The 70,525-nt window shown below is 32.2% G+C and overlaps 10 protein-coding genes, 1 long non-coding RNA gene and 1 other non-coding gene across 19 annotated transcripts; 2 read left to right on the forward strand and 10 right to left on the reverse strand.

The window, feature by feature from the left end:
* Positions 1–237: 237 nt before the first annotated feature.
* LOC105137849 (UDP-glycosyltransferase 92A1-like) lies at positions 238–1,907 on the reverse strand. Its single transcript, XM_011043746.1, has one exon. It carries the CDS (start codon positions 1,841–1,843, stop codon positions 371–373), a length of 1,473 nt encoding a protein of 490 aa, XP_011042048.1. The 5' UTR covers positions 1,844–1,907; the 3' UTR covers positions 238–370.
* Positions 1,908–7,408: 5,501 nt separating this feature from the next.
* LOC105137850 (UDP-glycosyltransferase 92A1-like) lies at positions 7,409–9,114 on the reverse strand. The gene has a single exon (XM_011043747.1). The coding sequence runs from the start codon at positions 9,044–9,046 to the stop codon at positions 7,574–7,576; it is 1,473 nt and encodes a 490-aa protein (XP_011042049.1). The 5' UTR covers positions 9,047–9,114; the 3' UTR covers positions 7,409–7,573.
* Positions 9,115–12,360: 3,246 nt separating this feature from the next.
* Positions 12,361–12,432, forward strand: TRNAE-UUC (transfer RNA glutamic acid (anticodon UUC)). The gene has a single exon. It is a non-coding gene; the product is annotated as a tRNA-Glu (tRNA).
* Positions 12,433–13,232: 800 nt separating this feature from the next.
* Positions 13,233–15,898, reverse strand: LOC105137851 (uncharacterized). Its single transcript, XM_011043748.1, has 2 exons — positions 15,401–15,898; positions 13,233–14,925 (listed from the first exon to the last, which is right to left on the reverse strand). Exons 1-2 carry the CDS (start codon positions 15,620–15,622, stop codon positions 13,387–13,389), a joined length of 1,761 nt encoding a protein of 586 aa, XP_011042050.1. The 5' UTR covers positions 15,623–15,898; the 3' UTR covers positions 13,233–13,386.
* A 4,805-nt stretch (positions 15,899–20,703) lies between these two features.
* On the reverse strand, positions 20,704–21,261 carry LOC105137864 (histone H3.2). The gene has a single exon (XM_011043768.1). It carries the CDS (start codon positions 21,159–21,161, stop codon positions 20,751–20,753), a length of 411 nt encoding a protein of 136 aa, XP_011042070.1. The 5' UTR covers positions 21,162–21,261; the 3' UTR covers positions 20,704–20,750.
* A 1,617-nt stretch (positions 21,262–22,878) lies between these two features.
* LOC105137863 (putative UPF0481 protein At3g02645) lies at positions 22,879–25,205 on the reverse strand. 3 transcript variants are annotated; one of them, XM_011043766.1, is made up of 2 exons: positions 24,803–25,205; positions 22,879–24,302 (listed from the first exon to the last, which is right to left on the reverse strand). In XM_011043766.1, the coding sequence occupies exon 2, from the start codon at positions 24,293–24,295 to the stop codon at positions 22,985–22,987; it is 1,311 nt and encodes a 436-aa protein (XP_011042068.1). In that variant the 5' UTR covers positions 24,296–24,302; positions 24,803–25,205; the 3' UTR covers positions 22,879–22,984. The 3 variants fall into 3 exon arrangements, with proteins under 3 accessions (XP_011042068.1, XP_011042069.1, XP_011042067.1); XM_011043767.1 differs by having other exon boundaries at positions 22,879–24,307; XM_011043765.1 differs by having other exon boundaries at positions 22,879–24,319.
* A 3,546-nt stretch (positions 25,206–28,751) lies between these two features.
* LOC105137862 (histone H3.2) lies at positions 28,752–29,626 on the reverse strand. Its single transcript, XM_011043764.1, has one exon. The coding sequence runs from the start codon at positions 29,395–29,397 to the stop codon at positions 28,987–28,989; it is 411 nt and encodes a 136-aa protein (XP_011042066.1). The 5' UTR covers positions 29,398–29,626; the 3' UTR covers positions 28,752–28,986.
* A 644-nt stretch (positions 29,627–30,270) lies between these two features.
* On the reverse strand, positions 30,271–34,456 carry LOC105137861 (uncharacterized). The gene is made up of 4 exons (XM_011043763.1): positions 33,712–34,456; positions 31,600–31,883; positions 31,075–31,302; positions 30,271–30,968 (listed from the first exon to the last, which is right to left on the reverse strand). Exons 1-4 carry the CDS (start codon positions 34,160–34,162, stop codon positions 30,468–30,470), a joined length of 1,464 nt encoding a protein of 487 aa, XP_011042065.1. The 5' UTR covers positions 34,163–34,456; the 3' UTR covers positions 30,271–30,467.
* Positions 34,457–39,642: 5,186 nt separating this feature from the next.
* On the reverse strand, positions 39,643–42,733 carry LOC105137928 (uncharacterized). The gene is made up of 8 exons (XM_011043880.1): positions 42,362–42,733; positions 41,958–42,152; positions 41,695–41,835; positions 41,111–41,224; positions 40,927–41,013; positions 40,669–40,839; positions 40,159–40,565; positions 39,643–39,786 (listed from the first exon to the last, which is right to left on the reverse strand). Coding segments are annotated over exons 1-8 (1,488 nt in total). The 3' UTR covers positions 39,643–39,785.
* A 2,132-nt stretch (positions 42,734–44,865) lies between these two features.
* On the reverse strand, positions 44,866–48,596 carry LOC105137860 (uncharacterized). 2 transcript variants are annotated; one of them, XM_011043762.1, is made up of 8 exons: positions 47,982–48,596; positions 47,076–47,294; positions 46,814–46,957; positions 46,518–46,637; positions 46,319–46,405; positions 46,028–46,207; positions 45,681–45,934; positions 44,866–45,090 (listed from the first exon to the last, which is right to left on the reverse strand). In XM_011043762.1, coding segments are annotated over exons 1-8 (1,401 nt in total). In that variant the 5' UTR covers positions 48,378–48,596; the 3' UTR covers positions 44,866–45,089. The 2 variants fall into 2 exon arrangements, with proteins under 2 accessions (XP_011042064.1, XP_011042063.1); XM_011043761.1 differs by having other exon boundaries at positions 45,681–45,955.
* A 3,579-nt stretch (positions 48,597–52,175) lies between these two features.
* LOC105137859 (uncharacterized) lies at positions 52,176–54,158 on the forward strand. Its single transcript, XR_844657.1, has 2 exons — positions 52,176–52,256; positions 52,448–54,158. It is a non-coding gene; the product is annotated as an uncharacterized LOC105137859 (long non-coding RNA).
* LOC105137857 (transcription factor bHLH122-like) lies at positions 54,121–57,425 on the reverse strand. Of its 5 annotated transcripts, XM_011043756.1 has the most exons (8): positions 57,100–57,421; positions 56,446–56,941; positions 56,163–56,399; positions 55,397–55,692; positions 55,062–55,235; positions 54,838–54,903; positions 54,683–54,751; positions 54,121–54,553 (listed from the first exon to the last, which is right to left on the reverse strand). In XM_011043756.1, the coding sequence occupies exons 2-8, from the start codon at positions 56,822–56,824 to the stop codon at positions 54,482–54,484; spliced, it is 1,293 nt and encodes a 430-aa protein (XP_011042058.1). In that variant the 5' UTR covers positions 56,825–56,941; positions 57,100–57,421; the 3' UTR covers positions 54,121–54,481. The 5 variants fall into 5 exon arrangements, with proteins under 5 accessions (XP_011042058.1, XP_011042057.1, XP_011042059.1 ...); XM_011043755.1 differs by having other exon boundaries at positions 56,163–56,398; positions 56,445–57,421; XM_011043757.1 differs by having other exon boundaries at positions 55,062–55,232; positions 56,446–57,419.
* Between the last annotated feature and the right edge of the window lie 13,100 nt (positions 57,426–70,525).

Here is a 70,525-nt window from a genome sequence, read left to right on the forward strand (position 1 = left end):
AGAGATTAACACGAGGCACGCGTCCGATTGGCTCTCGAAAGAGGTGTACCAGTCGTTAATGGTGTTTTTGGTACTGTGTGCCATATCCATCAAGCTAAAGCCTTTGATATGGCTATCTGCTCTCGTTTGATTCCTTGAAAAGTGTTTTAATTTATTAACTTCAATTATTAGTTAAAATTTTAAAATATAATTTTTATTATTTTCTAAATATTTTAACCATCTTAATTCTTTTCCTCGTTCTAAATTAGAAAAGATAATGAACTTGTAATTATTTGAGGAAGATCAACACACAGGTAATGTCGATCCAAGGACGACTAATACAGAAAGATATGATAGGTGCCAAGAAAGGACGTTTTCTGCGACGTAGACTTTAGACCCCACGATCGGCCGCCCATTTTTTCCCTTCTCGCATCAGCGAGGCAGCGTCCAGGAACTCATCCATGGCTTTGACAGAGGAACCCTTATGATCATTCTCATATTGAACAGCATCAATGATCATATCCCTAACCTCACGCGCTTTCCTTCTCATTGCATTGCCCTTCTCCGTCTCATCCATTACCAGCATGATCTTTTTCACTATATCTTCATGCCGAACCTCACAGCTTTTCCCTCTAGCCACCTCCAAACAAACTCCAACATGTTCTTCTAAAAGCTTGACATTGTAGAACTTTTCTGCTGCCAATGGCCACCCAATCAACGGCACACCATTGCTTAACGATTCAAGAACCGAGTTCCAGCCACAATGACTCAAAAATGCTGACACGGATTTGTGAGACAAGATTTCCACCTGGGGTGCCCATTTGCGCACTAACAACCCTCTTTTTGAATATTCCATTCGTTCTTCAAATCCTTCAGGCAACCACTCTTTTGCTTTGAATTCCATGTTGATGTCAAAGCCGATAGGTGGCCTGACAACCCAGATAAAATTTTTGCCACAAGCCTCCAATGCCATTGCCAATTCCATCATCTGGGATGCAGATATTACGTTCTGTGAACCAAATGATATGTATAGAACTGAGCCCGCCGGTTTTGTATCAAGCCAGTGTTTACACAGGTCAGGTGTAATTGCAGCTTGATCTTGGCTCCTATTGGAGAGGAGAACTGGCCCAATTGGCCAAACTGGCTTCCCAGTTTTACGCCGAAAATATCCCAACCCAACCTTGTCAAGCTCCTCCACCGTGTTCAGCAAAATCCCATCAGCATTCGCGCATTCAGGAAGCATGCTCTGCAGACACACACAGAAGAGATCTCTACCAATGGCCTCTTTCAGATTTTCTGACAATTGTGTAACATGAATGGTAGAAGCTTCAGGGAAATCGGGTAGAGTGAATTCATCGGAGAGATTGTTCTGATGAGGTAGATTTAACCACAGAGAGTAGTAGCAACCAAAACCAAAACCTCCACATCCACTAAATATAGCATGAAACGCACCAAACTCATGCGCAATCTCCGCACACCATCCAAAGAACATGTCTGTGATTACACAGAGTGGCGGATGGCCATTTTGTTCCTTGACATGATCAGAGATGATTTTCCTGAAAGGAGGTTTGAGAGACAAAGATGCCTCGAGAAAGTTGGCTATAAGATGGTAAGGAATAGAGTCGGTGTTTTCAGTGCCCGGAGGCAGGCCATAGACTGAGCTATCAAAAGGTATTTCAAGAAGGTGAATGGAAGAGTTTGTAGGGATTGATGGTCTTAGTTTCTTGATGTTAAGAGAAGTGTTCACAAAGGTTATGGTATACTTCTTCGTTTGATCTAGTTGAAGAGCTAATGCTAAGAAAGGTATGATATGGCCTTGTGCCATGAACGGGAGCATCACTATACTCTCTTTCCTCTCTGACATTTCTTTTGCAAGATCAGAGAGATGAAGTCGAGGAGAGAAAGAAGTTGTGTGTTAACACAGGATGTGAATTGTGAATTTATATACAAGAATTACAGAATTCACATATCAAGATCACAATTTTTTGAATTACAGAATTCACATATCGAGATCACAATTTTTTAATTTTTTCTTTACTAACTCGTGCTGCACACAGAATTTCCAAAATGTGGTTTTAAAAATTTAAAAACTCGCGCTACACACCGCAGGTAGAATTTCCAATAAGAAGAAGAAGATATCAGCATAATACATGTATTTTCGACTATCATAGCTTTTTTAAAATTGTGAAGCGAAAAGATATTATTTATGCTAAATTAAATACATTAAACAAATATATAAATTTATTTAAAAAAAAACAAATTTAAGTTTATTGCAGCAGGTCACTGGCATAACAAGAAAAAATTGAACTTGTCACGCCATTGTCATTGCTGTGCAATAACTATGACATTGAATTTGAAGCTCGTCATCAAATTAAATTTTAAGCTGCTCAGTGAGAGAAAATTTTTTCTCAAATGGTTGGACCTCTCGTCTCTTCCCTTCAACCTTCAGTTTATGGGCTATCTAACTCAATTATTAAACATTTTCAGCTAAATTATCACATAGTTTGCACTGTCCCTCTTTACCTGTGGTTTTAACATATAACCTAGTTTGAAACCGGGTTAATCAGGTTTTGAGTTAATCTATTATGTCGGGTTTAATAATTTTAATGTTAGTATGATACAATAGATACAATGGAGGCAATAATAGCATACACCTGCCAGTATTGAACTACGTACAACACCTGGGAAAGGCGTGCGTGCAATGCTTAGCAATTGGAGGTTCTCTCTACTGTGTCTAAATGCAGGAGCTCATTATATACCATGTCAGAAGGGATTTATGTGGCCTTGTGAGAGATGGGGATTGGATGGGCCACTATGCTGATGATTTCTTCATCTGAAAAGGAAGAAGAAATAAAATGTGTATCTTATTTTAGTACATTGACATCAATTTTATTTTTGGGTTGTTTTTCAAAATATTTTTTATTTAGTAATATATTAAAATAATTTTTTATTTTTTTAAAATATTTTTAAATTTAGTACAATGATATGAAAATACTATAAAAAATTAATTTATTTTTTTAATATTTTTTAAATATAAAATAAATATGGTATTATTGTTTTTTTTCTTGTTCGTTTCAGAGGCCTACGAGAACAAGGGAAGAATGTAACGAAGAGATATAGTGAGCAGACCCACTTAACTTAGATGAATTTCTATGGAAGACCATTGATTCATAGCCCATTGGCCTAGGATTCAAGATGCATAAACCCGGGCTAGAAATCCCATTTAGGCCTCCCTTCTCTGCATGAAGAGAATGAGAGCTTTTGTGTTGTTGTTATTATTATTATTATTATTATTATTTAATGAAAATGAGTGTTTGTTACGCTCATATGCCCGCGCAAAGGTCGACTGGGAAACATTGTTATTTATTTATTTTTAATTATTTTTTATTTTTTTCATAGTTTTATAATCATGACATTCAATGCATTGATAATATTTATAGCAGTTAGGGATTGTTTTTATACTATGCATTTTATGGTGCCTTTAGCACGTGTGTACTAGAACATCATATGATTGGATATATGGCTTACATATGTTACTTTTATTTTGTTGAATTAGTCAATTAATAAATTTATGTGGGAATAGAAGTTGCTGAAAGCATTTTTAGTCTTCAGCTTCACTTAGTGTAGTTATTGTTATTTTGGATTATCATTGTAATGTTGTGATTTATTTAGGTTCATGTTTTCTATATTAAAGTTTCATGTAATTAATAACAAATACTTTAAAAAACCTCTGTTTTCTTTCTTTCTTTATTTTCCCTGAATTCTTTTCTTATCAGTGGTATCAAAATCATTCTGGTTCATCGATACATAAAGTAAAACTCTTACGAAGTTTCGTGTTAAGATCGATGAAACCTTTGCCCGACACGACACTAACTTTAATGAATTAAATCACAATTTTAGTCAAGTTAGTGACACCCTATAGGGAGTCATGGTTAAGTTGCAGATGATGAGAATCACCTAATCCAATCACACACTTGACAAAAAAGTTAATCTGTTTATAGTTAGAGATAATTCCCATAACAGGCCTTTCACATCAAACACTTCTAATTTCGATTGGAATCACACTAACCTCAAGTTGAATTTTCCAACATATGTTGGCGAGGGTGAAGACCCTACAGGATGGATTTTCAAAATGGAGCAGTACTTTGAATTTAAAAATATTGACACTCTATAATGAGTTCAATTGACTACATGGCTTATATTTATGTCACGACCCGAATCCTAGGTCTATGACCGGCAACGCAGGAGCAGTGTCGAAAGGACACCCCATCTACGCTAAGCCTCAAAACAGACATATCAAAAGAATAAGATATAAAAAAAATACGCAACATTTCATAATCTTCAGAAACATTATATTACTCAAAGCTGATGAAATTAAAGGATAGTTCAAAACTCTTCATCAGTAATTAAAACAAAAATAATAATTCATAAACTCATTATATTGTCAAAATTCAAACTTAATTAAAACAGAATAATAGTGGAGTGTCTAAGACATCGAATCAAAACAACCTTGAACAATAAGCAAGGCATACCGACCTAAAACTGAAAAAGCAGGAACACTCAACAAAATCCAATTGCTATCAGAAACTAAGAACCTAAAATAATATTAAGAATGAGGGGTGAGTTCAACCAACTCAGTGAGGGAATAATATTTAATATACATTTTAGATATTTTTCATATTAATAGTTTATCAGATGATTTATCTTATATACATATACATACCAAACATATTATCATAACATAGTAGAATAATATACATATACATATATATATTGAACATATTATCATAACATAGTGGAATAATATACATATAAATATACATACTGAACATATTATCATAACGTAGTGGAATAATATACATATACATACTGAACATATTATCATAACGTAGTGGAATACATGTCAGAGATCAAATGACACCTGATGGTGACCAGATGACACCTGAAGGTGACCACTGTGGGATGATCAGTCGCCACAAGCTGATGTCTCTCTCACCAGCTAGATATACAGAATACTATGTGCACATAGGCTAACTATTCTCCGTTAGCATGGAGTTACTGACAAGTCCTATATCAAGGCATAATAGATATTCACAGAATCATCAATTAAACATATATCATATCAGATAGAATTTAGCTCGACAGAATGCGAGTGCAAATTTCAAGAATAGATGAGTACTCGGAAAACAAAGCAAAATATATAAATATAAATATTCAAGAGATTAACTAATTGTACTTATCATATAATCAACATACATATTTACTTATATTATATGCATATTAAAGATTATCCCACTCACCCGGAAAATATAGAACTAAAGGAACGTCAGACGAAAGACCCGAAATTCCTATTGAAGATCGTTAGGAGAACCTACAACAATATATGAAATATACTCAAAAAAATAACTCAAACAAAATATCCCAATGCATAAAATAAAACTAGGTTTACTCTCCTAGGTTTAGGGACTAAAACAATAATTATTCAAATAGGGACCAAAATGTAATTTTACCAAAACTGGACCAAACTGTAAATATATAACCATACTGAAATTTCACCCATAAACTATCCTTAATTCTTTTCAGGACGAACTAGGGACCTAACAGTAATTTTTATAAAGTTTAGGGGCTAAAATGTAAATTCCTAAAATTTAGGGACCAAACTAAAAATATTCCAAATCAATTATCAAACTGAGATTTATCATCCTTAACCTCATAATAACACTTTCCAGAATCTCAAAATACCATTAGGGGTTAAATTATAATTTTTCCAAAGTTTAGGGACTACTATGTAAATTCTTAAAATTTGGGACCAAACTGAAAATATTCCAAATCAATTATCAAACTGAGATTCATCATCCTTAATCTCATAATAACATTGTCCAGAATCTCAAAATACAATTAGGGGTCAAATTAGAATTTTCCTAAAGTTTAGGAACTAAACTGTAATTTCTATAAATTGAGGGACCAAATTGAATTTTCATCATCTTCAACCTCAAACCCAGAATTTTTCACAGATTACCTACTGTTCTTTCCAGACTTCCAACTCAAAATTCACAATTTACACAAATCATAACTCAACATCATCATCTTTACCCACAATCTCTCAAAATCAACTAATTAATCAATTACTCACAATAATCAACCATATAACATTCAAATTAATTCATCAATTAACCCAAAATATAAAATTTTAAAACCCTAATATTTATCAAAACATAAATTTAAATTTCAAACAACACATTTATACATTTAACAACTTAAATCTTATCTTTAAAGTTATTTCCTCTCAATCTCTTCCCTTTCCCTTCTCTTCCCCTCTTTTCTTTTCTTCTTCTTCCTTCTCCCTTCTCTCTTACGTTTTCTCTCAAAAACACAGCTCCCTCTTTTGTTCTTTTGTTTTTTTCTTTCTATTTATATTTATCAACTATTATTCAATTACCACAATACCCCTCATTTAATTTTACTTACTCTTTAAGCCATCAAGGGTTTGGTTGCCCTTTCCTACTAATTTATTTTCAAAACATCACAGTTTACATGGGTTCCTTATGTTTTGTTAAATTAGTCAATTAATAGATTAATATGGGAATAGAAGTTGCTGAAAGCATTCCTAGTCTTCAGCTCCACTACTAGAGTCCCTGTTATTTTGAATTATTGTTATGATGTTGTGGTCTATTTAGGTTCATGTTTTGTGTATTGAAGTTTTATGCAAAACCAAATACTATCCAAAACCTTTGTTTTTCGTCTTTCCTTGTCTTCCACGGATTCTTTTCTTATTATTTTTTTAACATTTTAGAAAACTTTTAAATACAGAAGTAATAGGTAAAAGGGTTAAAAAAATAAAAAAAAAAACAAAGTAGTAAATATATTTCATGAAAATACGCTGAAAACGATGGGAGTGCTCCCAAATTTATTGATTAATTTTTGAGTTTGATCTAAATTATAATTACTTTCTATAGTTTAAAAAAATATTCAATTATTTATATAATTATCATTATTTTTTATTTAATAACTAGAAAAAAAAATATTAAATATTATAACTTCAATATTTACTTTTTTATAAAAAAGATAGCCACCACCTTTAACTTCCCAACCCTAACTCTAAATTACCAAATAATTGCTTGAAGAAGCATAAATTACAAATAATAAACAGGTCTTCCAAAGGATTATCTCCTTCTGGCACCGCCATATATCTTGTTTGCCCGATAATGACATGACTTCATCTTCTTAAGTTGCTTTTGGTATTTTTTTTTTCTAATACGTATTTTAATTTAATAATGTTAAATGAAGTTTTAGAATATAATTTATATTATTTTAAAACAAAATAATAGTGAGATTTATTTTTTCTTTTGCTATTATCCTATCTGTGCGAGTCTATTTCCTTTAATGAAATGTTATTTTCACCTTTATGTATTATGTGTAGACTTTTTTTAAAAACATTTTAACCATCTTAATTCTTTTCACCGTTCTAAATTAGAAAAGAAGATGAACTTGTAATTATTGGAGGAAGATCAACGCACATCTAATGTCGATCCAAGGACGACTGTACAGAAAGAAATTATTGTTGCCAAGAAGGACGTTTTCTGCGACGTAGACTTTAGACACCACGATCGGCCGCCCATTTTTTCCCTTCTTGCATCAGCGAGGCAGCATCCAGGAACTCATCCATGGCTTTGACAGAGGAACCCTTATGATCATTCTCATATTGAACAGCATCAATGATCATATCCCTAACCTCACGAGCTTTCCTTCTCATTGCATTACCCTTCTCCGCCTCATCCATTACCAGCATGATCTTTTTCACTATATCTTCATGCCGAACCTCACAGCTTTTCCCTCTAGCCACCTCCAAACAAACTCCAACATGTTCTTCTAAAAGCTTGACATTGTAGAACTGTTCTGCTGCCAATGGCCACCCAATCAACGGCACACCATTGCTTAACGATTCAAGAACCGAGTTCCAGCCACAATGACTCAAAAATGCTGATACGGATTTGTGAGACAAGATTTCCACCTGGGGTGCCCATTTGCGCACTAACAACCCTCTTTTTGAATATTCCATTCTTTCTTCAAATCCTTCAGGCAACCACTCTTTTGCTTTGAATTCCATGTTGATGTCAAAGCCGATAGGTGGCCTGACAACCCAGATAAAATTTTTGCCACAAGCCTCCAATGCCATTGCCAATTCCATCATCTGGGATGCAGATATTACGTTCTGTGAACCAAATGATATGTATAGTACTGAGCCCGCAGGTTTTGTATCAAGCCAGCGTTTACATAGGTCAGGTGTAATTGCAGCTTGATCTTGGCTCCTATTGGAGAGGAGAACTGGCCCAATTGGCCAAACTGGCTTCCCAGTTTTACGCCGAAAATATCCCAACCCAACCTTGTCAAGCTGCTCCACCGTGTTCAGCAAAATCCCATCAGCATTCGCGCATTCAGGAAGCATGCTCTGCAGACACACACTGAAGAGATCTCTACCATTGGCCTCTTTCAGATTTTCTGACAATTGTGTAACATGAATGGTAGAAGCTTCAGGGAAATCTGGTAGAGTGAATTCATCGGAGAGATTATTCTGATGAGGCTGATTTAACCACAGAGAGTAGTAACAAGCAAAACCAAAACCTCCACATCCACTAAATATAGCATGAAACGCACCAAACTCATGTGCAATCTCCGCACACCAGCCAAAGAACATGTCTGTGATTACACAGAGTGGCGGATGGCCATTTTGTTCCTTGACATGATCAGAGACGATTTTCCTGAAAGCAGGTTTGAGAGACAAAGATGCTTCGAGAAAGTTGGCTATAAGATGGTAAGGAATAGAGTCAGTGTTTTCAGTGCCTGGAGGCAGGCCATAGACTGAGCTATCAAAAGGTATTTCAAGAAGATGAATGGAAGAGTTTGTAGGGATTGATGGTCTTAGTTTCTTGATGTTAAGAGAAGTGTTCACAAAGGTTATGGTATACTTCTTCGTTTGATCTAGTTGAAGAGCTAATGCTAAGAAAGGTATGATATGGCCTTGTGCCATGAACGGGAGCATCACTATACTCTCTTTCCTCTCTGACATTTCTTTTGCAAGATCAGAGAGATGAAGTCGAGGAGAGAAAGAAGTTGTGTGTTAACACAGGATGTGAATTGTGAATTTATATACAAGAATTACAGAATTCACATATCAAGATCACAATTTTTTAATTTTTTCTTTACTAACTCGTGCTACACACCTCAGGTAGAATTTCCAGAACGTGGCTTTAAAAATTTAAAAACTCGTGCTACACTGCGGTAGAATTTCCAATAAAAAGAAGTAAATATCAGCATAATACATGTATTTTTCACTATCATAGCCTTTTTAAAATTGTGAAGCGAAAAGATATTATTTATGCTAAATTAAATACATTAAACAAATATATAAATTAATAAATTGTACCAAAAATTATTAATACTGATTAAATACTAAAACGAAAACCAAAATCTTAAACTAAAAATAGATGCAAATACAAATATTTAATTTTTTTTGTTTTAACTACAAATAATTAATTGATATTTAATTTTTTTTCACTGCAATATCTCTCTGCTTTGTGTATATGAAAACAAAAATACAAATAAAAAATATTAAATTTGTTAAAAGTCATGATAACATAATTTAAAATGATAAAATTATCATTAGAAAAAATTGTTTTCATAATTTTATTTTAAACCAGCACAATGCCTAAATTTATTTGGAGAAATAACACAACAAAAGATTTATTTAAGAAAAAAACAAATTTAAGTTGATTGCAGCAGGTCACTAGCATAACAAGAAAAAATTTAACTTGTCACGTCATTGTCATTGTCGTGCAATAACTATGTCATTAAATTTGAAGCTTGTCAACAAATTAAATTTTAAGCTGCCCAGTGAGAAAAAAGAAAATTCTCAAATGGTTGGACCTCCTTCAGATTACGGGCTACCTAACTCAATTATTAAATATTTACATAGCATGCTCGGTCCCTCTTTGCCTGTGGTTTTCTTGCGTGGCCCATGCAACGACCTGTGGAAAATTACATTTTTTATTTATTTTAAAAGTATTTTTTAAAAATTATTTTTATTATTTTTTTCAAATTAACTTTTATATATTTTTTTAAAATTGTTTTTGTGTGCTAATATAAGAATTAATTTTTTTAAAATAAAATAATATATTATTTTACTATATTTTCACATAATATTTATTTTAAAAAATAAATATTATTTTTTATTAATACGAGGATTCACGTAAACTTTATGGAACTGAAAAAAAAAATCTTGAAAAAGGCTGTGGTTGTTGAGGGGCAGTGTCAGTGCCATGTAGATTTTCTATTTCAACCAGATTGCTTTTCCTTTCAACGACGTTTTATGTCTCCCTCTTTTGTGTAAGAAGACGACAACACCTACGGACCACATATATATAGAATTACGGAATGAAATAAAATAATTAGTCAAAAACAGTGTACAGATTAAATTCAGAATGGAACCTTAGCTACCCACTTTCAAATTCAACCAAAGATCACAGATGTGAACCGCACTTGCTGTCAAAGGCAATGTGAGCCATCTGTCGTGTCTAGATATTTTTAGAAATTTCTCTGACTTACTTCAGTCTCTGTTTATAATTTCCTTTAGTATTATTTAATTTATTCTATCAATATTTTTTTATGATACGTGTAATATTGATGTAATTGAAGCTTTGATATGTTTTTAGATTTTTTTTCCTTCTCTTTTATTATTATAATTTATACAGCTCATTTTATAATTTTTTTTTAAATATCAAGACAGGACATGAATGTCATGTTTTTTCCATCTCGATGTGTAAAAGTGTATTAATTTAATAATGTTTTTAAAAAATATATATTATTATTTTGCTGATTTTTAAAAAACAACAGTGTTAATTTTTTTTTAAAAAAAATCTGTTTGATGCCCGATAGTTTTACCTGCCCAGGGTTTTTAGAGGCATTTATTGGAATACGTAGAGTTAGCGATGGGAACATTATGCATGCCCAGTTGAGAAAATCTGGTTTTGTGTTTCGTGTTGTTGCTGCTAGCTACCTGGTGGGCTTATATGCAAAGTGCAATTCTTTTTGGGGAGCTGAAATGCCTGAGAGAGCTGTGGAAAGTAGGAATACAGTTATTTCTTTTAATTATCATGATGGGAAAGCTGACAGGGTAAGATGGGTTGGAGCCGGACTCCGTGACATTGACTGCTATAATTGCTTCGCGTGCAGTGCATTTGGATTTGTAAAGACGAAAAGGAATGCATAGGGAAATGGTGGGAAAAGGGTTTTTTTTTTTTTTTTTTGCTGGCTCTGCTCTTGTGGATATGCACAGGGCATGTGGTTGCTTGGAGATGGCTGAAGTGGTTTCTGAGCAGCTGCTTAGAAAAACTGTGGCTGCTTGGAATTCTTGTGTGATAGCAGAGAATGATTGGAACGTTTTAGGAGGATGAACATGGAAGACAGACGCTAACCTAACTTTAACTACTTTAAGTACTGGCATGGTAGTGTCTTATTGAAGATCTGCGCAGCTTCGATCTGGGGAATCCGTTCATGAATACATGACGAGAAACGGAATGGAGGGTGATGTGATTGTTAGCTGTGGTTGACAATCAGATGATCATACAATATTATCAAACCCAGCATTGAACATTACTCGTGCTTGATCGATCTGCTGGAAGATTGAAACAAACTAGGGAGGGTACCAGTTTGTCAAGCACACTATTTTCTGCATGTTGTTTGGACAGATTAAGAACTGGGAAAGGAAATCGTGAAGTTGCTTATCGAGAAGGATCCAATGATCCATATATATACTCATATTGCTTTATAAAAAAATCTCTCCTCTGCTAGGAATGGGGGCAGGGTAAGATTAAAGATGAAAGAGACAGGACTCAAGAAAAACCTCTCGTACCATTCTTCATGGAGGACAGGTCACATCCAAGCAATGTACGAGCGTGCCTTATCACCATCAAACCTGCCATTAAAAGTCGACACGGTAGAAGACTTGTTTCATGAATTAAATCGATTAATCTAAGTCAATAAAAAAATTAAAATGATTTTTAAAAAAAAAAAAACACTAGCTTTTGACATGGTTCCGGTTTAACATGAAAATTAATAAAAATAAATTAGTCAAATTTCAAATAAAGCTATTATATTAAATTATGTGTAATAACTATGCCTGTAATCCTCGTAGAAACATAAAAATTTATATAATAAAATCTGGAAGAGGTGAGAGGTGAAAAATCTTGGATGGTTAAAATTTTAATTAAACTGAAATTCAAAAAATTTTATGATACTTTACTTATTTCCATATTAATTTTAGATTTATTTTAAAAAAGGAAAATCTGTATGATTTAAATTAAGTAATTAGGGATACCAAACAATTCCGTTGTCGTCCAGCGGTTAGGATATCTGGCTTTCACCCAGGAGACCCGGGTTCGATTCCCGGCAACGGAATTTCACTTTTATTCTTGATAATAAAGAATGCTATGTTATTTACTTTTTGGTCCTCAACGAATAAATATTTCTAAATTTCCCCACCAATGAGTAGTTTTTTGCCACGTCACCGAACAAATTGAAGTGAAGATGAGGAGTGTTTGTATTGGAGCAAACAAAGTATGATCATGGAGGGGAAAACAATTGTTGTGATGGTGTGTTTATAGAGATGTTTTGCAATATAAAATTACTGCTACCACATCTCACAAATATCAAATTAATCATATAATAAGATATAAATAATTCATTTAATTAACCTTTCAAAACTTTACATAATTATTCATTCACCAAACATTGATCTAATTTTATTTAAGAATACACTATTAATATTTGTATAATATATTGATAAGAATTTAATCAATTTCTTTGATCTCAAGGTTTACCTAATCCTTCACCAAACGCTAACCTAATTTTATTACCGTCAAGAAATTATCTTATGTTAGTGGTTTCCGGTTTTATGCATTCTTATCTTTAGTTCTATTTTCAATGATTTAGGATATGTTTAAGATAATTTGTGTCTTAATCAAGATTAAGTTTTATTTTCAGATAATCTTAGGAATGCACTATTTATATTTGTCTAATGTTTTTGTAAGAATTTGATCAGCTTCTTCTGATATTGATCTTAAGATTTAAACTCGAAAAATCAAGAAAAAAACATATCACCATAGCCGACGTATCAGTTCTTAAAGCCATCCCATCGTCTCTGGCTCATTAAAACTTGTTGCGAACTCGGAAACATTTCTCCATTTACAAGGCTGAGATGACAAGAAATCACATCACCAGAAATATGAATAATTTGTGAGATCCAAGGAGGAAGTCCATTTGAATGATTTATTAACACATAAATTTCTTGCTTACAAAGCCCTACCAAATGAGAGAGAAAACCTTAAAACCCCACTGAAAGTTGAAGAAAAATCAAGGTACAGACTTGTGCCTGCAAAGAACCTTACATCTTAGAACCCTGTCCTGGACATAAAACCCTGGCATCACCATGATCTTAACCCGGCTCGGACCGAGTGATCTTTGTTTGTCCATGGACATATCCTCCATGAAATGTGAATCGAAGCTTCTATTCTCTTCAACCCTTAAAATTCCCAGTGGCGGATTGAATGAAAAGGCAAGCAAATGAAGCAACCATATGCATTTAGCAGCAACAAAAAATGCTTGAAGAAGTTGTTCAGGCCATGGTCTAGTCCAATTCATTGTTGTAATAATGCTACTCATCTTCTGATCACAGAACTTGCTAAACTCTTCGCTGTAATACTTTGTCCCTTTCCTTAAAACCTCACTCCAACTTAGGTTTCTCAGCGCAACGAATGACGAAAACTGTGCTTGGCGATCTTGGTTTGGGTCTAGATTCTTTGGCGAACCATTCTTTTGAAAAACAGAGTTCTCGAAATCTTGGTAGAGTGATTGGTTTATAACGGCCTCCAAATGGTATAATACTGCCTTTGAGTACCTAGAGTTTAGAGACAGTTTGTGTGGTTGAAGAAGCAAGTTCAGGTTGTCCATGAGAGTAATATCAGTTTCCTCAATCTGTCCTACCAGTGTCTTGCAGAACTGCTTCACCGAAAGTCTTGCTTCCGATACTATCTGCAAGAAACCTTCCACCATTGCATCTTCACTTACTGGCATCAAGTTTTCTCCATTTCCATCTGTGGATTTCCCTCTATTCGGAAAGTTTCCCAGCTTTTCGACAACTAGTGAGTCCTTTGCTAGTGTTGACTGCCTTAAAGCTTTCTTTAACTCTTCACAGTAACTCTCCAAGTACTCAAGCTTGTGCCTTAAGTCCCCCAAAGAAGATTTCATCTCAGCTACCTCCATCAAAGCTGCATCTCTATGCTCGTTTGCTTCCATCAATTCTCTCTTCAATGTTTCAATTGACAACATCCCCAAGTCCTTTAAAATCTGTGAGACTTCCTCAGATTCTGTTCGGTTTGGCGAACTCTCATTCTTGTGCTTCTTCTTTAACTTAGGAAACAACCATGACATCACCCCTCGATTTTTCGGTTGTGATTGAAGGGATGAGTGAGAATCTGTCAATGGCACAACAATATTAGAATGCTTGCTATTCCTGGTAACTTTTTCAGACTCGGTAGTTATAGTAGCCGGCTTGCATCTATTGCATGATGATATGGTTTTGAAGTCTCCCAGGCTATTTCTCCTACAAGACTTGTGGCATTCTGCTCCAGGCGATGCGCGAAGCACTGTGATGTTGTTTGCAGAAGAACTAGTGACAGATTTTAGATCTTCAGCTGGACAAATATTTGACTCCAAATTGGACATACCAGAAGGAATTCCTTTCCTTGAAGACGAATCCTCCTTCTTATAATCTGACAAAGCACTTTCAAGGCCACTTCCTGCCTCTAGGCCAAACTCATCCCAACTTCCTGATAGTGTTCTTGATTTTGTCAGAATCTGATGATGTCCTGGTAACGGTTCATCTTCATAACTCTATAGAAAAAATAATGGAATCCATTACCATAGGCTAAAAGCAGCAACTATCCAAGCATTAAAATGTTTTCTTTTAATTATCATCAATGAAATCAAAGCTAACAGCCATAAATGTAAAGGATTATGTTTTAGATTTTCTTGGACTGTGAAAATTATCAAATTGTTCTATGAAAACATCTAAAAGCTAGGAAAAATTTATAAAGGAATTTATTAAGCATTAAATAATTAATTCACATAATATGATTATAACAACTAATGTCACAATCATAATAAATAGTGCATTAAATCTATGTTGGTTTTTTTAGTTCAATCATAAACCTGAAAACTCTCCTGTTTGATGTTGAAGCAAAATATAGCAAGAAAACAATGTAGCGATGTTACTTTAATGAAAAAATTTCCCTCCTGAAGCAATGCTAAGATATGATTTACAAAGAAATTAAACTGTGAGAAAATTGCAGAACAAGCTGAAACTTACAGGAGTAAAAACAGGGTAATCTTGAGCGGAGAAGTACGGAACAGAGCGTGAAACAGGGGAAGAAGATGGGAATCTGAGATTGGCAGGGCTGTTTCCTAGCATCAAAGCAGCATGTAAAGCTCTAAGCTCCACTGCTTTAGCAATGGCTGCTTGTATTTCTTGTCTACCAACTTCCTGGTTGGTGTTGTCATGGTTTTGTAAGCTTTGAACAGCAGCAGCCATGAAAAACAGAGCATATAAGCAAAAGAAAAGAACAAAATTCGACCAATTCTGTGAAGATAGACAGGGAACAGAATGGGATTTCAGAACTGAGTGTCTAATGGCTGGATTTGATTTCAGATATGCAGATGATATTGTACCTAATGAAGTTAGAACCAGAAAAATAGAAGGAGAGATAGAGGAGGGAACGTGTCTAAAATCCAAGGTGCTTTTGTCTTTGTTCAAAATAGAATGTGAGCATGTGAAGAAGCTTGAGATATGGGCAGTTGTAGTGGTTTTTACTCTAAGTAGGCATGGCATGGGTAGTCTTATAAGTTTACAGAAATGCCCATGATTTTCTATGATAAGAAAAAAAAAGAAAAAAAAACTCATGAGTGATGAATGGTGGTACCAACATGAGGATGATTGCATTTAGTACTATCATCACTATCATATATACAAGTTGTTTTAAGTGGTGGTATTTTTCAAATTCTTTCTTTAGAATTGCTATTATACTTGAGCAATCATAGCAATTAATCATTTAAGTTGTTTGTCTACTTAGAATGTGATTAGAGTCTTAGACCTACTTTGATTAGACAATAAGCATTGCACTCTTTTGTAAGCATTTATGAGAGAGAATTTCAATTTTGTTCTCCAGGAATGTTAATAATTTTAAGATCGTTGTTCATTCTATTATTCTGGAAGAATGGTTTTTGTTGTAGAAAAAAAAAAGTAGGTGATGGATGGATATATTACTATGCAACGAGGATTGAGCATAAAAAATAATGTTATCAAACTTGATTTAATAGTAAATCAATAATTTGATAACTTGATATTTAGTTTAAATTATATTTTATATTAAATAAAATAAAAAATAATTTGGTGTCACTCCATCGACCTAATAAATTATCTAATCAAAAATCTGATTTAATTTTAAAAAGAAATTAAAATAATATCTTTTTTAATTAATCTGTATTTCCCAATCAACATATAGTCTAGACATTCAACCGAAAGATGTACCAAACCAAATTATCAACCATCCCAGGTTTAATCACTTTCATGACAAGTCCTTATAGATCAATAATGTAGTTTGGCGGAGGGAAAAACAACCCATTGAGTGTTGCTGAAGAAAGCTGAGGGAATCATTTCTTGAAAGGGAAATCATTTGGTATTGGACTTTCCTTTGTTTGCAAAACCTGTAGAGTTACGAAAGCAAAATGAGGCTAAATTTAACAATGACAAATAATTCAACCAAAGCAAACCAGGGTTATTTTCCTCTTGATGGCACTATGGTAACTCAGAACATGTAATGTTCTGAGCTGTCCAGATGGAGTTTTTGGCCACAGGCTCATGTGGGGGACAGAGATATCCAATACCTTCCAAACACTTCTTGCCCCTATTCTTGTGAAGCATGGTGGCGCCACCTTGGGGACCAAAATGAGCCCTCTCTACTGCTTGTCAAATCTCAAGAACACCCACCACAAAACATGAAATCCCCAATTCCCAGCAGGAGAAACTAGGGACCTAGTAGTAATATCTCGGGGAATCAAGGGTGTTCTAGAAAAGATCAAGGGTTGCTAGAGTGGTTTACCTTGATGGGATTTTTTTAATGTTTAGTGTGTCTTTGTTTACTTGGAAATGGAATTCCAAGTAGGATTGTGGCATAATTTAATATTGAGTTCTCCTTTCCCATAACCACTTTGAATATAAAAATCTTTAGATTATTGAAATTAACTTTTGTGAGCCAACCACCCCATCAAAAAGCTAGCGAGGTTTGTCAACCTCCACATGCCCAGAAAAAAGAAGAAAAAAAAAGGCGTTCTTCTTGTTTAAGCAAGACCGCCATAAGTATGGCTTCGGTTCTCTAGTTCAATGAGATTTATTGAGTCCAAAAAAATTGAATTGGATTATTAAAAAAAAACTAGAGTTTATCCCATACATATTTATCAAAATCTAGTTTAAATTTTTAGAGAGAAAAAAGGGGAGGCTGTAAGAATTTTTACTCGTTAATTTGGACACGGTACACTCATGTTTTGTCAGGCACATTCTTCGCCTGGAATATTTAATTTACTAGAGAATTTGTCCAACGCCCTTGTCAAGATTTTGGAGCCTTGCCCTCATGGTCCAATTCAAGTCCTTCTTGCTGACAATTCGGGCTCCCCATTTTTGTTCTTGTCTGCAATCACAATCATGCAAGTCGCATCAAAACAAATTAGTTTAGGAAAAAATATATAGGTAGGTTATGTTATGTTAATTATTTATAAGATCATACTTGTTAAATACCAAAATTATTTAAAATAGTTTAATTATATATTACTTAAAGTTTAACTCAAAATAAATAAGAATAATAATTTGTTTCTGAAAAGTTTTACAACATCATGTGTGCTGTTAATTTTAGTTTTATTAATAAGTTTATGTCTCTTGTTAATTTCAAGCCTTAATTGATGCTAATCTAATTTCTGAGAAACTAATTAGGTCAAATTATAAATTATTTGTACTAAAAGAGATCAATATAATAGAGTGTTCTTAATAATATTGCTTAAGAAAATATATATTTAATTTTGGTAGATGTAATAAAAATCGTATAAAGTTGTGCTTTATCATTATTAAAGAAAAGTAAAATATATCTTCTTTTAATAGTAATATCTTATGTATACGGTGCATATGATGATCTTTGCTCCTCCCTTTCGAGCACATGGGGGATCACTCACTCTGAAGAGCATGGATTAGGGTTAAAGTCATCATGTTCTTGCATCAAGAACATATAAATATAAGCAATGGCAACCTTATACTTAAAGAAAAATATAGTCACGTAAGAGGGCAGCCAGCCTCTCTCATAAACCATCCCTAACTGAAATTGAAAAGGGTGATTTAATGCTTGAAATCTAGAATTCAAAACCTGATTTAAACTAAGTTAATTTCTAATTGATTTGAATAAGAAATTTAACTGTTAAATTTATTTAGGGTATATATTTTTTTAATAAATAAATTATTTTAATTTAAATTTAATTAGATAAACATTAAAAAAATAAAAAACAATCATGCAGTATAATATAGTTTAACGGATTAGATTTTAAATTTATTCATAAAAAATTATTAGTTTGAGCTACTATAAATTTATATATTTATTAATTTTAAAATTTATCAAATTAATTAAAGTATACGTAAGTTAATTTGAATATCTATATTAATTTAAAAAAACTAAAAAAACAGTAATAGGAGAATCTATCCAATAACTCAATCGGTGATTTCAAACTTTTTTTAGGGTTAGATCTCAAATACGAAAGGGAAGAATAGAATAAGAAAATTGTGAAAGGGATACAATCAAGTGCGTGAACAGCAATATGCAGGAAGCATGCTTTCTTTTTCATTATGAGATGACCACAAAAATCCATCACTGTGTGTGGTACAACATTATCCTGCAAGTTTTGAGTAATACTCGGTGAAAGTAGAAAAGGCAATGTATTTTTCTGCTTGCTTTCCTCGTATGCTGTTTTGATTTTGTCCTGTATTGCTTGTTCTGTCTTCGTAAAAGCAGATTCCAATTCTGATGCGTTGCGGTGTTTGTGGATTGCATTACATAATTTTTTGAAAAATAATTTTTTAGTTTATAATATATTAATATAAAAAAAATTATTTTTATACAAGCATATCAAAATCACTATAAAACATTAATTTATACAAACATATCAAAATCACTATAAAACATTAATTTAATATTTTTAAAAATCATAAACACTTTTAAAAATTACTTAAAAACAATTTAAAATTTTTGCCAAAACATTTAATAATCATCACGAGCCTACTAAACCATATTAATTATAATACCATTTGTGTTTAACGGGTTAAAGAATTCTATCTCAAATCTCTATCTTCTTGTAAAATCTAAATATTTATAATTAATTAGTTTTATTTGTAAAAATATATTTTAAAATTAAGATTAGCTTAAAACCTAGCAGTTTGGATTGGTCTGGATTAAAAAATAAAAAATAAAAAAACCTAATCAATTTGATAAAAACTAGTTTAATTTGATGATTAAATTAATTTGAATATGACTCGATTAAAACCTGGTCATCAATTCATTCATTTTTTTTAATTTTTTTAAATTAAATAATTATTATTTTAATTGTTGTTAAAAAAACAAAGACATCATGTTTGGAAACTCTAAATATATATAAAACAATCAGGATTATTGTTATTATTGTGTTGTATAATCCCAAGCTCATAATTATGCCTTTTATCAAATCAAGAAATATCAAAAAGACAATCCATTCAATAATTTGAGGAATCATTCTAATTCTAGATGGTAGAGGGTAGACAATACACAAAACCCGTGAATTAGGCATCAATTATTCTTTGAAAGGTTCATAATATCCAGACAAATTTGCTTGTGTTTTCTTCCATTAATTAAACACCTAATACTTGGTCCATGCATAATGTGAAGAATCCGTCACGTATTGCTACAGCATATTTTAATCTACGATGAGGCCTAGGGAGAGAATGATCTTCTTCTTCTATAATATACCATCTATACAATGCTCGAGTGATAAAGTTTGTCCAGTTCCTCCATTGCAGTATCGTTGCCAGAGCTTAACGCCATCACATACAGCTAGGGTTGTTAGATGTTTCTCAAGTGGCTAATTATGCGTTTGGCAGCCTGATTGAGTGAGAGTTCTTCTTAGCATAAAACAATTCGTTGATTTGATTATTTTTAAGTGATTTTTATATCGTTCTAGCAAAAACATCTAATAAATTTAAAAATACATCAATTTGATTCACCAGCTCTTAACATTGTTCTTGACCATTCATAAATGTGGAGGGGATATTTATATTTATATATAAATGTTCGATATTATTGTGGTGAAAACATATTGGTAGCTGTCTGGTTTAAATTTTTCTTTTTCCTATTTTATTTTTATTGACAAATTGGTCCTTATTTGAGATTTCATGTTCTTATATTACATTTTAGTCCTTAAAATCAAATGTTTTGGACAATTAGGTCTCTATGAACTATGGAGTATGATCAATACAATGCATAAGATGCTCTATCCTTTCCATTTAGGAACAAGATTGATTAGAAAGAGATTTAAAGACAAATCATCAAGCAAATTAAGCAATGCAGTTTCTCATTTAATCTGGAAATGTTTTACAATTAAGCCCTCTCCCCTCTAATCCTTCGGGCCAATTGGATATCCTTAGGCATAATGGTTACCCTCTTAGCATGAATAGCACACAAGTTGGTATCCTCAAACAACCCAACAAGATATGCCTCTGCCGCCTCCTGAAGGGCAGCCACTGCGCTGCTTTGGAACCTCAAATCCGTCTTGAAATCTTGGGCTATCTCCCTCACCAGCCTTTGAAATGGAAGTTTCCTTATCAACAGCTCAGTGCTCTTCTGGTACTTCCTGATTTCTCTCAACGCCACTGTTCCTGGCCTGAAACGGTGGGGCTTCTTCACTCCTCCGGTGGCTGGAGCTGACTTCCTGGCTGCCTTCGTGGCTAGTTGCTTCCTTGGGGCTTTCCCTCCAGTGGACTTTCTTGCTGTTTGCTTTGTGCGAGCCATTGAAATGAGTGAAGTGGCGATTGGGATTTTGGGTTTCTGCTTGTTTCTCAAGAAAACAAGGGAAAGTTAGGGCTTTTGATGCGTAGAGATACGAGGTTCTTACAATTTTTATAGGGGAAAGTGAGCGGGAGAAGGAAAGAATGAAATATATTTCAGACCGTTGATTTGTAAGTTTTTGAACGGTGGAGATGGCTATCAGTGTGCGTGTGATGTGACCAATAGGATTCTTTTGACTGGCGGGCTCAGATTCTTAAACCTTTTGGCTCTTTTAAAATTTGGAGACCCTCTCCTCTTCTTACGGGGAAGATTTGTGGGCCGCGGATTTTGAAGAAATCGACGGTTGTGAATGTCTGGAGAAGTGTTAGCGGGATCGCGATCCGCGTAAGTAGCCAGTGGAAATGCTTTATTTGCGCGGGAACGTGATGGATTTTGTGATTTTTTATTTTATAGCCTGCAAGATTTGGGACAAATTTATCAGAGCCAACCGGGTTGTTGGCTGGTTGACTCAGTGACCTGCTAATTCATAATCAAACTTAAGCTAAGTTTACTTTTAAATTAGATTGGGAGTTAAGTCACTCAAACCCGAGTAATTTAATAATTCGCTTACCAATATAAATTAAATCCGAGTAATCTAACTAGATTAAGTGATTAATCAGGAAGTTTATCTTGTTCTTAACCTCATGAAAGAAAAGTTTGAGTTCTTTACATAAGTCATTATACATCAAGCACTTTTAGATGAAAATCAAGAAAGATTGTGATTAACTAAAAAGTTAATTATATTATTTCTATAAAAAAAATCATCTCAACTTAAAATTAACTTAAATTATTAATTAATATCTTAAGGTATAATTAAATTTTATTACTGAGGCATTTTATCTTTTCCATTCATTGGTCATTAAAAAATTATTTATAGGTGTATGCATCTTTTTCATTTTTTTATACAAATAAAATATTTTTTTAGCCAGGGTCAATAAAATGTAAAATTATTGATTAAGGATTTTCATGACCTTTCACAAACTTCTTTACAATAAAAATATTTCTTTGTTATGGAATTAAAAATTGTTGAGTTGCGAGACAAGGATTTTTCAGGTTTTTTCTGTTATTCATGTACAATGATATCATGTGTTTTAACCTTAAAAAAGACAAGAGAACAAAAAACCCTTTGTATTTGGGGTGTTTTTGTATTTTTATATGAGTATTTGTGTAATTAAAAGGATTATTGAGGATATTTTGATATTTTCATGTTTTCTTTGAATTTTTTAATAGAAAAACTTCTAACATACACACAGGTGATATCCGTATCATTCAAGTAGTGCATGTTACGTCGTCTAACAGTTAAATCTTGCCATCTACTGTCTCCCTAGCTGCACAACGATATCTTCTTTCGCATGATGTGGAGCATGTAAGTGTATGGTGGTCGTTTGTTTTCTCTCTCTCTCATCTGTAGGCCTTTTCGTTCACCTCGCGTAATCGCTCAGGAACTTTATTTATATAGCACATGTGGTGGAGAGAGCGTATGGGATTTCCAGCTCTCCCTTCACAGGTGCCTCGCGTAGTCTATCAATATCAAGCGAAACTTGATGATTCAGCTCATGATTATTACTTGATGGTCCACCAGATTCCATACCTGTGAGTGTGACTGAACTGAGATGATAGCTAGTATTAGAACAAAACAAGCAGATCAAAAATATTGTTACCACTGAGAAAAGAAATTCAATTACGAGACTGCTGACCTCTGGAGGAGATAACTTGGAATTTCTATTGAAAGCAAGGATTATGGGTATAGAGTACAGAGCAACATGAAAGAAATGAAATTGCAGAAGCTAAACTACTTGAAGTATAGAGCAGACGGATTGTATGACAGTCAGAATGAGAAGAATAACAGCTCCTGAGACAGAGACTGCTGCCCATGGGGTATTGAAATAATTTTGCTTTAAACTTGCCTTCCATTTGTTACATGGCCTTTCGCAGAATGCATTCAGATCTTTAATGAGACCTTTGAAGAGAAAAGTACCTGACCACACACTATTTTGTTTGTTGAGATTGTAAAAGAGCTGTACCACTTCCTCATTAGACGGTAGCCAGTTTTCTATAATACGATTTTCAACAAGCATTTCCACATCCTTACTGGCACTGACAAAGAGACCCATCAAGAAGATATAGTCACCAACATAACCATGTTTCAAGCCATGGCACTGCTCAAAGGCTTGCATATTCCTGATTATGATTTCAGTTCTGTCATCTAACTGCAATCGTGGGAATTCTAGTCTCCCTTTATTTCTATCGAATTTTATGTCAAGAAGATGTTTGCTTGAACTCAACACAAACTTGACCCCCGCTTGGTGGAGCTCCTTTAAACTGGGTGCGGCTAGAACCTCGAGTTTCCCATACTGTTGCTGTTCAGTTGGCCGATGATAAATTGTAAGAAAGTCAACCAAATGTTTCACTTCGGAGAAATCTACTCTCCCCAAATATTCCCCTACTGCCCATGAACCCCATTCATTTGAAAAGAACAAATGAGCAAGCCGAATCAGTGTAGCTTTTGGAGGATTGCAGAATATAGGGGATAGTCCACACAACTCCTCGAGGATGAAGAACGGGAGCTGATTTTCAAGCAAACAGATATCAACCCTTACATCTACACTCTTGTATGGAGGATAGAAAATGCTGTCTCTGCTTCCTCTGAAGTCTTTGTAAGTCCACTTCAGCAAAAACATAATGACGAAGGCAGCATCCATTAATATCATTTTTATGAAGTATTCGCTACTAAATCCATTGGTCTCCGCATAGCAATTGCGCAATTCTGTTTCCTTGTCCTTGATCAATTCAATAAAACCCTTCACACTTACCTGGGTCCTGGCAATGAATTCTTTCAGGTACATTCTTTTGTGGTCTTCCATGGCTTTTAGCTTCTCATTACCATGGTGAATTGGGCCTATGGAGACTAATCGAGGTGTGTAGGCCTTTTCGTTCAGCTCGCGTAATCGCTCAGGAACTTTATATATACACCATGTGTCGGGGAAAGGATTTGAGATTTCCAGCTCTTCCGTCACGGATTGGGCTAATCTATCAATATCAAGCGGAACTTGATGACTCAGCTCATGATTAGTACTTGATGGTCGACCAGATTCCATCCTGTGACTGAATTGAGATGATAGCTAGTATGAGAACAAGACAAGCAGATCAAAAAAATGGTTACCACAGAGAAAACAAATTCAATTACGAAACCCAAAAAAGAGATGAAACTTCCAGCCTTAAGTTTGCCTTCACTAGCAACAATTTAACCAGTAACACACACACACACACACACACACCACATAAGTGATACAAATTAAGTGCTATATTAAAATTTCTTTCATTAAAATTATTAACGACGTGCCTTGTTCCACATAATTTGTATCAAATGATATAAATTAATTAATTAAATTATATTGTTTCATATGAAATTTGTTTAATAAAGTTGTATATTTGTGTTTAGAAAAAATTGATATTTTATCATAAAAAAATATATTGTAAAAGAAAGTGCAAATAATTTTGATAATTTCTCTTAAGAAAATTATTTTTCATGTAGTATTATTTTGAATAAAAAAAACATGATGTCTATCATAAAAAGCCAAATGGACAGAAACTAAACTACTTACAAGCTCTCAACAACCGCAGTTTTAGAAGTTTTGCTGGCTGCCTTCGTGGCTAGTTGTTCCTCGGGGCTTTCCCTCCGTTGGATTTTCTTGCTGTTTGCTTTGTGCCATAGAAATAAATGAATTGGGAAACTGGGGTTTCGGGTTTCTGTTTGTTTCTCGAGAAAACGAGGGAAAGTTAGAGATTTGCAGGTTTTTGGTGGGTAGGGATAGGAGGTTCTGGCGATTTTTATAGGGGCAAGGCGAGAGGTGAAGGAGGAAGGAAGGAGACAGTGAAATGGGATTTGAGCCGGAGATCGGTAAGCTAATGGAAAACTATAAATGTAATCCGAAGAGGGGAAAGGTGAAAGTAATATTAACCACTTTTTGGCATATTTAAAGACTTTTATGAATATATAAAGACTTTCTATATAATGATGTTTTAGACAGAGTTTCTTAAAGTAATGTGAATAATTGGACTCGAATAAAAATCAGCGTCGATTTCAGACCAGAATTTCCATGTAAAACGTAGCATCACAGGAAAACGTAGCACTCTTCAACTTCTCACACACAAACTTTTCTAGTCTTCTACCTTATCTTCTACAAATCTCTGAATCAATATCGCATCACAGGAAAATGTTGCACTTTCACCTTTCTTTCCACGAAGGTAGCAATTAAAAGGCAACAGTATAAGTGGCCGGAAATTCAGCGATTTTAAGTTGAAAAATAATATAAATTATATATAATATTTTATTTAAAAATTTAAAAATTTAAATTTTATTTATAATTTTATGTGATATCAAAATTTTAATAATTATGTAGTTATGAATTTAAATTTTATTATTTTTATTTATTTAATAAAAATCAAATATAAAATAATATTAATTTTAATTTTAAAGTATTTTTACTTAAAAGAATATAGTAAAAAATAATATAATTTAAATAACTGAGTCAGAAAAGGTTGGCAAGGAATTTTGTGTAGAATAAGAAGCGGTGAGGAATTTTCCCCCATCAAAACCTCCGCAGAAAACCTCCATGGAAATCACCCATACACACTTCCAGCAAAATATACAGCACCACAGGCCTTATCCCTGAACAAACACACAAAGCACTGGCTTCCTCCACCGGAACCCTTCCAAGCACCATCAAAATTCACCCAAAACCCTGCACCTAACACCATCATCACCATTCAGCAATCCCAAACAGCTTGCCTAGAACAACAGTAGTGCAGTCCATGGAAGCAACCGATTTTTGAGCCTTAGTTTGCTTTCCTTTTGATGGTGGTTGAGATTACCACCTTCATCAAAGCTCTTGGAAACCTCACAACAGTCCCAATAAAGTCACCAACTCAAAAGTTCACAGTAGTAAGCTGAATCATCTCACTTCATCACTCTAAAACAATTAGATTTTTGCTAAATTCTTCTAGGCTCAACTACTGACATTTTTTATTGTTTTAAGTAATCCCAGATGCATTGACTTCGATCGTTATAAGGTTTTCGATTAATTCCTGATTTTTCTTATAAGCTATTTCGCAATTTATTAGTGATACTAACCCCTTGATTGGTATTACGTTTCAAACGGGTTCGGTAAAATCAAATTTTTTAAAAAATTATTTTTTTATGTTTTTGGATAATTTAATATATTAATATTAAAATTATTTTTTTAAAACAAATAAATTATTTTAATATATTTTTAAATAAAAAATACTTTAAAAAATCGCTATTATTTTTATAAAAACACTGAAATACTTTTTTAGGGTGGTTTCATATGGCTGCTGTCTTCTTCTTTTTCCCCTCTTTATCTTAAATTGGGTAACATCTCTACACACTTTTTTAAAGGTAGACATTAAACAAAATGGGCCAAATAATAAGATGCTAAATAGTGAGTCTATATATTGTAATGTAGCTGTTAGTTCAACATGGCCAAATATTATAAATATATAATTTATTTTATTTAATAAAAATTAAACACAAAATCATATAAATTAATTTAAGTCTCAAGCTTAAAAAAATTTTACAATAAAAAATTATATAAAATCATATATTGTGGTTATAGTATCTTCTCTTAATTGGCATTCTAGTTTGTTTACTAAGTACGTTTTTCATGACTAATATTATTCCAGTTTGAAAATTATTATTCCAGTTCTGACTAGCAGATAATGGATCACAGCCATGAAGTTTCACTTGATATCAACGAGTTAGCCAATTCCTTGAGGGAGCAATTGAAGATCAAGAAGGCTTTCTCCCAGGCATGCTTCATCTACAGAGTCCCGGAACGATTGCGGAAGTTAAATGAAAAGGCATGTACACCTCGAGTAGTCAATAGGCCCAATTCACCGTGGTAAGGAAAATCTAAAAGCTATGGAAGACTTCAAAATAATGTACCTGCAGCAGTTTCTCGAACAGAATTTATCAGTAAGTGTGGAGGATTTAATTAACATTATCAAGGAGAATGAAACGGAATTACGGGATAGTTATGCCGAAACCATTGATCTTAGTTGGAAAGTCTTTGTGACAATGATCTTACTGGATTCTGTCTTCATTATGATGGTCAAGTGGCTGATTGGGAACGCAATTGAACTTCCGCTCCTAGAAAGTTTTAAATTTTTTTAATTTTTTTTGTTAAAATTTAATATAATTTTTATGTTTTGGATTGTTTTGATATACTACACTAAAAATAATTTTTAAAAAATAAAAAAATATCTTTAATATATATATATTCCAACATAAATACTATTGTAAATATCAATAGAAACTTGATTGCCTGTCTTCATCTTCTCGCTTGATGTCCCAATCATCTCCATTCTGCGGCTCGCGATGATTGCTAGTTTTAGCATCAGCAAATCACAAATTACAACACTTTCTAATTTTTCTTTAAATCTTTCATTAAAGAAAAAATGAACTCAACTGCTATCTCAACCCTACTGAAAAAGATAAGAAGAATCATAGAAAACAGAACTGAAATTAATTACAAGAGATCCCAGTTACTACAAGCTTAAGTTAAGATAGCATTAGAAATAGCTTTCTGAAGGATCAGGGCATTCTGAAGTCTGTACGTAACACTGTGCATAATCCAACTAGAAAAATCATTTCATTCGAGTGAACTCTCCTAGTTCTTGAAAGCCTTAGAACTAAGTCCAAGGACCAATATCACATCTAAAGCGATCGATTATACTGATGTATTTCAGGCCGATATATCAATTAGAGCACAGAACTATACCATAAAACAATTATATAGTTGAGTTCCAGGCTATCAAATTCTGCTTCCTCGCCTAAGAAACACTTAAAACCCAGTAATGGAAACATTGAAAAATAAAAACATCAAAGTGATTCAAACCAATCGTTTCATCCAAGGAGAAAATTTAGGTGCAGTAGGATACCTCTTTGTGAATTGCTGCTTAACATGGGGCGGCTGAGTAGGATGGTGGAGAGACTGCATACTTGAGAAACCAAAGAAAAATTCTACTGAAGTCAACGGTTGCTCTGCCCTGCAACGGGCGGTTTTTCCCCGTCTTGTGGAGATTTCTTGGACTAACTTCCCTGGGCAACCCAGCCCATTATGAAATTTTGATTATGAAATAAAGATAATAATTTTAAATTTTCCATTTTTTTATTATGAAATCGTAAGGGTGCCTTTGTCTTGTCAAGACAAAAAAGAAAGGATATTTATATTACTCTTAACAAATTAAAAACTAAAACATTTGGATTGAGTTAAAATTTTAAATTCATTTATTTTATTTTCAAGATTTTAAAATTAACTCTATAAAGAATTAAAAAAAAAAAATTATGGTGATTAATCTCAACAAAAAATATATTAATTTTTAAAGAAACTAAACCTTATATAAGTTATACATTACACTAAACTAGTAGAAACTCAACAAAACCTAAAATATCTTATATAAAATAGCTTAAGTTATGGTGATTAATCTCATCAAAAAATAATATAGTAAAAACAATAAAGATAGCACCCCACATCACAAATTAGCCTCCTTGAGCCGGTAAATTCAACCAATTAAATAACATAGTAAAAACAATAAAGATCTGAGCATGTCTATTAATCAACATACTAATTAATCCATTGATTATAAATATTGCATCCGCTAAGATAATTTCGGATTAAATCCTGAAAGGATTTACAATGAAGCAAGCCCAATATGCTCAATCTGCTAAACGAAAGGGATCTCAGCAGATGTTGCCGATCCAACTTCACTAAGCCCTCTCTCCTCTAATCCTACGGGCTAACTGGATATCTTTAGGCATAATGGTGACCCTCTTAGCATGAATAGCACACAAGTTGGTATCCTCAAACAACCCAACAAGGTATGCCTCTGCTGCCTCTTGAAGGGCTGCTACGGCACTGCTTTGGAACCTCAAGTCTGTCTTGAAATCCTGGGCAATTTCCCTCACCAGCCTTTGAAATGGCAGTTTCCTTATTAACAGCTCAGTGCTCTTCTGGTACTTCCTGATTTCTCTCAGCGCCACTGTTCCTGGCCTGAAACGGTGGGGCTTCTTCACTCCTCCGGTGGCTGGAGCTGATTTCCTGGCTGCCTTGGTGGCTAGCTGCTTCCTTGGGGCTTTTCCTCCCGTGGATTTTCTTGCTGTTTGCTTTGTGCGAGCCATTGAAATAAGTAAGGGGAAAATGGGGTTTCAGGCTTCTGTTTCTTGCTCGAGTAAACGAGGGAAAGATGTATTTTGAGTGTTTTTGGTGGGTAGAGATAGTAGGTTGTGACGATTTTTATAAGGCGAGGGGAGAGGTGAGGGAGGAAGGAAGGAGACAGTGGAATGGGATTTGAGCCGTTGATCTGGAAGCCAAAGGACGGTTGTGATGGAGATCCGATAGGATTGCTTATTTTAGGCGGGCTTGTTTTTCATCTTTTGGAGCTCCTTACCTTTTCTCTTGGGGAGACTTTCTGGACCGTGGATTTTGAAGGGATCCGCGGTTGTGAATGTTTAGGGAAGCGTGGTGAGGATCGCCATATACTTGCTCGGTTGAGTGACCAATAGAAATGCTTAATTTGCTTCCTTTTTAGAGATTTTGGGAGATTAAATATGGACCGTTGATTTGCTATTAAACTTACCTGGATGTCGTCGGATTCATCTATATGATAAACCATAACTATTAAACCGATATGACAAAACATAGGGTAGCCGGTTGGTTTGAAAATTTTGAGATTTAGAGCTTTTTTCTTGATCAAAATTTTAATTTAATTAGACAAGATATTAGTTTGATTAATTTAATTAGTGATCTAATTAAACCAATAAAACTTAATTAAATTAATAATAAAATAAATTATTTTTTATTAAAACAATAATGCTTGATCTTGATAATAACCTAGCCAAGATTGATCGCATTAATTGTTGAGTCGACCATGTTATGTTTGGTTGAGCAAATAATTTTTAAATTTCAAATTAAAACTCATTTCGAGTCTCCAATCAACCCATGAAATTAGGTTTAAAGCTATCCTACTAATATCAAAATAAATGTTACATGTATAACAAAAAAGAAACATGACTTAAAATTTTATTGTCCAAGTAATCTTCCACTCAATTGAACTACCTCATTCTGAAATTTCTAATCAAAGCCTATATATATGTAAATGAAACCAAAGGAAATTCTTGACTTGTATATTTTCTTTATACACAGCCATCACCACGGAAATGTCAGGGAAGAAGCACAACGAAAAATAATATTATACCCAATTGTTTGGAGGTGAAAAATCGTGGAACCGAAATGATGCTTCTCCGGCAGTGTCTCGATCAAGCCTAACTTCTGCCTCGTTCACTGCCTCATTCGGAACATCAGCTGGCAGAGGCAGTATTTGATTCTGACTGAGTTGGTGTGCCAACTGAATTTCGGGTGGGAATGCAAGAACAGGAGGGGAGACAGGCTTAAACCTAGCACTGCCTGCACTTGGTGATGGCAATGTTCTGTCCCACAAGAAAACATGAATGAGAATAGGCACCTTGGCATGGCGATGCAAGGAAAGTTTCTGGCTTAGCGAGACAGTGTCAAAACATCGGACTGCTCCTGTTGACGAAACCATCCATGGAAGGACTTTCTCGTTTGACACTCTTGAAACAACTAGTAATCTTGATGCACTTTTTGCTTCTTTGTATAGATTGCTGAGCCCTGACCTTGTCGAGGGTGCATTTTCATCACCATCCATGACGGAGGAAATGAAGATAAAGCCCTGTCGATACAGAGTGAAAGCTAAGCAAACTGTTCAAAACTACATATTTTACTCATCGAAAAAGACAGCAATTGTGACTGGTGGCCTGGAGAGTTACGTAGAATACCTCTTCTGTGCGGCTAATGGCAAATCCGAGCTTTGTATCATCTTCTTGTATTTTGACCTCAATTGCAAATTCTCCACATAAAGGTGCATACCAGAGACGAACTGCTCTAACTACACCGATATCAACCCCATGATAATCCTCAAAACCATACAAGCTTACATGAGCAAGATTCGACAAATCAGACAATGAACCAGCATTCACAGTTGAAGAAGCTGTCTCTCCAGATATCTGTCCAGAATTTATGAGAAGCAAACATTTCATTATTTTGAGCCAAGAGTAGATTGCCAGAATCATAGAAAGTAGCAGTGCTTTCTTTCTTATAATGTAGAAGATACAGTCAGTAAGTATTATTGCAGACAGTTTATGGACCAAGTTTTAATGATGAATCAAGGGATCTCTATGATAACACTGCTGAAGTAGAAATAGGTTTTCCATGGAATTTGAACTGAAAATTAGTTAGCATATGCATCTGAAAAACTACAAGTATGTAAACTAATCCAACTTTCTTGAGGCTAGAGTGGTTACCTTGGTAAGCAGGGATTCAGTTTGAATGTTCATGAAAACAATTGGAACCCCAGAGGCCTGAGATGCATGCAGCCACGCATTTGCCCTGGCAAGAGTGTCCGCCAAGTCATTGTACCGAGAAGCAACTCGATCTGAAGCTTTTGGAAGGAGGAGTAAAGAAAGAAAGCTGCTTGAATTGGGAACATTTAGAAACTCCTGCATCCTCTTTTCCCACGGATATCCCACATATCCATCTTGAAGCTTAGCCCTCTGTAATGCACTAACAATTCTGGAGCTTCTTGAAGCTGCATAATGCAACTAACCATTTCACATAGAAAGACACAGTAGCAGAAAATAAAAGACAAGTTGCAAATTAAGTTATAGTTCACCAAACCAAAAGGTGCAAAAGATTTAATATTGTTGTTGACCAGAGATTCATTTGCCTGGATCTATCAGCTACCTACTGTAAAATGGATTTGAAATGAACATCGATGTTTTAAGCATTCCATCGCATTTTGTTGACACCTTCGAAGCTGAATTAATTGCTCATTAAAAGCTGCAGGAAACTGCAACCAATAACAAGTTTCGACGATAATGGCTCAAGAATGATCCCAAGCTAAAGTCATGTAAGAGACTATAGAACTACAAGTGGCTGTGACAGGTGATATGCACATTAAGATTTTGACAACGTTAAATTATTCAAACTATTGATTGGGATTTGCGCATACTACATTGTGAGACAGGATTGAAGGAATGTTGTTATGTTCAGTTAGTGAAGACATGGAAATGTATAAGAAAGTCATAGGACAGAGAGCCAAGGTCAGACAGAGAAATCGCCAGTTGTTTTAAGCATTATTAAGGGATCTTTTAGCTCCAGCTAAAGGTTGGAAAATGGTGACATGTCACAGTTACCTTCAATCAGAGCTTGGGGCTAAAAGAGGGCATTACACATCAAATAGAGCAAAAACCAACAAGAGATACACAGAAGATGGCATTCTTCATCCAATATTGTGATTTTAAAACTTAAAACTAAATTTCCCATTTTCCACCCCTCACATTCAAGCATGATCCATGACACTCAAACTAATGCAAGCCAATTACAGCCCTGGTTACATGTGCAGAACACTGTTCTCTGTTATTGAAGCATCAAAATCCTAGTCCCCAGAAAAGGAAAATTGTAAGTAAGATAAGATACAAACTAATTCAAACTAACAAGTTAAATAACTTTAAAATGTGAAATGCCTATAGACTGAATCTAACATCCATCAAACAATTGTATGGATGCAATCAGCTGTGGTGGAGAAATTCTTCTTGGCAGCCAGTGTTTCTTGTAGAATCTGAACTCTACAAAGTCCAAAACCATAGCCACTAACCCATGTGTAAACACCAAGCCTCAATTTTGAAAAATTGAAATATGATCAATCAAGTATGATGTGATAAAAACAGGTGACCTAACAAACGCAACTAAAAAAAGCAAAGCCAAGCCACCACCATTTAAGTCAATTTGCACCAAAAAAAAAAAAGTCACCGTGCCATGTTCACCATCCCAAATTAGAGACAACAGTGGATGAAAGGATTGCTGCATTGATACGTGAAGCACATCCTTGAGAATGACATGACAGAAAAGGGGAAAATTCACGAAGCCAGGTGGGTCAAGAAGATAAACACTGTGCATGAAATCCACTGTCTTTTTGTGATCATCTAGAAAACAATTAAAAGTAATGATTGTCTCCAACGAAAAAAACTATTAGTAGAAAATCATGTGACCCATTAGTCAATGCCCACCAAATTCTGCCCCATTTGGTACATTTCACACATTCTATAGAGTACAAAAAGTTTAAGGCTACTTGATATTTCTAAATTCTCTTCCTAACACCCTCTTAAGCTTGATTATAACACTTCTAGTATTCTAGCTTTTTCGACAATAAAGAGTATTTTGGGATCAGTTTAGGCAAGAGTTAATGAAACTTAATTAACCCTGGAAGCTTCATATGAACACAAAAATCAGGAAATTAACCCTCCCCCGCATGCTTGTCTTAAAAAAAACATGGTACTCGTAAAAAAGTCAAAGTCAACACAAAACACAAACTCGGAAACATCAAACTTTTCAAAGATACAAGCTAAAGAAATCACCTTGTAATTCAAAGCACTCGGCTTCAGACCGATCTGTGAACCCGACAGAATAATTCGGATCCGCAATAGACCTCAAAACATACTTGTTCTTGTAACCCGACTCGGGCACAACACAGGCATGCAACTCAGCAAACTCTTCTCCACCACGTCTAACTCGAACAACAATCGAAGTCTCTTTGTTTTTGAACGAGTTATGAAGTATCTTTTGAACCCCACTTTTCCCATTCTTGAATGGAGCTTTATATCTTGTCAACCCAGACCCGGATGATGATGACGACGACGACGACCCGGATCCGATAAGAATTTCTTCTACTATATCTCCTGTTTGAAGCATGTCTACCTTCCATTCGTCAGCTTTTGAAGTCCCTTTTAGACATTCTATTGAGAGAACAAGAATTGATTTTGAGTCCCTGCCTGGTGTTTCTGGAGGCGAGTTTCGGTCCATGGTCATTTTTCGGGTCAGCTTTTGATTTTCTTGAGAGGGAAGTTTACTGGTTTGGTGATTGTAGGGTGATCGTTGCTTGGTTGATTAAGAAGAGTTAATCTTGTAACTAAACAAGGACAAGAATCATGGTTCGATTCCGGATTCTAGCTCTGGAATCTAGAAGAGAGAGGGGAGGGGGAGAGAGAGAGAGACGTGGGGGGATTTAAATTGTTGTTAGAAATGATGTGGAGAGGGGGCTGTGGGGTTTATGAGTTGATTATATAGTGATGGTATTGTATAATATTATATCTTTCGAGGGTTGTTTTGTGAATTTGTCTGTGTAATAGGGAGGATGGCCAAGTCAAGATATTCCCTTCTTTTTTCTTTTTTCTTTTTGTTTGATTTATTGTTATAAAACACGGCTCCATCCACAACCCAGGATACAGATTTAGTGAAATTTCAAAGAGTTTACAGCAAGAGTTTATGGTTATTTGCTTAAAACGGTGCGCACTAGAAATATTGATGTGCAGTGCCTCATCGCTACAAAGGGGTTGTTTTGTGAATTTGTCTGTGTAATAGGGAGGATGGCCAAGTCAAAATATTCCCTTCTTTTTTCTTTTTTCTTTTTGTTTGATTTATTTTTATAAAACACGGCTCCATTCACAACCCAGGATACAGATTAAGTGAATTAATTTAAAATATTATCATTTTAATTTATTTATTTTTTTAAGTAGAACAACAGCATTTAATAACACTGGTTTGATTACGCAAGAAACTAAATTTCAAAGAGTTTACAGCAAGAGTTTATGGTTATTTGCTTAAAACGGTGCGCACTAGAAATATTGATGTGCAGTGCCTCATCGCTACAACGTTACAGGAGTCTGGAATCTTGATCGTTGCCATTTCAAGTCACCATCTCTGAAGCTTGATTCAAGAGGGAAATCTTTTCTCTCTTGTGTTCGAATTCAATGGAGGATATGGGGGAAAATTGGTGAATCATTAGAAGTAAATGATCTGTCTGATATTATATTTCGAGGGGATATGGTGAATCGGTATATATAAAAATTGGTCGAAGAATATGCGATTGCTGAAGAAATTATTTTTACACCAGGAGAATGGAGATTGGCAAATTTGGATTAGCCAACTTGATCACCGTGTTTTGTGTGTGGAATAAGTTTTTATTTAATTCCATGAATTATTCCTATTAATTCTAAAGAAATTTCATGAATCGTAGAGAAGACATCTAGTCATGAATGAATATGGAAGATGTAATCGAAGTTATGAGACCTAATCATTGTTGATATACATTAATCCCAAATGAATTTATTTAAATATTTTTTTAAAAAGAAATTAATAATATTATTTTTAAGATTTTTTAAAATTAAAATCAGATTTTAACTGTGTTAGCAGGTTACAAGTTAATCTATTAAATTATTTTTTAAAAAATTAATTTAAATTAGAAATTAAGTAGATTAAGTTCCAGAGTGATCTATCTAGATGTATTGTTTTAATAATTATTAAATCAAGAATATTTTTAGATGAGTTTTTATAATTTTAATATATTGATATTTAAAATATATATAAAAAATAATATTATTTTAATATATTTTTAATTAAAAAAAAAATTTACAAAGCAATTATCATATTATTAAACACACAAAAGTGGTCAACTATAAAAGTAATTTTGAGAGAAAAAAATGCAAGTTATTTAATAACATCTTGATTAAGAGTTGGTTGAGTACACGGTAGTATTCCATGAATTATTCCTATTAATTCTAAAGACATTTCATGAATCGTAGAGAAGACATCAAGTCATGAATGAATATGAAAGCTGTAATCAAAGTTATGAGACCTCATCATTGTTGATATATATTAATCCCAAGTGAATTTATTTAAATATTTTTTTAAAAAATTAATATTATTATTTTTAAGATTTTTTAAAATCGAAATCAGATTTTAACTATATTGAGCATATCACATGTTAATCTATTAAATTAATCTCAAATTAATTTTTTTAATTAAAAAATAATTTTACAAAGCAATTATCATATTATTAAATATACGAAAGTGGTCAAGTATAAAAGTAATTTTGAGAGAGAAAAATGCAATTTATTTAATAACATCTTGATTAAGAGTTGATTTAGTACAAGGTAGTATTTATTTTTTAAAATATTTTTTATTTAAAAATATATTAAGATATCATTTTTTATTTTTAATATAAATATATTAAAATAATTTCATAATATTTAAAAAAAAATTCAATTCTTTTTTCCCATAAATTTCATGCTTGGGAATTACATGCATTAGGCGAACATGAGCAGTTAGTCGGCAAGTCTTTTTTATATCCCTGGCTACATCGTGCCAGCTATGGGAATAGAAGTGATGGAGATTATAAATATATTAAAATAATTTCATAATATTAAAAAAATTCAATTCGTTTTTCCCATAAATTTCATGCCTGGGAATTACATACATTAGGCGAACATGAGCAGCTAGTCGGCAAGTCTTTTTTATATCCCTGGCTACATCGTGCCAGCTATGGGAATAGAAGTGATGGAGATTAATTGATTGATGTCGTCCTTTTTTCCTTCCCCACCGCACCCCAACCCCCCCACCCACCTTTTTTATTTTTAATAATTTCTCGCCTGAGAAAATGGCTACATGAACAGGCCTGTTACTAGGGAATTGGACAGGGCAGGCCCTGAGCCTGATAGGTTGGTAGCTTCTTTTTTTTTTGTGTATACTAATTTTACAGGAAGTTTTAAAATTATAAACTCATGGTTATTTAAAAATAAATTCAAAACTTAATTAATGGAGCTACCTTTCAGTATTAATTAGTTGAATTTTGATATGCCATGTGGAATCGATTAGCTTGCGCATGGATAATTAGTAAATTTATAATTAAGTTTTTATAGAGTGGAGGCGTGTGTTTTTAACTCAAAAGAATCTATTTTTTTACATGTAATTTTTTTTAACACGTACTAGCTCAGGCCCCTGATTGGCTTAGATTTCGGGTAGACCAGCTGGCCAGTACGGTGTCCGAAAGAATGCTTTTAATGAGAGGGGAAGCAAACAAATAAATAATAATTCCTAGGTTCCCATGGAAGGGGGCTCCACGAAAGCAAGACGTCACAATGCACGGAAGTTTTATTGGACATCGAATAGAAGGTGCTTAGAATATAATTGGCTAAATTGTAAGATTCAATACACGCGCTCTTTTGGAGACTGAGGCTACGAACCAATCACTTATAAGAGAGAATTATTTTCCTTATATCATAACTAATTTGCTAGCGTGCAAGTGAAAGTCACGAGCCGTGTGACGTCGGCAAGAAAAAGCTGATGACTGTGACATGAACACATTTAAAGTGCCTTCACTTTTAGGTTAATGGGGTTGAAATTGTTTTTTTTTTTAATATTTTTTTAAAGATATTAAATTTATATTTTTTAATAATTTTAATATTATTTTATTAAAATTATCTAAAAGGATGTAAAAAATTCTAATAATTTTTTTGATTGAAAACACTTTAAACTAAATTAAAAAAATATCTAAAAATACAATACTAAACAATGTCTTCATCAATAATAAAATAAATTTAGAGAGAATTTCTATCCTTTAAAAAAAGAAAATATGAGAATAGATTTTTTTATTTTAGTTATTTATATATTTTTTTTATCACAATAACTAAATAATATTTAAAAATTGTTTTATATATGAGCAATATTTTTTTACTCTCAAATAATATTTTTAAAAAATTTAAATTTTTTTTACTTTAAATTATTTTTTTATATTTTTAAATCATTTTCATATATTAATATTAAAAATAAATTAAAAATTAAAAAATATATTATTTTAATATATTTTTAAATAAAAAATATTTTAAAAAAAAAACTTGAATATAACTTCAAATGCGACATCTTTATATATATATGAAATTTTCTTCCTGGAAGATGATGCATTTTCTCCTCACTTTACAAGCAAAAACATCTAAATGTATGAAAATTAAAGTTATAAAGTCCTGTATAATTGACTATTTAGGGGCTGATTAGAATTAAAATGCAACCATGTTTGATGATTTTTTATTTTTTAATTATATTTTATATATTTTCAAGTTGTTTTTAACATGTTAATTTTAATATATATTTAAATAATTTATTTTTAAAATAACTATTATCACACCTCGAACATCTCAATTTATTTCATAGAATTCACAAAGCATGAGCATCAATGGGATCATACAAGAGGCAGATGGTAGGTTTTATATTCGAGTTTGAAGTTAATACTATTATCACACCTCTTTTATTAAAAATACGTATTTTTATATAAGACAACAGATATTATGTTGTTTAATACTTTATTAATATAAGATCGTAGGTTTTATTACTAGTTTCTTAAGATTCCAAAGGGGGGGAAAAAGAGTTATTTATACTCTCTCCCTCTCTCTCTCTCTCGTCTTTTTATTTATTAATTAAGACATTCAAGCTCTCCTCAAGCATGGCAGGGAGTGCAACCTTCAGCATGCTCTTGGAAGACATGTCCATAACCATGGAAGGGGAGCTCACGCATGCATCTTCACCATGAAGATTCATCACTCTTCGTATTACTAAAGTTATTAATTTTATTTTTATAAATATTTTAATTTCAAAGTATATTGACATGTTATTTCAAGGTTATATATATTCAATAAACATAATTTAAATTTAAAATAAATTAATTATAAATTATACAATACAAACACAATGCTAAAAAAATATAATTTTAAAATTTAAAATATTTCTAAATAGTTAAAATTAAATAAATCTTTAACTTAAAATAATTCAACTTAAACAAAATATCAAAATATTATGAAAGTAAAATATTATTTTAACACAAATATTTTAAATATAAAATTAGATCAATGTTATTAAGGCTAATGAGATCTAAAATATTCATTATTTTGCTCAAATTCCTAGAAAGTATAAATATGAAAAAAAATGAATATAAATTATATATATTATTGATAAATCTAATTTTAAAAAATTAATATTATTGTTAATGAAAATAGTAATAATAATTTTTAATATTATTATTAATATCATTATTATTAAAAATTATACTGAAAAGAAGCTTTTTATACTTGGATGGTTTAATTAATTAAATTGAATCAGGTTTAATTTGATTCAATGATTTTTCAAAACTGGAACGGAACATGTAGAATGAAATCGAAATATTCTGATCGAAATTTAGCTAAAAAATCCAGAACAAATATATATATATTGTCAAAATGAATGAAATATGCATCGCTGAATTGCCAAAGTTGGGGTGGGTGCCTTGTTGCTTTGTTTTTTCCACTTCGTAATTCAAATATTTTGCTAGTGAAAAATAAAATAAATCACAACTATCAATCAAAAGAAAAGGAAATTAATTATTAGCATGAATTAATTAATTACAGAAACAGAGAAACTTTTTCTTGATGTCTATCTTAATCTTGAAGTTTAGTTATGGAAATCCCCATGTTGCTTACAAATATTAGCAACTTGGCTATTCAGTTCTATACATGAACTAGCCTGTTGTATATATCTAGCTGTACATGAGTTTGAAAGACGAGGCAATTTCACTCTTGTTTCCAGCCTTGCTCCACTGCATTTTCTCCATGAATCAACCACCCAAAAACCTACAAAAAAGTAGCAGCAGCAATAAGGGAGTGGAACAAAATCTAAATATGTTTTCTTGTAAGGCTTTAATCAGTCAAAACTTATGGATTGACATATTTTTGAATGCAAATTTATAGTTCTTATTGCAAGACTAGTAAATTGATTCATGGAGTTTTGAGGTGTTAATTCTTGCAAGAAATGAATGGTCAGGCATTATGAGCTGGAACACTGCAAAGCCCCTCAATTTCAAGCCTTTTTTGTAAGGTTCTGGTTGCTTTCTTGAGATATGGAACTTCAGACATCATTTTTAATTTTTGAGATGTGGAACATGATGCCGACTTCTGCCTGTTACAGTAGCATGATTGATACTATAGCAGGAGTGCATTGCTTACTAGAGCCATCTCTTCTTTGGAGTTGTATCCTTGGATGAACTTTGAGTTTGCCTTCTAATCTTCCTGCCGTCTCCTCCAGCTAACATTTGCTTTGGCTTTGAAGGAGAAAGACCAGAAGATTCTTGGTTTCTTGATGTTTCTTTAGGAGGACTTTCTGCTCTAGACTTTGCATGAAGTTCTCTACCTTTCCTTCTAATCTTCCTGATGTGCTCTCCAGCTGACAACTGCTCTGGTCTCGAAGAAGAGTTTCCAATGGATTTTCGCTTTGTTGGTATTTCTGTCAGAAGCCTTTCTGATCTAGAATTTGCCTTTGGTTCCGTTAACCCTACCGAAAACGTTGAGGCCTTCGCTTGAGCTGGTTTCTGGGTTGTTGTCAAAGTGAGGACATCACTCTGAACAGGAGTCTCCTGAATTTAAACAACAGGAGGTTTTTTTCAGTCTGTACTTCATAGGAGAGAAGTCTGAACTGGAAAAGCAAGGCTATTGGTACTATTCTGCGCTAAGGGTCACCTGAACCGTAAAAGGAGGAGGTTGTGGTTGGTTTGAAGGAGACGAATCTGAATCAGAAGAGGAAGAACTGTCCAGGTCATAGAGTATGTTATCCACCATGATAGGAAGTTCCCAATTGTCTGAGATAGATAACGAATGGGATGGTCCCCGAAGTCTCGGAGAAAGCTCCGCCTGTAAAAAGTTATGTGAGTTTTGGCAATTGTCTAGAACACTTCCCCAACTACCAAATAAATAATCCTGCTAACACTGAATCCTCACCTTTTCTTCTAAGACCACCATGTTCCTCTTAAGTCTTTTGATCATTGTGTTCTTCCTGCATATAATGTCTTCCAATTCGGCAAATCTCTATTATCATGGGAAAAAAGATGTGTTCAAATAAATCAGACCTAGATATGGTGAGAGGAGAAGGGCTAATGCAACATACTCACTGAAGTAATTATACCTTTGAACCTGCAAATGATTGAAGATCGGTGCTCAGCTCCTTTATGGTGGCATCCTTTTCTTCACACTCTTTCTTCAGATTAAACATGTCTTGGTCTATTGCAAAGGTGTTCATCTGTTATAGAGACAGAACATGAATAGGAAAGCAGCATAGCACGTTATCCTCCTTGATTGTAGGAAATAATTTAGCAGAATAGTTGGGTGATTGTTTCTATAGTCAGTTTCCTACTAGAATTATAACTGTACATTCCTATATAAATAAACCTCTCCACCACAGCAGGAAGTGTGGCTTTACAATTCCTGTTAAAAGGAATGCAAACTTCATATATCGGTGAGTTGTTAACTCCAGCAGCAATCCGGCGGTAGGTGTCTCCCAATATATTTAATAGCATTTAACTATAAGAAAACAAATTTATGACTGTTGTGGAGAAACTGAGCAACTGAGCCTTTTTCCATCGTATGATTCATGTTGTGGAGAATCATGACTGTCCTTCATGATATTGAATCTTTGGACAACAAATTTATGAGGCTATTACAGATGAAAAATCTTGAAAATGTAATTACTGGGCCAGAATCACCCATTACCTGTATTTCTTCTGCAGAACCAGTTGAAGCCCAATCTGAAAAATCTGACATTTGCTGCTCTTCTGGTTCCTCCTCATTTCGGAAAGGGATTTTGCGATGCAGCATCTCATCCCCTCTAGGCATTCTCACAGCAGAGGTCCCCTGGTAGAAAATGTGGAAAATTTTAGTGTTTCGATGGTAGAAACTGATCATGGTCTGAATATCACCCCTGAAGCTCCAACTAGGCAAAAAAGTTATTGTATCTAACATAAAACGATTCTCACCACCAAACCAGCTACATGTTCTTGGTGTTCATCATGTTCTTGGTGTTCATCACATTGCCAGGAACCACCGTCAACAAATTGGATTCTGTCGCAGCCAAAAGCATCGTTTGCTTTAGTTTCTTCCTGATTATTAATGTCATTCAGCTGATCACACAGATTGTCAAGCTTCTGCTCCATGCTTGATAGAACCTCATCCTGAAATTATTCAAATTCAGAAATGATCAGACCATTAAATTCCAAAGAAATTTTTTTGATGATATATCTGTCTTAAATATCACAGTGCAAGATGGAAGAAACAAAAAGATCAATCATTATGATTAAACGCTCAAGAATAAATTCATGAATAATTAATCATCATTAAGGACAGTCTAATTAATAAAGCAAGCAAAGATGAGATTTCTGACCCTTAGCTCCACAGACTTTTTGAGCTGATTGATGAGCCTATTCTTTCTAGACTCAGCAACAGCAAGACCAAGAGCAGCAACAATGAGAAACCTTTGAATTGGACTAGACAGGTCTGAACCCACATTTTCATCTCGGTTAAAGCCAATGCCAATGGCTATATCCGAGCTGGCTTCCCCTTCATTCACAAGCTGTTCTTCTGGGTCCACCCATGGCAACCGCCGAGGTGATGGAACAGCTTGGCTTGGCTTGAACTGGCTCGAGAGCCGGGGCGAGGTGGGAGCAGAAACCGGAGAAAATAGGGAAAGAGAGACTAGAGCTGGAGGAGCACCGCGCCTAGCTGAGAAGGCAAGCTTGTTATGATCAGCAGCCATGAAGAAAACTTGAATATAGCAGAATTTTGTTTCTTCGAAACGTAGGCAATCACAATTGTTTGTCTTTAATAGCTTAAGTTCTCACTGGATTAGTTATTCACCTGTGGTGCTAAATGAAACACTTACCAAAAATATACATTCAGTGCGGGATTAAAGAAGCTGTAACCATAAGCAAGCAACGACCATATGGGCTCACGAAGCCATAGCCATGTAGAGAAGCACAACAGCTCAAGTATGGCTACGAGAGGTGAGATGCATGCAGTTAGGCACGTCAGGATTTTGCATGCATTGTTTCCTTTTGTTATTAGAACAGGTTGGAGGGGTCAGATTGAGGCAGAAGTAGCTATAACCACATTACCAAGAGAGGAAATATGGTTATGATTTTGTGGCTGACAGACTATGGAGGTTTCTTGAATGGATGGTCTAGGGATCATGTGTATTTTAGCTCTAACCAAGTTTTTGTAGGGAATACGGTTGCCTCGCGCGCATTACATTCCAAATATAGAGCAGAAGTTACTACATGGGATCATGTATATCTGATATGAAGGGATGATTGGAAATTTGGTAATGGTTATTTTTTATTTAAAAATATATGAAAATAATATTTTAAAAAAAAATTAATACTAGTGCATCAAAACAATACAAAAATATAAAAAAATTAATTTAAACAAAAAAATAAATATTTTAAATTTTCATGAAATGTTATTTGAAATGCAATTTCAAATAGTGTCTAAGTTAGTCCGGATAAAAATTATTGCTAGTTTTTTTGGTAATTATTCATTTTGATTATTATTTGAAATGCAATTTCAAATAGTGTCTAGATAAAAATTATTGCTAGTTTTTTTTGGTAATTATTCATTTTGATTACTGTTTTTTCTTTAATTTTAATCTTCATGGTTTTCTTTGATACCGTATTATACATTGTGTTTATAATATTAAAAAATTAAATTTTATTTTATTATATTTATTCAACACGGTAAGAATTTTATATTAAATTAATTGAGACAAATTATTAGTTAATTTCTCAATCAATATAATATTAAAAAATAAAATTAAAAAAATAATTGTAACTGTAATACAAAATATTAAATAAATTAGTTTTTAAGTCTTATTAAATCTTTATTACTTGCATTATCAAATATGGTTCGTCAATAACTTTAAGAGATATATCTTAGTTAATCAGTCTCTGATAAATAAATTAGTTTTTAAGTCTTATTAATCTTTATTATTTGCATTATCAAATATGGTCCGTCAATAACTTTAAGAGGTATATCTTAGTTAATCAGGCTCTAAGTTTATTCTTCAAAAATTAATAGTTCGAGTCTTTAAGATCTTAAAATTACTAAAAATTTATATAATTATTAATTTTAAAATTTATAAAATTAACTAAGATGGATGTAAATCAGCTCAAACATATGCAAGCTGTTCATAAAAGCTTTGATTCTTAGATTTTAACAAGGTTTATGGATGGCCGAGTAAAATGGGGTAAATGAGAAGAATAAAGAATTATCCTGTAAAGGGCAAATCAAACTTGCATAGAAAACTGGACACAACATAATCAAACATGCATTGACCTAGAGGTTCAACAGAAGATCCGATGAACAACAACTCTGTTTTAGATAGGTTTTTTTTAAGTTTTAGATAGTTAGTATTTTAAAGAGAAAAAAACTAAAACAACTGTTTAAAAAAATTTTCTTATATATGTTTTAACCTGATTAACTTTTCAAAAAAAAAAGAAATCTAAACCAAAATCAGTTCTTAGATTATTAAGAGTTATCGAGTTGATTTCCAAGCTAGATTAAATTTGATAACTATTATCCATATCAAAGATATTAAAAATAAATAAATTGTATTGCTAAATAGCCAAATCTAGACGGTGTAGGTGACTATAATGATCTTTGAACAAAATAAAATTTCCAATTCTATCTCCTATTTGTGAAACACAACCTAATTAACCCCCACCATTTACATTTGTGAAAAATAATGAGATCACTGGAAGACAAACAGGTCCTTTTTTCTGATTCTAAGGAGATGGTTATTTGGAAAATGTCCAATTGATTTGGGGGTCCCAGTTGATATTTGGGGGATGGATATGTCCTTTACCAAAAAAAAATCATTAACAGGAAGAAATATAACTAAAGCTGGTATTTTTAGAAAAAAATATTATGTCTGGACATCTACAGAAATTCTATTACTTTAACAACATATCATAATGATAGCAACATGGCCCTTCCAGTTCTAGATATCAACTAGCCTGTTGTATATCTCTGCCTGCAAATGAGTTTGAAAGACAATGGCATTTTTCTTCAATTGCCAGCCCTGTGTTACCCTTATCTACATACATCTACCGCATAAACCTACAAAGAAGTGGCGGCAAAAATAAGGTTTCACGACAGAATATGCTTTCAGATAAGCAACATATCAACCAACAAGCATTGGATATATCTATATAAGAGTAAAAGAATATCTCCCTCAAAGGGTCCAGTTGAATGTGATAATGACACATCTGTAATTCACAGGGGTTTATACAGTTTATGGAATCAAATTTCCAGTATTTATTCCCAGAATCTAGCTTATGTTTGCAAAATTACAATGTTGTTTGGGTGGAGATTTACAGTGTTAACTCCTGAAAGAATCGAAGAGTCCAACATTGATAACAGAAAGCAAAGTTTCGAGCTGAGAGCAGATCAACTTTTCAAGTCATTGTTATAAAGTTTTGATTGCATTTTAAGCATCAACGAGTCAGTTATTGACTTCGCCTCATTTTTTAAGATTCTGAGATATGAAACTCTATGCCAACTTCTTGGAAAGCAAATTTAAAGGTCTTTGGAAAACTAGAAAACAGAAAATGATTTGGCTCCCAAGCTTTGTTCGAGTACCATTAGCAAGTGAAAGTAACAATTGAAACTGCATTTATGTTAAACTATGACAGGTTTGCATTACTCACTAGAACCATCTCTTCTTTGAAGATGCATCCTTAATTGCACTTTGAGTCCGCCTTCTAGCCTTCCTGATTTCAGCTGACAACTGCTTTAGCCTCGAAGAAGGGAGTCCAATGGACTTTTGATTTGTTGATATTTCTTTGAGAGGACTTTCTGATCTAGATTTTTTGTGAAGTTCTACCACAGAACTGGAGGCCTTTGCTGGTGCTGATTTCTGGCTTTTTGTCAAACCAAGCTCACTGCTCTGAACAGGAGTCTCCTGAAGATTAACAACAGGGACTTGTTTTCCAGTTCATAGAGTAGAAGTTGAATTTGAAAGTTACACTAATTGTACTATTCTGATAAGGGTTACCTGAATATGAGCAGCAGGAGTTTGTGGTCGGTTCGCAGGAGAGGAATCTGAATCAGAAGAGGAAGGGCTAGTGGTGCTATCCATATCATAGATTATGTTATCCACCATGAGAGGAAGTTCCAAACTGTCTGAGACACATAAGGAGGACGATGGTCTCCTAAGTCTTGTAAGATGCACCACCTGTAAAACCTCAAAGAAATGAGAGGTCACAAAGCATATACATCTTCTCAAATCAAGTTTCACTGAGTTCCAACTCTTCTCCAAATAATTTTGCTAATACTGACTTCTTACCTTCTGCTCTAATACCATCATGTCCTTCCTAAGCCTTGTGATCATCGTGTTCTTCCTGCGTATGATGTCTTCCAACTCAGCTATTCTCTATTATAAAGGGAAAAAAGTTGTGTCGGAGAATAAATCAGATAGAAATGTGGTGATTGGAAAAGGGCAAAGAAAAAATAGTTGAAAAATATTGCTCATGAGTTCAAAATACCTTAGAATCCGCCATATTATTTGTTTGAAGAATACTGTTCAGCTCCTTAATGGTGGCATCCTTCTCTTCACACTCTCTCTTTAGATTGAACATGTCCTGGTCTATTGCGTAAGTGTTCATCTGTTATAGAGGCACAAGCATGAGGTCACTGAAATGCAGACTTGAGACCAATTTCCGGGGTTATTAATACTAAACTATTTCTAAATTCAGCTTTCATTTGTAATCTGATCTTGCAAATTATGTTACCAAGTGAAAAATCTGTAAGAAATAACTACTGATTCTGAATCTTCCATCACCTGCATTTCTGCTGCAGATGTAACACTTGAAGCCCAATCTGACAAATCTGACATGCGGCGCTCTTCTTGTTCCACCTCATTTACGAAAGGCATTTTGTACTGCAGCACCTCATCACCTTTAGACACTTTGACAACAGAGTTCCCCTGATACAAAATTAACAACCTATAGAATTTGAGCATGCAGACACAATCTGATTCTATGATTATAATTACTCAAAACACCAAAAGATACAAACTTAGCATCTAATTAAATGACTCTCACCATCAAACCAGCAAGCAGGTCATGGTGTTGATCACAATACCAACAACCACAGTCAACAAATTTAATTTTATCACAACCAAAAACATCATTACATGGTGGTTCTAAATTCTTGTTGTTGTTGAAAGATGTAATGGTCTTGGTTCCTGCCCGGTTGTTAATGCTACTCAACTGATCACACAGATCATCCAGCTTCTGCTGCATGCTTGATAGCACCTGATCCTGAAACCAGCATTTCGTACAAAGCATTTAATCAGAAAAATCTCATGGCTACAGCCTACAATCCATTCTTTACATCTTTTGAATTTATCTGAATCCTGCTCACGTTCAAACAAAAGGTAATACCGATAGAGAGCAACAGGACAAGGATGGGGTTAGAAGGACCTGTGCACTAGACATGAACATTCAGACCAGTGGATTCAATATTCAAAAATGTTTTCAACCATGATATCTGGAGTCTAATATTTGTAACTGCTGTCTTAACTATCAAAATAGAATACCAGCATTTACAAAGGGATCACCCATTAAGAATCAATTAATCTAATCTAGCGTTAAACCATATCTTTTTAATACTCCAATCATACCAAAGCCCAAGAGTTAAAGAAACTGCTTTCAAAAGCAGAATCTTTAAACTCCTGTGATCCACGGAATCATCATTACAGATAAAACTAATTAATAAACAAAGCCATTAATTCAAACAAACACTCCTAACTAAAATCAGAGAAAACAAATTAAGCCATCAAAATAACACCAAACACCCTCTAAAGTTCCTTCCTTACACACAAAATCAAGCACCAAACCTCCAGTTCACACTCAAAAACTAGAAAAAAATTCATTTCTTAAGCAAACCCACTTTCCAAAATCCAAAAACAACAAACCTGTTCATAAAATGAAGTTAAAATTACTAACCCTAAGCTCCACAGACTTTTTGAGCTGATCAATGATCCTATTCTTCTTAGATTTAGAAACAGCAACCCCAATAACAGCAACAATCAGAAACCTTTGAACAGGACTAAACAGCTCCCAAGCCACACCTGCCTCCCTGCTCAACCCAATGGCTTTTGCCGAGCTAGCTTCCTCAGCATCCACAAGCCGCCCTTGCAAAGACACCCTAGCCATCCGCCGAGCCAATGGGACTGCTAGGTTCGGAGTGCACTGGCTCGAGAGCCGGCGTCGGGAGGGTGGAGTTGAGATTGGAGGGAATGGGGACAGAGTGACAAATGAAGGTGGTTGAGCCACTTGAGCCGGGCCGATGGGGGAGCCGAGCCGGAGGGTGGTATAATCGGCTTGCTCTTCTTGTTCCATGAAGAGAAAGGAAGACAAAAGTGCGTGATTGCAGGGGAGTTCGTGGTTTTCGAACGTTGGAATTTATTTTGTGGGCATTGAATCTGTTTCTATATATATATATATATATATTTTTATATGGATTCAAATTTTGTGATTTGAGAGGGAATTTATTTCTTTAAATTATGAACGTTGAACGTTAGTTGTAGTAATTGGGTTTTTGACACGTGTCCTTCTTCTTCTTCTAGCATGAACAGGTATGCTAGGTCTTGAGGTGACTCTTGGGGTTTTGTTTTTTTCTGAATTTGAATTTGAGAAATTTAAGGATATTTCTTAAAGCATGGTGAGAGATAGGTGAATGGATGCGTGTTTCACTGTCAAAATGTTATTTCCTTAGAGTAAGATTTTGTACTTCCAATCAATTTTTGAGATTGAAAATAAGTTCAATAGATTTTAAATTAAAAATTAAAATTAATTGTGTTGGAGTTAAATTTTTATTTTTTTAATTTAAATTTAGAATATTTAAATTAGAGTCACTTATTGAAACCTTCAAAATATAATTTTGATTTAATTATCATAAACAAAATAAATTTATAATATAATCATGAAAACCAAGTTGAATCTAAGAAAAATTTCGTTTAATCTTTTTACAATTTATTAAAATGAAAAAAAACAGAGGGTTTGAATGAAAAATTTTAAAAACAATAATTGATAAATTGATATGTCGTTAAATCAGTTTAAGATTCTATATATCCATTACTATAAATATGTTTATCATCAAAGTAAAATAAATATTTTTTCATGTTAAGCAAATAAAATTTATATCCTATGAAACTAAAGGAAATAATGAGATTAGGAGTATATTAATTAGAAAGAACTCTCTAATTAATTTCTTACTATCAAATGAATGTAATAATAAACGCAATTTTTATTCACTTGGCAGTAGACATAAAAGTAAAATCTGTATATTTATTCTAAATAAATGTTCAAAAGCTTAATAAGTTAACTTAGTTTATTCTTCCTTAATAAATCAATATGAAAGTTGCAACAATTAAATTAATTTATTTGCTTCTTACTCTAGTCTCTAATAATAATTATAGATTGAAAGAAAATAAAAAGTATACATGTTATTCCAAAACAATTCAATAAGCTTAAATAGCAATCAATAATATAATTTTAAACAAGAAAAAATAAATACTTGAATATGAAAAAATTACAATGATAATGTTACTTTTTACAACTTGCTAATAAAGATGGTATGTATACCTTGTGAACCAAATTCAGGAGTTTTGTTTATAATTACTAAAAACTTGATAAAATTAAAAAAAATGTTTTTTAAACTCTGTTTTATCCATGTTTTGCTCTATTCATTCTCTCATTTGGCTGCTAAATTTCTTCAAGATTCTTAGGATAATTAGAATTCTTCATATTTCTTAATTTATTCATTCTTTATCTAGTCTTTAAAGTTGAATAAATCTTTTAAAATTTATGTGAAAAATTAACTTTGTTGTTGTCACACCTTGGTTGTAATTCTAACTCTATTTCAACTTAAACTTTGTTTCTGATTTGGTTTTTTACGATATCAAATTATCTCAACTATGTTTTTTCATTTATGGCATATTAAAAACTTGATTTATGTCTTTTTTGGTTTTTAAAACTCATCATTTTTATGTCAAATTTTTAATCATAGTAAAATGCTTGATACTATTAGTTTTCTCAAACTATATCTCATTTATAAAACATAGAATCGTGAAATAGAGTCTAAAATTCATATCCCATGCATAAAATTATAACAATACTTTATAAATTATAAAATACAAATCAACTTATCATGTTAATAATATTGATAATAAATTTAACTCCATAAAATATAAAAGGTCTAAAAAATCAGGTTAATTGGGATAGAAATTGAGGAATTTATTAAATAAGCTCATCACCCGTCTTTACCTCTAGTCACAATTCAACCCACTTCTAATTTGATAGGATATGATTTTAATTCCATTAGAATAGATCACATCGAAAACCAGAAAGAGTTAACCACATTGAAATCAAATGTTATAATAAAAAAATATTTGTTTTTCTTTACCTTATTTTCTTTCATTAATGTTTGAATTATAGAAAAAAAAACTTCAACACTCCTAATATATATATATATATATATATCATTCTCTATTCCATTCATTCAAATTAAATTGCATATACTAATTGGTAACTACATTAAAATAAAAATAAGAAGAATTTAACTATATGATTTAAGAGATTTATAAAAATAAAAGTAATATATAAAAATGAAAATAAATATCGAGATTAAGTTTTTTCTCTAACAATCTTAATGACGTATAAGAGATTTATAAAAATAAAAGTAATATACAAAAATGAAAATAAATATCGAGTTTTTCATATTGATTTGGTGTATTAAGAATAATATAATAATTTTCTCTGGATGCTGAGCATAAAATTCGAATTTTAAAAAATAAAAAAGAAAACATTTTTAATTTATCTGAAAAAGAAATGTTACAAATTGCGTGTTTTATGATACTGTGATACTTTTTTGGTCGGAGTGGAAGGATTGAGGTTTGGGCCAAAGTCCACGTTGCAGTCCAGAAGTATAGAGTTGGGCTTTTATTTCCTCATGTACAATGGGCTCATCCCAAATATTCAGTCCTTACTTTGTTATTAGCCCATTCAATAGGCAAGTAAGATTAGAGACAAAAGCCAGCAAAACCAAAAGATTCAAGGAGCATAATAATATAGATAATTGATTAAATTCTAGATTTATGTTGAAAATTATTAGTTGATTTCTATAAATTTTAGAGTTATTATAGATTTATATGGTTATTAATTTTAGATCATGTAAAATTAATCCGAAGATTTATATTAATAATAATAAAAAAAAAATCTAAGCAGGAGCTCAGTCTGCTGTAAAAGCAACGAATAAATGCATCAACACAGAATAGCTGAAGAAAGGAACGGAAGAATACAATATGTTGTTAGACTTGATGAATATTGCGAAAGAATATGACTATATTTAAGGAAGGAGGAGCTATATTTCATTTATATATCAAAATAAGTTATATAATATATATTTATAGTAGATTTTTATAACCTAGAATTATTAATAATTTCTAATAATATTTCTTTATGGACCAACCTCTCAATAATCTCTGACAACAAAACAATAATTTATATTTGTTTCACTCCGCTCAGACATCTGCATGGGAATCACAAACTACAATTCAAAGGCAACTGAATAAACATGAAAAACATCAATAGAAAACCCATTTCCTATAGACTATTCGAACTTTTTAGATACCCCTTTAATGGAGTGTTCTTGGATTAAAGTAGTCTTAGTCTGTCTCTGACGGCAAAGACTAACAAACAGTACAATGAACAGGGAGAAATATCAGAATGTGATGTCTTGAATTCATCTCTCTCCGAATCTGGCAAAAAAAACAAAAGCACCGAGAAGTCTGGTTAAGATTGGCAATGACCATCACTCTGAGATTCTCCTAGCTTCCTCTGGTTCCGTATTTCAATGATCAGCCTGGCATCCTTTTATGCTGGACAGATGAAGACATAGGGATTTCGAGTCTCAGCAGCTTGAGCACAAAGCAGGGTTCTGGGATCAATATCCGCTCAACATAGTTCAACTTCTCTTGTAAGGTAAAATATGTAATCAACAGCAAAATCCAGCAAGTCTGCTACATATTGCACTGTTTGCTGCAGATGGGAAATCAGAGTAAATTTCTCACCCGAAACTAACAGATACAGAAAAAAAAGCTGACGGGCATTGATAAGGGAAAAAAGAAGAAAATCTACCTCAGTTTGAGATGATCATTGATTGGCACCAGCAGACATCGCATAAAACTTCCCCTATCCAGTAGACAAACCAGCAAAATGATCATTGCTACAGCTTCACGAGAGCCACCATTCTCCCATGTTTCTGTTCCGCGTTTCAGCAGTACGAATTCCATGCCTCAGCACAGCATTGCTTGCCATTAGCTAAGATTATATCAGCACATTTTCTTTAGTTCAAGTCAAGATTCATAAAGGAATGTGTAGAAAATGAAAGGCAGGGGCTGAAAACCCACTAATATTGGCACATAAGAATCTTCAATTTTGGTTGAGGACATTGCAAGGTTGAGGACGCTCTGACTGGTTAACCTCTTCTTATCCCAGACTGCTGAAGATGGAATAGTTTCCAGTCTCAGCAGCTTGAGCACAGAGAAGGCTACTCGGATCAACTTTCTTCATAACATGCCATAGCTTGCCTTGATAGTCAACAGCCAAATCCAGCATCTGTGAAATGGATTTTTAATCAACAGCCCTTATCTTAGTATAAATAGGATCATAAAAATCTTCATCATGCTCTATCTAGAGGTTTCCGCCTCTGTTGTCGTCTAAAAAATGAATTTTTAAAGCTGGTCATGGATAATACGTCGTCGTAATATCACACTAATGAATTAATTCTGCAATTTATTTTTAGATGTCTTTTTATCACTGGTTCTTGAATATTTTTAAATAAACTTTGAGTTTGTCCTTGCACCCTTAAACACGCATTAATACTTAATTATCTCCTTTTTTTCTTCTCCAAGTTATAGTTCGTGGGTAGTTAGCTGGTGTTAAGAATATTTATTTTAATGCTTATTAGATGTGTTCAAAGGCACATTTGTCGAAAGATTCCATAAACTAGAATTATATTTCTTCAGTAAGATTACTTATCTTTTTAATGAAGAAAATTATTTGTGGTTCGCATTACTGAACAAACAATCGAAGAAAATTCTTGAAAAGATACATGAAATAATTGAAAGTAACAAATCAATAATTGGTTCTTGATAATTACTTTCCTCTACACACCAACAAATTTCTCTCTCTAGTTTCAATCACTAGATTAATGCTAAACAAGCTGATTTGACGTTTGACGTTTGAAACAGGACAACACCATCGCGTTTAAGACAATTCCTGCCACAAACAAAATTGTATGGTGACTCGTGACTAAAGATATGGGTAATAAATTCTTTTTCTAAGAAAAGGTAAAGAAAATCTTCGTCAATGATGGCTAGTTTACTAGAAAGATAAGATCAACATAAAAGGATACTATTTGGATCCATGCACTTCCATTTTTAGAAAATCCGAATCTATCTCTAATTATGTTTAGTGGTAACAGAACACATAAGTTAAAAGATTTATTTTTTAAAAATAAAAAAAGATATATGAAACAATTTTAAAATGAATTTCAGACATGAAACTTGTCTTTTTTATTTTTAATATCTTCATCTCGACGGTAACCAAGCACTAGCGAATGTTTCCCTCGAGCTATGTTATCTAGTAAATGACAAAGGAATTGTAAGGTTATCTTGGTTGCTTGGTGAAGAATGAGTCCCCCGTCCACTTCGTGATTGAAGACTAGGAACCCTAGTGGTGGTGGAGAAAAGGAGTAAACACACTTCACCTGGACCTTCCCTTCTCACAAGGGAATATAGTGGGACAAAAGAGCAAAGATAAATCAGGAACATATTAGGAAAGAACACACTGCATTCTGTAGCGCTGACCCAAACAAGACAAAGCAAGGTGGGTGGTGGAGCTTGATCAATCCCATTGAGCCTTAAATTAGATCACAAATTCTTCAATCAATGGCGTCAATAGAAGGAGAGTAGTCCCCACCTGCTTCCAACTTATATGAAATGATGCAATCATTAATGGCACCATTAGCTCCACTCTTTATTACAAGACAAAAACCAGTAAAGTGCTAATAATCTTCTTCTTAGCAAGACAAGAAACGAGGGGAATTTATAAAAAGCAGCAGCAACACCACAACTATCTCTTTCTTTTAGCACATAAATTTCCCTTGATTTCGTTAAGTTACAAAGACTAGAACTATATGTTACAACATGCATGCCAGCTGGTTTTCTATCACTTCATCTATAACCATTATAGTGTTTAGGTTGGATGAATCTTGCAGTTAGCTTTAAATGCACTCTTGAGCTTCACTCTCCCACCCCCACATAATAAATAGCCTATGGCTAAGCTGTATCTTCATCTTTTTCAGTGCAGAAGAGAACCTAGCATCGCCTTTATCTCTCGTCTTGCAAATTCTTATTAGTTCTATACATACAAACCAATTCTTACTTTGGGTTTTTCAGCTTGGGCTGCTGCTTCTTTAAGCATGTACATCTTGCACGATTCTCTGAAAGTGCCTGGAAAAAAGAACATGAAACTTGAATGAAACAGAAGAGCTATTTGAACATAAGATGGAACTTCTTCACAGGGCCTTAGGTGGGTGTTTTACTAGAGGGTTTTGGTTTAAATTCGTTGTTGCAGCATACCTTGAACTGTCTTTGAAGGTCTTTAATGTAGTCAACAGCCAAATCCAGCATGTCTGATGTGTTTGTTTGCTACAAATAGGGAAACAAAGCAATATCTAAGCTTAAACAAAACTAGCACAGATATAGAAAAAGGAAGTGCTAGTGAAAGATTCTACCTTGTCCATGTTTGGGACAAGGTCCTGGAGTTTCCTCATTCGTTCACTAATTCTAGTTCTTCTCACCTACACATCATTCATATCTTTAAGGACATCAAGAATTAATCCAAAAAGGGTGATTAAGGGGGAAATTGCAGGTATTAACTATAGAGATTAAAGATCCCAAAACCATGCTTAGCTCAAGGTAGAAATAATGACCAAGAGATGCACTATAGAGACTTTACTCTTTCAGCAATGCTTCTTGGATGGGTGGCACAACCACGCTTGGCTCTGATCTTACAAGGAACAGAATCTTGAAATTGCAAAAAGTTTTCAATGGTAGACATCTCTGCTGATGTTTTTGGCAAGCTCAAGTGATGAGCCAACATTGGAGGGCGATTTCCTGCCTCTTCATTCTGCTAGCAACCAGACTTATGGTAAAATAAAAAATCTCAAGCAAAAGTGATCTTATCAAACTTGAATCCATGTTTTCCATTCCATTATCCTATAAACTAAAACATATGCAAATCGTTAAGATAGATGAAGAATTAACACATGCCAGTATAGAAAACTGTGGCACCTGAGTTCCCGATGAATTTAGACCAGAAAGTGTTCTGTCATCATCTGTAAGGTGTCTTTTTGAACCAGTAGACATCACAGCCGAATCATCCCATGATCCAATAGGGTAATCATAATTATTGCCAGGAGTTTCACCAAAACCACCACTGTCTGGGCTATTTTCTCCCATGTTTTTGTTTCCCATATCAGCGATTGTACTCCTTACCAGTGAAGATGAAGGTGGTCTACCAGCTGCAGAATAAGTTGTGTCTCTATTACCAGCTCCAAGATCTCCCATATCTCTCAATACAGCATAGCCTGCCATATCCTAAGATTATTTTTGTCCGATTTTCATAACTCCAGTCAATCAAAACTCAAAACAAGAAACTGAGTGGCATCAAAGAAGGAAACAGAAAACTCACTCTAAGACCATGAATCAAACAACTTGGAGTATTAAAAATAATAAGTCCTGTTGATATTTCAAATTTTTTTAACTCCCACTTGCTAGTTCAAATGATTGCTTATGAGAAAAAGAATTTAATCAAAAAACTAATAGCACTTGACTTAACTGAAACTGTCCATTCATAACACAGAAAATTTCAACTTTCTACACTTTCTATTATTTCTCTGCCTTCCTTCCATTCTATTCATTGGTTACCTAAAAAAGCACAAGCTAACAGAAAGCCTTAATTTTTTTTTATCAAATCAAACACTTTCTTATCATTTTTCTCAATCTTCTAATGACTGAAACAAAAGGGTATCAAAACAAATGGACAAACTTAACATACCATTTTCAAATTCAATATTTACGTTGGAGAAAAGCCCTGCTGGTGAGCTACTGTGTCGAACTAGATTCGGATTGTTTCCACTGACAGGCTTCATGGAAGGCAACCTCTCCAACCCTGTTAAATTCGTTGATCTATGATTCATACCAGAACCTGGATTATGATCTGGTAATGGAGGTTTTGATCGACTTTGATAAAAACCCTGCGAGGCAGAGTAATTGCCCTGTTGGTGCTGCTGATCTTTGATAAAAACCCTGCGAGGCAGAGTAGTTGCCCTGTTGGTTCTGCTGATGCTGATGTTGATGCAGCCTCGTATCACTACTATGATTATTCATTGAAGCCATCATCTGGGGTTGCTGGTTAATTTGTGAGACTGATTCTTTTACTGGAGAATCTTGCTTAATCTCACAAAGATTTGAACCTGGTATATTCTCTGTATTGCCACCGGAATTGGCTAAAAATCTCGCGAAAATTCGTTCTGTTTCTGGGCTTGTTGGCCTATTGAGAAACTCTTCACAGAAGTCTCTGTCTAAATTACTTGAAAAATATGAACTTGGTGCAGACTGATATCTTGTCAACCCAGAATTCATTTGTTTCTGATGAATTTGTTGGTGCTGGTTATGACCATGAAGAAAATGATGTTGGTGTTGAAGATCTGACTCCATTGAATCCCCTGTTTCTTGATTAAGTTTCTAAGGAGAAAGGCAGCTCAGTTGCTTTCTGAAAGGCTTGTTTATTTTCTTCCAAATCAGATCAAAGACAAAGACTCACGAATAAAGAAGCTGAACAGAAGTAACAAGAGACAGAAACAAGCAAATCCATGTGAATTCTACTGAAACAGGGAGAACAGAGCAAGAACAGAGAGCTAGATGAAATCCTGCTTGAATTTTAGCATAACAAACAACAGTTTTCAAATCTGACAACAGCCCCTTTTTCTTACCATGAAACTAAGCCAGCTTCACTCAAGAAGATAACATTAACAACAAAAAGAAGCCACTCAAAAAAAGAACAGCTTATCTTTCTAGAACAAGAACAGAACAAGAACAGGACAAGCACAAAACCCTCTCTAAGATGCTTCAAAAGGGTGAGGGTCGTGGTGGTGGTGGTGGTGGGGGAGGTGGTGTCAATGCCATTGAGTGAAGGGAGAGACTGGATTTTTTTTGGTTGAAATATTAAAGAAAACAAAATTAATTTATAAAACCATTTTCTTTCCTCTTCTACGAGTATGGCAAATGAGAATCAATAAAAGAATAGAGATTAGGCCGTCAAATTTGCTATTAGTCTAACGATTTGTCGGACCTTAATGCCCTCATTGTTTATTTATTAGAAAAAATGGCTGCGTTACATTAATGACATGTAAATATTTGTAGGGTTTTGTTACAAATAAAATATTTTAAGATATGAGATCATTTTTTTAAAATCATAAAATGTTACAAGAGGTCATTTATTTTGCATTATATATAAAATATATTTTTATATATAATTTTTTTAATAAATATTAATGTAAAAAAATATTAGTAAATAAAATTTAGTGATTGTAACGTGAGGATGAGAGTGCCGCTGGTAGCGGCATATTAAAGAAGTAATGGTCACTGGAATGGTTGAAAGATGCTGTGAAAGATGTATAGAAAGAATTCCTTGTTTCCAAAATATTTTATGAAAATTTATGAATTGAAATTATTTTTTTTATAAATAAATTAAATTTAAAAATTGATTATAAATATTTTATGATTAATTTGTAACATATTTTGCAAAAAATCAATGTAGAATTTTTCTTTAAACAAGCAAAACAAAAATATAAGATATAGTTTATTTTTTTATTAATGTGGATGTTCGAGTCTTCTTGTTTACATCTCAATTAATCAAAAATATAAGATATAGTTTATTTTTTTTATTAACGTGAATGTTCGAGTCTTCTTGCTTACATCTCAATTAATTCTACGAACTCTGAAATTAACAATTATATAAGCTTTTAGTAATCTTACGAGTTTTGAAATTAACAATTATGTAAGCTTTTAGTAATCCTGATATTTATGAGATTCATAATTATTAATATTTATGAAACTCAAACTAATAACTTTTAGAAAATAAATCTAAAATTTAATTAATAAAATTATACTTCTTAAAATTAATTTATTATTTTTATTGTCCCTGGGTTTAGTGATAATGGGGTAGGGGCATATGATTTATTAAAAACATTTTAATAAAAAAAATTGCTTTTCAAAAAATTTTATCTATCAAATAGTGACTTCTTTTATTGGTTTTCCTACAAAACAATCACAAAGCTAAACACTATTGAGTGTATTTCACATTATGGTGTGGGGAATTTTATTTATTAAGTTTTTTATTTTAAAATATTTTTTTATCTCTTTTATTTTGAATTTGTTAAAATTATTCATGTTTTTTCAAGCTAGATGCATTTTTAAAATACACACTATTACAATTTTAAACACGAAAACAAACCCCCATGGTTATGGTATTACTATTGCTATGGAAAAAATCTCAATCCTCTTAAAGTTAAGTCTGATTCATTAGAAGTAATTCGTTATGCATTCTCTTATGGGTAAAATCCATTCTCGTTTCATTTTTAATTGAAATACTCAGAAGTGTATGCCATCCCTTGATCTTTATAGATACATACCCTTTATAAAGGTAATCAATCTGTTGATTTCATCGCTTGTTTTTTTTAAAAAAAAGATTGATTATTTTGGTAAATTTAGCATTATTTAAAAAAATAGGGAAAATTGATGAATTATTAAAAAATAAGTGAAATATAAATATAAATCAAATCAAATCATTATTTCTTCTAGCCTTAAAATTAATTATTAATATTCTAATGTTTGACATAGATTCTTTCGTGTTTATCTAACTAAAAGAACTTTGCAAATTTAAGACTAAAGTTTTAAGCTAACTTTTTTGAATTTATAAGTTCTAAATTAACCGATTCTAACATTAGATTTAGTCTTAAATCTACTCGTATAATTTAAAATTTATATTATAAAATTATACAAATATTAATATAATTAAATCTACTTTATAAAAATAGTAATTCAACTCAAAAGATAATTAAATAATTAAAATAATTTGAATGTAAAATAAACTTAATAACTTAAGAAAAAAACTTTGATTATATTAATGAATTGAAACTTTTAGATAATAAAACATCTTTTTGGTATTTTTTATTTATGAAATTGAAATTACAAACCTACTAATTTAAGAAAAATTACAAATTTATTTAACTATCATTTACAGAATTATCACCTATTATTTTTAACTTTGAAAGATTATGAGAATTTGATAAAACTATAGTACAGTAATTTGAGTTTTTGTTGAGTTTTCTATATCCCTTCATCTTCATTATGTCTACCTTATATAGTTGAGCGATATTAACTATCAATAATCTTTTATATTTTATATATTAACTGGTAATAATTTTTATTTTCAGAGTTTTTTTAATAATCTCACATTCATAGAGTCACTGTTACCTTTTAATTTACTTGGTTTATTATAACTGCTCATATTATGCCTGTATCGATTTTTTTTCCTGTATGCTTTTAATTTTTTAATTATCAAATAATTATCTTTTATCCTTTTTAACATCCTATTAAATTTACAGTAGAACACCAACCTAGAACTTTGTCATTGAGTTCTTGGAGCTATAAAGTACCTTCATTTATGATGAGAAATTATTTTGTGTACTGCTTGTCTCGTGAATTCGTGACTCAATGTAACAAAAATGACATAAAAGACATTTGAAATCAAATGCCAAATTATTGTACATGTCCCTCTTCATGATGATTTTTCTTCTTCTTCAATCCCTTTTTTTATTATTATTATTATACGATATTATTAATGAAAAGAATTTCGGTTCACCTTTCAAGGGTTCTATTTATTTTGTATAATACACAAACCAAGCTAACTTCTGTTAGACGATACGACTTTGGAAAGTTAGACGGCGTCTCTTGGCAAACGAGGGCTTGCAAATTTCAACGCTTGTGAAGGCTTGAGTTGTCGGTAGTCGTCTGTAGCGTTTTGGAAATTTCCAAATGTTCTCCATGACTTGAATGCGTAAGGGTACATTTATTTAAAATTTATTCTATTTAATAATCTTCTAGTAATCCAACAAAAATCTCTTAAAATCACGGCACAACTAAATTTTAAATTTTCTCGTTCACGGCACAACTAAATTTTAAATTTTCTTGTTTAACAAAAATAATATATATCACAATATAACTCGTATTTCACCAAGAAACCTTTGGACAATATTGCCCTCAATCTTTCTTCTTGTTTTTTTTTTTTTTGAGAAAAACAAGTGATGATTAACAAAGGGACACAACGGACTTCTTAGTATGATTTTTCTACCAAATACCTTGTACAAAACAGAAAATTCCCTCCAACATTATGGGAGACATGGCAAAACAATACTTAGATATATGAGTTCTATATAATTAGATTTTGACAAATAGGAGAGTGACAAGTTCTATTTTATTCTTGGGAGAATAAAGTACACTTAGAAAGCTTCAATAATTTATTTTTATAAAAAATGAAAGATGGGTACAATGCTCTGTTTTTTTATTTGTTACATAAACCATAGCATTCTATTGATGCACGCTTAGATGTAATATATTGAATTGGATTTTTTTTAATAATTTATGGGATTTATTTATTTATGAGGGTAACATTAATTATAATTGCAAAAACAAAAGTATAATAAAAATCAACCCACTCGATTTAGAAATTAGTTAGGTTGAGTTTCATAAGAATTATAAAAATTGACTCGATTAAAAATTTATGTTGATCTAGAATTCAGATATTTGATAAAAAAAATTATTAGTTTTTTAAATGATAATATTTTAATTTTAAAATAAAATAAAATTAATCAAAATTAATTTATTTAACCAATAATTTAAATTTTGAGCCTGAATAATTTTCAAATTGAGTTTAATAACTCTGAAAAAAAATATCATTCTTAAACATGATTAGTTATATGATTGTGAGTAAAATATTGCACAATATCACCTTTACCAACCATGTCTAGATTGTCCATGTTGTTGTATTAATCAAACAAAAGTAAGCCCTTCACCTACCTTTCTTTTTCCCTTTTTGGGAGATAATGGCCTCCAAAAATATTGCACCTTGATTTTGGGTTCGGTTCCTTGTAAACGTGAAGAAGAATACCATTGAGAAAATCAAGTCTAAAGTTGTATCAAAAGTTTGCTAAAATAACCTTTTTATACTATGTAGTTCATGACCAATCACAACTTGTATGCCATTGCATCATCTTTTAGACCTTGTTTTTTTTCTTTGTTTTAATCATAACCATTGGGTTTCCCTGCGTGCTAGTACATTTATTTCACACATTCATATCTCGAATTAAAATATAAAAAATAGCAAAATAAAGTTTCTTTTAAAAGTACATAAGATTCAAAATAAAATAGAAAAAACAAGTTAACATTGGGATTCATAAAAATCACCAGAAGACAAACCTCAATTCGAGTGGAGTGGGAGCACAATGATCTCAAAATTTACTTTATTTTATTTCCACTAACGACACAAAGATTATATAATAAGAGAAGTGTTTGTCTTTGATGTAAAGTTTCAATTATTTTTTTCATTGCATATCTTTTACACGTGACGAGCCATATCTTGGCATGTGCGAATCTTAGGGTCCAGAAAATATAAATAGCAAAAAACTAAAAACTAAAAATCAGTGCCAGTATTGATGCGAACAAGGTCGCCTTCCATGCGTGTTCTGCTGCAATGGCATTGGACCACCCTCCATCATTTTGGGAGAGCTTTTTGTCAACGTTTCGTCCATACAGTAAATTTGAAAGCTTCCACTTTTATTGTAAAGAATGATCATTTTTTTGCTTGCACCTGAACGATGGAGAAATTGTACAATTAGGATATTAATAGGAAAAAACTGATGTAATAATATTGTTTGATTTTTTTTAATGTAATAATATATTTTTATTTTATTGTATTTTTTTAAATACAATAAAATAAAAATATGTTATTCCATTAAAAAAAATCAAACAATATTATTACATTTTAAAATACAATTAAATAAAAATATATTATTATCTAGCTCAACCGGTTGATCAATATGTAATGGTCGGTGAAACCGGTCGCCTAATTTAAAAAATAACAAGTCATTTGATTAAAAAATAACAAAAAAAATCTTAAATTTATTAAAATTAAAAGGCTTTAGAGAGATCTATTATATTCAAAGATTTGATGGCCTGCATAACAATGCAGTGACTACTATAGGGAAAACAACACTTAAAAACTCTAGTAAAAATTTAAGCGTGATCCAACGATCTGATAAAAAATAGTAACTCTTTTGATTCATTATTCAAATTTGGTGCGACCAAATCTCCTTTGTAGACCTAAACATATATTACTAGTCCATAAATATATTTGTTAAATCATCCACATAATCTGTCAGCGACAAATCTTTATTTAGTTATGGCAAATCTATATTTAACTGCTCAAAATTACTCGTTATCACAAGACCGTTTACATCATTAACATTAAAAAACAACGGACAACTACTGTTTGGATAATAAGTTTTTGATATTTTAATTAAAATCTATTTTTGAGTCTACAAGTTAGATAAATATATATATTTTGACTTATAAAATATATTTGAAAGAAAGAGTTCATAAAACTATGATTTTTATGTGAAATGATTGAACGGTTAATATGACTAGATTCAATCGGCCGACCGGTTGAGCCGTATGATTGGATTTTTACTTTATTACATTTTAAAAGTGCAACATTTACTAAATGTTGCTATTTAGAAATGTGACAAGATTAAAATGTGCAATTTCTTCAAAAAAAAATTCAAACAGTGTTATTCCATTAATTTTTTATATTTACTTTGATAATTTGATTAAAAAAACATGAATGATATGGTGGTTTTTTTTTTTTTAATTAAGAGAGTCGCTTAAAACACTAGGTCCTGTAACACATGATTTCAGCAAAGAAGTGCTGGCGAGGATATGTATGGGTTCTTGTTTTTGTACTGGGTGTGTGCTTTGTAAATAAATCTTTAATTTGAAAGCATAAATTAATGAATTATGAGTGGATTTTATATATAAACATTTTACTTCTCTCGTTACTTTTAATGTGATATCTTTACAACTTACATGTATATCCAATAAATTTCTTCCTTATATATAAGCTTGACTCATTTGAACATGACTTCTCATTTGGCAGAATTATTTAGCAATTTGAGTATGATATCCACTGTTAATTAGAGCTTAAGCGACAATCGTTACTTGTTCTAAGTTGAGCCATAGACTTTGATACCAATTTGTAAGGGAGCTGCTTTGTGTTCAAGAAAATGCATGGGAACTGCACATGTACATAAGACCTTCTATCCAAAAGTCTAGATTAATGAGTTACATTTTTTTTTAATATAGGATATTTACCACTTGCATATGTACCCAGCAATCAATTTAAAATATAGTAAATCCCTTTATAAATCAAGCAAATTCTAATTTGTTATTGAGGTTTTTATCTATTAAATTGAGAATATGTAAATCTAGATCTTCAGATTAAAAAACTCAATTAAAATTTAAATTTTGAAAGCAAAGAAGCTTATATATTTGGTGCATTTGTTAAGAAAAAAACCTCATTCAGTATGATATTTTAGTTCGAAGTCCCATCACTAACATCTTAAGAGAATTGAAATATTTATATTTAGCTTATTCCACTCATGAAAATCATTCTAATTTTCAATCTTGATATATGCGGTTGAGATTAATTTTTTTATATATTCGAAAGCTATATTGAAAAAAAACCCTTGATTGTTAAGACTCATAATTGAATTGATCCCTATATTAATCTACATGTATAGAAGCATAGAAACACCCATGCACACCAGAATTATGAAAGCATAATTCACATATATATATATATATATAAAGTATGGTTATTTTATGAAATTTTAAGCACAAATCTTGACTTTGTTGCATGATTAGTCACCACTGAATAGATAATAATTGAGGCGGCTGTCCACATAATCAATTTCCATAGAAGCTTGGATTTTTTAGCACTGTTGCTTGAATCAGAAAACGAAAGGAAAGGAATTGCTAACAACTGTAGCTGACCTTCCCCAGTAAGGTAGGTTAAGACTTTAGATCATTAATAGATAAAGATTAACTAGTTAACATCATATGTGCTTTTCTAGATCTAAATATCTCCCAGGTCAAAGTACAAATCCTGCCCCCACACCCCCACTTCCAAGCCATTAAATCTTGATTTCATTTGTTAATTTCTCTTAGCTACTCTTTCCTTCGACAATATACACTTTCAAATTTACATTCTAGCCAGTGTATGACCAATAAATTTTGAGTATATTACTATATGTGTGTTTTATACATTATTAGTTAGCATTTGAATACAAAAAAAGAAGAAGATGAGAATAGTTAAAATAGAATTTAATTTTAAAATAATAAAAATTCATTTTAAAATTGCTTAAAAACAAATTTAATTTTATGTTTGTCTTTCAATCTAAACATGTTAATTTCTATCATTTCTGTATTTGTCTCTTCTATTCTAAAACATTAACCAAATATAATCTTAAATATTTTATAGCATCAGTTAAATAAAACAAAAAACCCCAACTTGTAGATGAACGAATCAATAATAATTTTTTTTTTTATGAAAGCTACATTGTTTTGTTTTTCCTAAGAATAACCAAAATATATTATTTCACTTAAAAAATAAAAAATAAAAATAATATTGTTTTAGTTAAAAAAAATGATATAACATCATATTAATAAAAAAAATTAATTGAAATGAAACTTTGTTTAAATTAGATTTTAAGTTAACAAGGTATTAAATTAACCCAGTGAGCGGAACTATATTTTATAACTATGTCTGGGGTGTGGGGACAATCCATTGCATAGAATGTCGAACAGGTCAAAATTGAAGAAAAATATATCATTTCCACATAAATTCTTTCAAGAAAAAAGCTGAAGAAGAAGATTTTCATTTTGCATGAGTCGTGTGAGTGGGTAGCAATCTTTAATTCTTGTGGGCCTAGGTGCTCCACCTCTTTCAGAAATTAGAAGTAGATTGGTGTTCGATCTATACTTGGATATTCATATCATTTTTTTTAATAGATAAATTCAATAATTTGAGTTATTTTCTTGATCTACTAGATAAACTAGTTTTCTTTGCATATATATAAAGCAATCACAGTAACATAGGGGAAAAAATTATACAAGAATAAAAAGATAAGCTATTTTCTTGATTTTGTTTAATAAATTTATTTATTAAAATCAATTTGTAATAGAAATTGATACATATAAAATTTATTTAATAAAATAAAAAGAAAAAAATATTAAATAAGGCTATACATATGAAAATATAATAAAAATAAATATTTAATCTATATAAAATATATAAAAAAATAAATACAAATGAATTATACTAATCTCTTAAAAAAATTAGACACACTAAATATAATTAAAAAATAATTACTATTTCAAAAAATCACAAAGAAGAGGTATTAATTAAAAATAAATTTTAAAACTATTGTAAAAAACATATAAAAAAATATTAATAAAAAATAAAAATTATATAAAAAAAAGAGATCGGATAAGAGCTCGGTAAACTAGGTCAAGCACCTGGCCCATCAAGAAAGGGCCCACATACATGCTTGATTTTTTTTTTCTTTTGAGTTAATGTGAGAGACACATGTTGTCTGTTCTATTCTTTAATTAAACAAATAAATGATATATAATCTATAATTATCTAGATTTTAGCTATTGTGGTGATTGGAAAAATATAATTCTTGTTTTTTTCATCAAAAAATCTATTTTTAATATGAAACACCTTTTGACCCTTGCTAAATCAATCCATGGTCTCCAAAACCACCTTAAAACTATAATCAGATTGAAACCAAAAATCTTTTCGTGCTTATATTTGTTTTTTTAAGTGCTTCTAAGGTAAGGGAAAAAAAACCCTAATATTAACTCTCCTTACCATATAGAATCATTTGATATAAAAATAATTTTTTTTAATAGCCAAAATCATCTCCAACAAAAAATTTTTCTCTTTACACTGAAATCCAGTGACCCCCCCTTTCCTCCATAAAAAAAAAGGACTTTAAAAAGAGGAAAATAAGGTTTGATACTAAAATAGATTTTTAAACAATTAGAGGGACTGATTAATCTCATAGCTAAAGAATATAGGGGGACTAAAATGAACTTTTAAAATGAATTTTAAAACCACCACTTATTTTACCCTCATTTTTCACAATAGTTCTCTGTTTTCAATTCAACCCTCCATAAAAATATGCAATTGGATTCTAATATGGGCTAAAAAGGGCTTAATTATGCAAAATCAAAGTTGAAGTATTAAATTGAATTTTTTTAATAATCATTATAACAATCGACAATGATATGTGAGAGGATTAACCATGATAAACAATAAAGTCACTACAATAAAACTTTTATCTCTTTTAGTTTATTCATTACTATAAAATCGATAAATACAAATGAAAATACTAAGGGGATATTTTTGTTGGTAAATTGCCTAGACCTGCCTCCTTTCTTCTTCTTCTTCTTTCTTTTCTCTTCTCTCCTCAACTCCTTCTCTCCTACTCCATGCTCAAGTATGTCTTTTTCTTCTTTTCTTATTTTTCCTTCTTATTTTTTTAATTAGTATGCTTGATGATTTTTTTTCTCTTATTAGCTCCACTTGCAACTACATTAAGGTAAGAAATTTTTCCCTATATTTTTTTATTTTTTATTTTTTTTGTTCTTAATAATTATATGAATGTTTTTGGAGGATTTTTTTTTCATATGAGATCAATTTTTAGTTGATTTATTTATAGGACTTTTAATTTTTTTTCATATGAATTTTTTTAGTTGAATTTATATTTTTGTGTTCTTTATTTGTTGCAAATTTTTTTGAGTTGATTTTCTTTTTCTTTTTTCTAAGCATTTTGAGTATTATAGAGTGTTGATTAATATTAATTTACTTATTTTATATTTTTTTAAAATATATTTTTAAATAATTACTAATGAAATTACATCTGGTTTGTTATTAAAGGAATTATTGATGGAATAAAATATTTTTTTTGCTCACCTTTTCCTTGAATAAATCTATTGGTAATAATAATTTTTTATTTTCAACAGACTTACCAATAGATAAAAAATTACTGACGAAAGATTTATTGATAGAAAGTCTCCGTTAATAATTTCATCAATAAATTTTTTATCAATAAAATGATAATATAAATATCAACGGGAAAATTTGTTGATAAATCTAAAGATTGTGGTCATCCTATAATATAATAATTATTCCTACTAGATTGTATATTCATCCATGCAACTCAACTAAAGCGAGCATCTATTTATTTTTCCATATTTTTCACCTTATCAAACATAATTATAAGAATAATGTTAGTGGATGGTGCGGTGTTCTCTTCTTAATATATCCATTACGTAGCTCCCCACTTTATGATTTCCAAGAACAAGATAGTAACCTAATTGGATGAAAACGTCAGGTATTCACTACCGGGTTCAATAATTAATATACAAGATAGCAATATACATTGTGTATAGAAATTAGAGTTATCAAATCCTAAAATTACTATTTTAAACTATAAAAAAATAGACAAAAAACTCTAGTATTTTTTGAAAAGTCTAAAATTCAATAATACAATGAAAAAAAATAACAGATCAACTGTTTATATAGAAATCAAAACTAGCCTTATCAAAAAAATCCAAAACTAAATATGAAAAATAATTAAAATTTAAAATTAACTAAAAAAATAATTTAAACAATAAAAATATCATTTTCTAGACCTAATTTGAGGAACTTCCAGATCTAACCCAGTTATAGTTAGTCAATCTTGTTATAAAACTAGACCCACAAAGCTTTCTAATAAAATTTAAGCTTGATTCAATAATTCCACCTAAAATTGAAACTGTTTTTTAGACAATATATTTGAAGAATCTGAACTTTTTGGCAGAATTTATTTTATCTATATAGTACATGAACACATCATAAACACTTTACACTTTATAATATGGAAAGAAATGATGGCCTGTACCAAGAATAGCACGGAGGAATCGAATAGGGCAGAGGAATTTAGGGCAAAGATTCCCACAAATGCTTGGTGGGTGTCTGGCTGATGTGGAAGGCAAAATATGCATAAACACAGCACATGCGGGTAATTACTTTCTCATAGTAATCAAGGGGCCAAAGACATTCTCTCCTAAGTTGCAAGAGCCAACAAACAGCACTGAATATCTTCATCTTTTGTATAAAATCTCCAAGTCCCATTTTGACATTCCTGTGGGAAGTGCTTTTCTACCTCCCACATCGTGCTGCTTGAATGCCAGCTTGGGAACCTTAGGGTTGCTTTTTCATCATTATGCTTCCACTTCCTTTACCAGGTTAATTTGAACAAAGACAATTTTCGTGTCCTTGGCACCTTTTCATTTGATTTGTTTTGTTGGAAAGGAAATTCCAAATCACTCGTCTTCAAACAAAAATACCACACTTACATCATACACACACACACACAAAAGAAGTTTTTATTTTATTCCTTTTATTTTAGCACAATTAAAAAAATGGAAGAAAAACACATTGATAAAAATATTTTTTTAAAATAACAAAGTTGAGAGAGTCAGAGATGATATTTACAATTCATGAGTCGATCATATTTAGCTCTTTTAAAATTACAAATTGATATACAAAAAAATTAATTTGATGAGAGAGGAAAGAGAAAATTTTTTTTTAGAGATATGCCAAAACTCTAATAATAACATCATTAGTATTATAAAAACAATTCTCAACAAAAAAATATAGTGATATCAAAAAAACTTGTTGACAGAAACTAGAGTGGGTTGCATGAGTTACTTAAAGATGATAGGGTTTGGTTGACCTTCTCTATTGTTATTAGATTTATCTCAATGAGATTGTTTTGATAATACTAGTAATGTTATCATTAAAGTTTGGATATGTATCTAATATTTTTTTTTGTTTTTTTTTGTTTTTTGTCTTTCCTCCTTCTCCTCTCATCTTAATTTAGTTTTTGGAAAATCATTTTATAATTTAAAGAGAATCACTTATAATATTTATAATTTGTGAGTCACAAATCTTATCTATAACTCTCTCAACCATATTGTTTTTCTAAATAATTCCTACATGATGTATTGTTTTGTACGAAAACTCTATAACAAGATAATTGGTACAACAATCTTTGGGAATATTCATATTTTGTTACTCGTGAATTATTGTGATATATTTTTTTTCTCATATTAATATTATTGTAAATTTTTATTATATTCAACTGAAATTAGAAATTTAAAAGTAGAAAACATAATTCTTCATAATTATATCTATTTTTAAATAAAAAGTTTAATGATGCTGTTAGCGTGACAGGTGCTCTAATATGTTTTTTTGTTAAAGGATTGTGACAATTAACAAGAATAAAATTACATGATAATAAATCTTTAATTTATAAAAATCTAAAAAGAAATAGGAAAAACTTTAACACACACACGAAATCAAGCTATATAATAAAACTTATTGTACGAAAATGTAATAATAAATAACCACCATTTGCGCGCGCGTGCATATATATATATATATATATATGTATGTACCTTCTGCTAATCCTTTGAACCTCATCTCTCATCCCTCCTGCTAATCCTTTGAACCTCATCTCTCATCTAAGAGTTTGGATTAGGGACCCTTAAATAGTAATTTTATTTCTTAACTACTTTTCCAATGTTCACTCGAAGACAACTCTTGCTCGGTTTAGCTACAACCAATGACATCTCGATAAACATGACGAACTTGGACCACCTCCTTTACTCTTCAACGCTAATTTAATACCGACAACAAGTCTTATAAATATTCACGGTCGATATTTATTCATCTTCTGCCATGGCTTTCTCGTCTTCTAGGAGCATCGTCATTTATTCATAAAAAAATACGAATTATTATTTTGTTGAATTAATTTGCAAATCATTAAATTAATTTTTTTATTAAACCAAAAACCATTTTATTATTTTCTTTTAAAAATACTATTGATGCTACGTCCCGTGTTTGTATTTATATTAGGTTTGAATGTGTCAATTGAATTACTAAATAATAAGATAAATTAATTAGGTTTGATCGGATCATTAATTTATTTGATTTCAGGTTTTAAACTCCAAATTATCTGATCAATCTATTTAGATTAGGATTGAATTTAACAACTATATGATAATCTTAGCTTTGTATTTGAATACGACATTCCAAGGATGATAAATGTTGATGACTACGTGACAGGGAAAAACATGATGGAGAAATACAAATTCTTGTATCCATTGATGTATTCCATGCTCTTG

Source organism: Populus euphratica, unplaced genomic scaffold, assembly GCF_000495115.2.
Source record: "Populus euphratica unplaced genomic scaffold, PopEup_1.0 scaffold70.1, whole genome shotgun sequence".
Classification (NCBI taxonomy): Eukaryota; Viridiplantae; Streptophyta; class Magnoliopsida; order Malpighiales; family Salicaceae; genus Populus; species Populus euphratica.

Coding starts and splice junctions, on each gene's coding strand:
- LOC105137857 (XM_011043756.1), bottom strand. CDS start 56,824: ATGGAGTCAGATCTTCAACACCAACATCATTTTCTTCATGGTCATAAC. Junction 55,236..55,396: donor TAAATTCATCGGGAACTCAG/GTGCCACAGTTT, acceptor TCTGGTTGCTAG/CAGAATGAAGAGGCAGGAAA. Junction 54,752..54,837: donor TTGTCCCAAACATGGACAAG/GTAGAATCTTTC, acceptor CCCTATTTGTAG/CAAACAAACACATCAGACAT.
- LOC105137850 (XM_011043747.1), bottom strand. CDS start 9,046: ATGTCAGAGAGGAAAGAGAGTATAGTGATGCTCCCGTTCATGGCACAA.
- LOC105137860 (XM_011043761.1), bottom strand. CDS start 48,377: ATGGAACAAGAAGAGCAAGCCGATTATACCACCCTCCGGCTCGGCTCC. Junction 46,958..47,075: donor ACCTGCTTGCTGGTTTGATG/GTGAGAGTCATT, acceptor ATTTTGTATCAG/GGGAACTCTGTTGTCAAAGT. Junction 45,956..46,027: donor CTCCTGCTGCTCATATTCAG/GTAACCCTTATC, acceptor ACTGGAAAACAA/GTCCCTGTTGTTAATCTTCA.
- LOC105137863 (XM_011043766.1), bottom strand. CDS start 24,295: ATGGAATCTGGTCGACCATCAAGTACTAATCATGAGCTGAGTCATCAA.
- LOC105137851 (XM_011043748.1), bottom strand. CDS start 15,622: ATGGCTGCTGCTGTTCAAAGCTTACAAAACCATGACAACACCAACCAG. Junction 14,926..15,400: donor ATTACCCTGTTTTTACTCCT/GTAAGTTTCAGC, acceptor TTTTTTCTATAG/AGTTATGAAGATGAACCGTT.
- LOC105137862 (XM_011043764.1), bottom strand. CDS start 29,397: ATGGCTCGCACAAAGCAAACAGCAAGAAAATCCACGGGAGGAAAAGCC.
- LOC105137864 (XM_011043768.1), bottom strand. CDS start 21,161: ATGGCTCGCACAAAGCAAACAGCAAGAAAGTCCACTGGAGGGAAAGCC.
- LOC105137928 (XM_011043880.1), bottom strand. CDS start 42,733: ATGGCTGCTGATCATAACAAGCTTGCCTTCTCAGCTAGGCGCGGTGCT. Junction 41,225..41,694: donor GTTCTGCAGAAGAAATACAG/GTAATGGGTGAT, acceptor TCTCTATAACAG/ATGAACACCTTTGCAATAGA. Junction 40,566..40,668: donor CTCCTCCTTTTACGGTTCAG/GTGACCCTTAGC, acceptor GTTTAAATTCAG/GAGACTCCTGTTCAGAGTGA.
- LOC105137861 (XM_011043763.1), bottom strand. CDS start 34,162: ATGACCATGGACCGAAACTCGCCTCCAGAAACACCAGGCAGGGACTCA. Junction 31,884..33,711: donor CGAGTGCTTTGAATTACAAG/GTGATTTCTTTA, acceptor TGCATTATGCAG/CTTCAAGAAGCTCCAGAATT. Junction 30,969..31,074: donor CCATTAGCCGCACAGAAGAG/GTATTCTACGTA, acceptor CTGTATCGACAG/GGCTTTATCTTCATTTCCTC.
- LOC105137849 (XM_011043746.1), bottom strand. CDS start 1,843: ATGTCAGAGAGGAAAGAGAGTATAGTGATGCTCCCGTTCATGGCACAA.